The sequence below is a fragment of the Lolium perenne genome, chromosome 3, assembly GCF_019359855.2.
Source record: "Lolium perenne isolate Kyuss_39 chromosome 3, Kyuss_2.0, whole genome shotgun sequence".
NCBI lineage: Eukaryota > Viridiplantae > Streptophyta > Magnoliopsida > Poales > Poaceae > Lolium > Lolium perenne.
The window spans coordinates 112,829,855-112,901,943 of record NC_067246.2 but is presented as its reverse complement, the minus strand read 5'-3'; the positions used below and the strand labels follow the sequence as shown (position 1 = coordinate 112,901,943).

Sequence of the window (72,089 nt, the reverse complement as noted above, 5' to 3'; positions counted from 1 at the left end):
AGGCCGTGTGAGTTGAGGCCATGAAAGCAGCCAATGCCGGTCTCCCAAGTAATGCATGGTAAGGACTATCTAAGTCCACCACCTCGAACTCAATGTTTTCAACCCGACAGTTGTCACGTCCTCCAAACGACACATCCACCCGGACTTTTCCAACTGGTGCGTAGGACAAGCCCGGAACGATTCCGTGGAATGTTGTGCGGGTTGGCTGCAACATGTTTTCTGTTATGCCCAGCGTGTGCATGGTGTTCCGGTACATGATGTTTATGCTGCTTCCATTGTCTATCAGCACTTTGCTGAACTTGACTCGAGCGTTTGGCCCTTGCATGATTGGGTCCAGGACAAGAGCATAACCACCCGGATTAGGCATTACCTTGGGGTGATCCTTGAACGACTAGGAGATCTCTTGATCTGACCACAACATGCATTTTGGCACTGCCGGCATCACAGCGTTCACTTCCATGGAACGGCGATGCAGGCTTTGTCTGTCGGTTGGCTCAGTGACGAACACAACGCAGCACATATCGGGATCATGGTAAACATTCCGGCCCAAAGGTGCTAGTGGAGGTGATTGGCCATTGCCTTCTCCCACCTGGTTAACTTGCTGATGTTGTCGCCGGTTTGGCTGAGGCTGTACCCGTAAAGCATTTGCTCCGGTAAGCGGCGGTGGTGGTGGCAGTTGATGCTGATGTAGCATATCTTGAGACGGTGGTAGCATTGTGGAGCGCCCTTGTGCTTGCGCATCTTTTACTGCTCCCTTGAGCATCAAGTACTTGGTCCAAGAACAATCCTTCGTCAGATGATTTGATGGGTGAGCCGGATTCGGAGTGTGCCACCGGCAAGGTTGATCCATCGCGGCTTCCATGGTATATTTCACAGGTTCCTGCCAATTCTTTTTCTGGCCCCAGGGTTTCTTTTCGACCCATTGTTTCTTAGGACCCTCCCATGGTTGCGATTAGGTTCTTTGTCTCTGACTGCCGCTGGCCTCAGAGTTCTCTTGTATAGCAGCAACTTGCTGCGGACCGTATCTTCGATCCGGGAAATCTTCCCTTCTTTTGTTGTTCCGGTTATCCCGGTGTTGCCCTTGGCGCTGCTGAGGCGGGTTTGATTGTTCCGGCTCAGCTTGTACTGCCGGTTGCAATGGGTCTCCCAATGCGTAGTTATCTGCCACACGTATCATTTCTGCCAGAGTTACCGGCATGTTCCACTGCAGCTTTTGCCACAACGGCGAACCTCTGCGGCATCCATTGCAAAACCAAGCAATGGCTTGTGCCTCTATCACCCCTTCACAGGAGTTTCTCGTGGAGTTCCACCGGGCCAGGTAGTCCCGGTATGTTTCCTGCAGGCGCTGCACGCACAAAGCGAGCTGCTGAGGCCTGTTGGGCCTCCGGTACGTGCTGCTGAAATTACTCACAAAAGCTTCCTCAAAGTCCAACCAGCCGTTTATGCTTCCTGCCGGCAAGTTGTTCAGCCAGAGTCGTGCCGGTCCCACCAGGAATGATGGTACAATCCTCACGGCCCAACGCCGGTTTCCTCCTCCAGCTACGGTTCCTCCGCCACCAGCGACGTATACCGCGGTCACGTAATCCGCGAGCCAATCTTCCGGCTTAGTGGTGCCATCATATGTTTTCATGTCACGGGGCAATTGGAAGTTGCGAACTGGTGGCTCCTCTTTCATTATCCTTGGACCAAAACATTTTGGGCCCGGAGGACCTTCTGCCTCGATCATTTCTGACAAATATACTCTATCCAGACGGTGCCTCGCATCCCGTTCTGGCAGGTATCTTTCTCCCAGGCGTTCTCCCCAATGGGTTCCGGTGTGATGTGAGTCTTGTTGAATCAGCCTCATCGTAGTATATTTCGGTACCGCGGCCCTTGCCTGCCGGTACCTCGGGGGAAGCATTTCCTCCTCCTCATACGCCGCCCTTGCAGCTCGATAATTTTGCCCGGTTTCATATCTACCGGCATGATTGTTTCCGGCGTAGCCTCCTTTGGCGTAGCCTCGGTCTGCCCCTTGGCTTTTTCTACCGGCATCGTGTTGCCCGGCTTGTTGTTTTCCGGCAAAAATCGGATCATACACAGTCATCTGCTGTGCATTCATCTCTTTTACTCTTCTTCTGTCTGGATGGGGGGACGATGCCTGCCCATGGGACTTGCTTCCGGCATTCTTTGTTGAACGCGCGGATTTTAAAGCCACAGCCTTGTTCAACTTAGCAAGCTGCTCAGCATTCTGCTGCTCAATTGTTTCTAGCAAATCTTTAACGCGCTCTTGCTGTTTTGCCAAAGCTTCTCCGGAAAGCGATTCACACAGCTCTACTGCAGCCTTAGCAGCTTTTATGGTTTTATCCGGGCTACCATATTTAGGTTTCTCTACGATGCTCACAGATGCAGAGGTACTTTTGCCGGCAAGAATTTCCTTACGCAAATCCTGATCTAGATTGCGAGCCTTAAGCCGGTTTCCCGGTATCCTAGCAGCATGAGCGCTAACTGAAGCAAAGCCATGAGCAGCGTTATACTCACGTAGGATTAGGTTTAGCTCGCGCTGCGCCCGGACGATGTCGGCGCCATTCGGGAGCAGCTTCTGGCGTTGCGCCTCCTGCTCCGCCTGAGCCGCTGCCGGGTCGATATTCTGCGCGATAGGCGTCGCCAGCACGTTCATCGCCGCCTGGAGTGGTGTCTCCGGTGGTGCGGACGATCCTCCCGCAGCGCCTGCGTCGCGCTCCAGCGGTGGCTTGGCCGCACGAGTTGATGCCGCACGCCCAGCTCCTTCTTCCACAGCTTCCTTGCCTGCGCCAACCGCGCCAGCCATCATCATCTCCACGCTACCGGTAGCGCGGCCAGCACAGAGCCACCTTGGCGGATCCGGTGCCACCAGCACCGGCGAGAGGCGCTGGCGCACAGGGACAGTGCCGAAGTAGACACGGTGGCTGCCGAATTCGATGATGCGGTCGTTCTTGGGGAAGATGCCGCCGTTGGCGAAGCAGCCCGCGTTGTCGTTGATGAAGTCCATGGAGTAGATGCGCTGCACCAGCGCGGACACCGTTCGCTGGCCAGCGACGTCGAGGAGGCCCGCTCGAATGTGAACTCCAGCAAGCGCCACTTCATGCCCCACGGTGGGCGCCAACTGTCGTCGTGGTGAACGAGAAGATGCCATGAGATGGCTTAAGTTGGGGTCGGATGGACGCAAGAGGATTCGGGTGAGGGTTTTGGATTAGATTGGATGAACTTCCGGGTGCTTTCCTCAAGAACTAGAGGTAGAAGAAGAAAGACACAAGGAAGAACTCTGCTCTAGATCCTTCTATTCATTGATCTCCACAGAATACAGGTTTGTGCATACATGGTTTCTCTCTTTATTCATCGTCTCGTGTATGGGTGTGCCCCCTCTCCTTATATAGGGGAGAGGGTGGCTTACAGGGGAAGAAACCCTAATGGCATCTTTAACTAGACAAACTACTTTACAAAGTTACTCTAATCATAAGTGACGCCGGGGTCTTCTTTAATCAGGGAGGCTGACGTCCTCCGGCTTCTTTCAGCGTCATCTTCCTCTTTGGCGCCAGGGTTTCGTTTAAAGCTACTTTGCTTAGCTCATCTTTGTCCTCTAGCTCTGAAGAGAATCTTTGACCAGTCTTGCCGACGTGCTACAGGGCACTTCTTACCGGTAGCCCGGTGTCTTCTTTACCTGGTTCCGGTATACCCCTCCTGGGGATACCGGCTTAGCTTTACTTAGCCAAACACTTAACTTTGTGCTCCGGTATAAACATTAAACCGGTATCTTGATGGCTCAAACATCCGGTTTGGCATGCCTTTGGCATACCGGGGGTCATCCCCCCAACAACAATTATGTGGCGTACAATATCCTAAAAAAGTATTGCAATCGATCTATTTTGAGCAGCAAAGATCTCGATATGGTGCTTAAAATTAAAATAGTTTTGAGTTATTTCTTTTATACTCTATGATATTTAGGCCAGTATATAGATGCTTGGCACATTTTTTTAGTTCAACGGTTATCTGTCATAGGATTGCAAATGCCTTAATATTACTTAATTCTTTTGAGAGAAACTCACCGTGACTAGCCTCTGAAATTTGTTACTGTGTGTACTTCTCATCCACTATATCAAGGAAAACTTTGCTGAAGAAATTGTTGTCTACTTGTAGTGTTCTTAAGACCGCAATGTTTTTGTCTTTATCTATCCTTCCTCTCTCAGGTTTTTGATAGTTGGATGAAATATGGGTTAAAGCATTGTTAGTAGAAGGAAAGAAGTACAACGTCAAGCTGCAGAGATATCTTGAAGAAACCAGGCCGGTAAGTTAGTGTTGTGTTGCATATTTGTACTTGATTGTCCAGTTTTGTTCTCACGGTTATAATCTTATAGGAAGTATATTATGGCAACCAAGAGTTCCATTTAAAATTTGTATTATTCATGTTTTGTTGCATGTATGAGGGCAGTGGGCTAACTCACCACGTGGCGTTGCTTTTGGGTGCAAAGCAGATGAAAAATCAAGATTGGTCTACGGTCAATCCACTTTTTGCAAGGTCTGTGCAGTTTCTTTTTTGCAAGTTGTGTTTGATCTTGGTTCTAATACATTCGTGTCTGATAAGCCGTGGGTTTCGTGCTCTGGTCATCGAGCGGGAAGGTTTATTTAGCATATGTTTTTTTGTGTGCGAAAATTTGTATTTTTAGATCGGTAATTGGTTAGCCATGGAAGTTTCCATGCTCATTGACCATTTATTCAGTTCTGAAGTTTGTGGGTGAATTGATGTTAGAGCTACAATGCTTAGGTGGTATTTTTATTTTTACTCAACAACCTTTTTGTTAGTGCACTGCTCATCTGGTTATTGATAAAGGGGGAAACCAGAGCTAAAGTGAATTTAGAAACCATGGAGGTGCGGTCTCATGCTGTCGCGGTCTCATGCTATTGAGAGCATGTTTCGTGCATATGTACACACCCTGTGGCATTGGCACCTTTTTGTTCATGCAAATCACCAGGAATCTTAGAGATTGGATGGTACCTGTGGTATAGGGAATAGTTTATGCAAATCACTAGGAATGAAATGAATAAATGTTGTGATAGATTTCAGCTACAGCTGGTCTTATTTGAGTTAGTTTTAAGTTCATTTTGATTTTAAAAAAAAGTTTTAAGTTCATTTTGCATGCTAATATTCTTGTTGGTGGTACATGTTTGGTGTTGGTTAATTCACAAAGGAATCAAAAAGCAAAAGGCGCATGAATAAAAGAACATGGAGGCATATGTCATAGTGGCTGATTTGTGCTTGAGTGCATATTGGTTAGTTCATCTATATTAATCATTTCCCTGAGCCACTGGTGTGGCAATTGTAATGTAGAAAATAATTAGTATTGCTGGTAAATTTTCTATACAGCAGGCTACTTTTAGACGTGCTTATATTGGTGATGGCTTATGATGACGTGCAGTCTTCTACTGGTCTCAATTGGTTCATTTAATATGTTTTTTATGAAATGCCAAGAGATGATTTCCAGGCATGCAGTGACACTTTTCTGGGTATGTGTGTTCTGTGTTGCTTGAACAAGAATGTTTCACTGAATCCATGGCTCGTAACTTGCTGACTGTAGCTCTCTGTGAATTAGTTTCCTATTTGATGGGCCTACCAGTTTTGGGGTATTCTTCGGGCATTTGGAAGGAGCATGTAAATTTGGTCGATGCGTAATTATAGAAGTTGATATACAATGGCCAGCTTGATTAGAAGGAATTGGATAGGTCATTCTTGAGTCTATCTCCATTTCTTCTGTGTATTTTAATTTATTCTGCATTTGGTTCAGTTGCTCCATCCAGTTGTGTACTGCAATTTTCTATAGAATCTTTATTATTTTCTATCCAGCATGGTTTTGCTTTTATATTCCAAAAGAGTACCAAATATTGAATATTTGCGTGATCAAGCCGAGCTAGCGGTGATATGGCATCGAGCCACCTGCAAGTTGATAGGGTAGGCGTGTGCCTGTGGTGGTGTGATGGTGAAATATTGACTACATGATTGAGCTTTCTGATTATTTATTGGTAAATTAGGAGATGTCGTTTGGTGGTGTAAAGGTTGGCAGCTGGGCGTTGGGTTAAATGCAAATTTGTCACCCCAAACTGCTGGCAGTTACTCTTTTTTCACGATTCCGCATTTAGTTAGTTGACAGGAACTCTGTCTTGATTTGATATATTCAATGATCTTAGTTTTCAGAATCCTTTGTTATTTATTTGAAGGGGCACTGGAGGAGGGCAAGCTGATCAGCGTGAATGGCAACAGCTCTCAGCCACAATCAGCCGTAACAACAAGTACAACCTCCAAATTCAGTGTTTGATTTGGTCCTTATTTTGCTTGCTCCACCGACTGATCACTCCGCGGTGGTGTCGCATGTACAGGACACACAGGGATCGTCGACTGGCCACTCTGCGGCATCCATGCTGCGCAGCGCCAGCACGCTTGGCGACAACATTCTCCTCATCATCGCGCTCCGCTTCCACTCCACGATAGCCCGCTGGTACTTGTTCTATTCTCCCGATTCACCACCTAATGCATTCCAATTTGGCTATAAAAGGTTATTTGTTCCCAAATAAAGGATTTTCTCTGTTCATACCATGTGTTTGTTTTTAGGTGGGGAACAAAAAGGACTTCCTTACTACTTAATAGGAGGATATGGATTTGTATGCTACATTTTGAACTTTAAAGTAAACATAGTTGTTGATTTTTTAATTTTTATATTCATGTTGCATTTCAGAGATTTGACCTATTGCATTTCAAAGATTTGATCTATTAAAAGTGGCAGTGAACAGGAGGTGGATAGTCATGTAAGTTTGAGGTGTATGTTGTATCCTCTGGATATTGTAGGGCACATTTGTTTCCTATTTAAAATATGGCATTGTGGTCAGAAATAAGGGTGTGTAGTTTGTAATATTAAATCTATCGCTACGTGTAGGTGAAAATAAATGACCACTGTATATGGTTGTCATCCTCCCTTAACTTAGGTTTGTCGATTTTGCATATGGCGTACTAGAAGTCAGATATGTGAATCCTCCATATTGAGATAGTGCAGTCCTCGAGTTTGCACTAATTTTTGAAACCGTCACTTTAAATGTTTTTGCATCTGGATTTATGTTATGTGCTTCTGGTTGAAGGTGATCCTGATCATGATGTTACCACTGCCGACAAATTACTGTTTCTGTAGTCTTATGTGCTTCTTATTGAACATGATAATGGTGCTATCATTAGTTACTGAACTTTCTGTGTACATGCATTTCCCTGCCTCATGTTTTTGGTCCAGGGTAGTAAGGACTTAACCATACAGTTTGGTCTTCTGTGTGACTGTCCAATATTGCTTTATCTAGCATGGCTACTTTGTAAAACATATCTATGGCAACTACTTTTTTCCCAGCTTTCTTTGTTGTGATCAGGCTTGATCGTTCAGTAATGAAATCCCCCTGAAGGTGAAAGTTGTGCGATATTGCAATGCTACTGAACCATTTTGATTACCAGCTTGTTGTGTTCATGTGTCCAGTCGAGCTTGTGGGGGAGGGCAGCAACGGGAGCAGGGTACAACGAGCTCGCGGATCCTAGAACGTGTTAAAGGAGTAGAGCTTGCCCTCAGTGGGATGGTTGGACACCGGCGTGAAGCAAAAAGTATGAGATTCTGCCTATTTTTTTATACGTTCTGTTTGTTGAACAAATTGCCATAGTGGTCAGGACCTGGGATATTTTAGAACAATAACTTCATACAGCTACCTGATGGAACATAATTAATTGAAGAGTTTACTTGGTTTAATTGAATAAATCAGGGGGTGGCGCATATATATCATTCAGGCTTAATCCTTTTGGCGACTATTTACCGGGAGCAATCTGAAAGAATGAATGCCCGATAATCATCTGACAAGCCAATGCACCATGTCGCTCAATTACAGGTATTTTACTTACGCAAAGGATATTTAAACTTAATGTGTGATAATTTTTTAGGTACAGATCAATATGATTGTTATCTATGATGAACCTAATGGCACCGTGTGTTGCCCAATAAAACCTGATTTTAGTGAAGTTCATTCAATGACATTCTATTTCTCTTCGAATGCGGTAATTTGCTTCCAATGTAACTTGATTTATTTGTAAGTGCAAGACTAACCGGTGATTCGGTGAACCATCGGTTCAAAGCAATGGTAGTCGGTGGATGTAGTCTTAGTATTATTAATATAGGTTCATCTTAGTCACGATAAATTCCTGCTATGCCTGGAGACATTGTGATGTATGTCTCATTTTTTAAAATGGCTGTGGTGCTCAGACTCAAAAAATCGAGCCGAGTATACTTAGAAAGAAAGTTTGTTCAACCAAAAATTTAGAAAGAAATTTCGTTCATCCTCTTCTCTTACATATACTTGGTCATTTCCCTTCGATTTATTGCTTCCTCTTCCTTGTTCTCCAGAGCTGAGGAGGACCTGTCAGGAGGTTGGGACGATGATGCCCTGGAGGAGGGATGGTCTTTGGTGGCAGAGGATGCTGGCAGGGCACAAGATTGCAGCAGATGAAGATGGCGTGGCGTTCAAACCTTGGGAAGTAAGTGACTATTGTTTCTTGTGCTTCCTAATGTTATCCTTTGTTTACCAAATTATCACGGAGAAAATTTGTTCTTCCTCTTTTACAGTTCATGTATTTTTGACTTCTTCCTACACCTAGCAGAATTGTATTGTCTGTCTAAATTTGTATATCTATTTCTGTGAAAATTTGCTACCAATCACGTTGTGATTCATCTTACTATATAGGTTCATCTTAGTCATGTCAAATTCCTGCTATGCCTGACATTGTGATGTATGTCTAATTTTCTATGTCTGTCTTGTAACAATTCGCGCCCCATTACATTGTGGTTCAACTTAGTATTATTAGTATACATGTATCTTACCAAAGAAATAGCATGATCTTGATCTTAGTTCTCTCAAACTCCATCAATTTCATTGCTATTGCTCTTATTCCTGTACTATTTTCGTGCTAGAAGAGCACTTGTATGCGTTGATAGGGGTGATGTTCCAACCTAATGCATTATTGGGTATACCAATGATTGTGCAAAGGCAACCATGGAGCATGACAAGATTTTAGGATAGTGCCTGAACATGGAGACTTGACCTACTACCAATGTGTCATCATAATGCTGCTTTTATATCCATATAATTACAGTGCATGAACTACTTTTCATACAAGATTCCTCTGGTTAAATTAGTAATGCAGATATATGTGAGAACAATGTCTGCCATGCTGGTGAATGGTAAAATATCGGATGACTCAATGTTACCGATCAACATGATGAGTCGTGGTTTTAACCAATGTTATAAAAATGAAAAATACTCCCTCCATCCATAAAAGGATGTCTTAGATTTGTCTAAATTTGGATGTATGTAGACACTTTTTAGTGCATAGATACATTCGAATTGAGACAAATCTAATACATCCTTTTGTGGACAGAGGTAGTAGTATTAATTATGGAAATAAATTTTAGCCCGACATGGGTATTTTCCCCATCTGTACAACGTGTAATCTTTATTTTTGATTGCAACATTTATAAGGTCATGGAGGTTAGGCATGTACCCTATGGTTTAACTATGTAGCTGCATCAGATAAACTGATAAACTAATTTTTCTGTTATGTCTTCCCTTATTTTGAAAAGAGACAGATGGTGTTATGATTCTGAAATTAACAACATATTTTCTTAGGATTCTAAAATGTTTAATCTGTTTTGTCCTCAATCAGGTGTCAGTTAAATCCTGTGACGAGCAGCGGATGGCTAGAGGGAATGGAGGGAGGTGTAGTGGATCAAGGCGGAGAGATATGGAGATAGGTTAAGAGAAAGAGACTATAAGTCATTAACGCAGATCACGGTGGGCATGGGCATCAACCTTTAATAGTGGTGAGAATTGTTTAAGCGGGGCAAATATTTATAATAGTTACTGGTTCCCGTGGTATCAGTTATGAGACTCAAAATCTTGAACCAAATTTTTTGTGTCTTGGTACTCACAATAAGTGAAACCATTTTCTTGGGATTAGTAATTGTCCTTTTATACTTATTTGATGATACTACCTCTTTCGGTACAATAACCAAGCTTTTCTGTCTTTACACACAAAAGCATAACAAAATAGTGCAAAATCATACTAAATTGTCATATCTTATTTCAACACCTCGATAGAATGGTATGTCCATATGTGGACACTAAAGCACTTATATTCTGATCTAATTTTTAGTACTAAAATAAGCTACACTTATGGTTTAAATTCTGAATTATTTTTGCCATTTGCGCGATAGTGCAACGGGTCATCTAGTATACATAAATGAAGGCTGAGCAAGCTGATCAGCACAAGACCCATGTGACATTTTGTCATTTGGGCATTGGGATTGAGTTGCAGAGCACCAGCGAGGAGGCGTCCCAAGGGGCGCCCCAACCACTAGTGTGCATTAAAAGGGTGACACCAATCATACAGTATGGATTTTCTATCTCACAGTTATTTCTTGAAGCCCATGAAACTTTTATGTGGAGCAAGGTGGAACTCCATATCATGAAACCTAGAGTTGAAAAATAAATTGGTGGAACTCTTTAATTACCCATAGAAGTATGTAAGTGGGTAGTTGTGCATTTCTAGTTTTAAAATTTACAGTTGCACAAATTTCTAAATATACTAACTAAATACCCATGCATTGCAAACGTGAAATAAATATGTGTTAGAGAAGACCGGTTACCACATGCCTAGAAAATAATCTATACCTTTTTGTCTCCTTTCGATACATTCTTGCTTGAACCGCTCAAATTTTGCAGCCTTGCATTCCTTCTTGCTTCCTCAATCATGTTCCTTGTACACAAACTCAAAAGGAATGATAACTTGCTAACTAATAGTTCCTACATTCACTTATTGCTTCAAATGACCAAGCCAAAATGCGTTCACGGGGAAGCACTTACCCTATATTTCATCTAAGTCGATGTGCAAACTTGATACAAAGTCATCAAATAAATTTAGTTATGTGTAATATAATTTAAAATATCTAACACCATTACACAGTTCAATAGCACGGTTAAGTCAAGTTTTCTTTAGATCCAACAATAAGTTTAAAAAGCAGCAATAGCTTGTATACGTATTCAGCTTTGATTAGGCATGCTAGTTTTTATTTATTTTCAATATATGATGATTATCTCGTTGCTTTTGTCTCTTCCCAGTTGACATGCATGCAACTAAACTAGATATTTCTGTAATCAATTGTAGAAGTTATTTCCTTGCCTTGTGATTTCATATATGCTGGTGCTGTAATGTACATATATAGAATGTGTGCATAGAGAGTGGAGCGTAGGCTACATGCATAAATTTGTTGGAATGATAGATAGGTTTTCTCATGGCCATGTGGTGACCAATATCTGTTGTGATATGGTTAGTAAGACTGAACCTTACCTCTGCCTCTTTTCCCAATCTAGCCGAGAGAAACAACCATATGCATTTTGTTTTAAACCTGGGAGCAGCTAATCCAAAAAAAAAAATAGTACAGTAGCTTCATTTGAACATACATATGTACCTGTATGGTGTCAATTTCCTTGCTCATCATGGGGTGCATGCTTTGTTTCAACCGTATTCAGATAGTTCCCCATTTAGTTGCAAGCTGAAATTAAAAGCATGGTTACATAGTCTTGTTTCCTTAATTTACATGTATGATGATAAAAGAAACAATGTTATCACAGAATCTGAACTCAATGCTTAACAAGGTAGACGATAAATGACAAAGAAAATTACATTTAATAAAATCTCCCGGTCTTGTTATCTACAATCAAAGAATCTGAACTCGGTGCTTCAAAAACAAGGCATATAATAAATGACAAGAAACTGCATATAATAAAATACATACATATACATCTTGTTTTCTATAATGTGAAACTGAGACAGCATTGCACCAGTTCAAGCTACGAGAGCAAAGAAAATTTTGGGAGAGTTGATGGGATGCTTCGTGGGCAGCAGATTAGGGAATAACTACAATAGTACAAGCACCACCATGCGGACTAGGGGGTATCTATGGATGTACCATCGGTGAGCTGGACCAGCAGGCGAGTGCATCATGGAGCGGCAACGACCGTTTTTTTTTATACAATGGTTGGGCTAAATTTTGGACCGTTAAAACCATATGGTTTGGACAGCAAGTATCAGTTTAAGTATAAAGAGAGGATCAATGTATAACAATTAGCATTACAGGACAGAGAGTGAACCTGTCCTGTTCCAAGAATTTATCTTTTTGGGGGGCATCATTCCTGATCGGGGAGTGGAGCTTTTGCTGATCAGTGCACAGCCAATGCACAAAAAAACATAGGCAATCTCTTACTGGTTCGTACAACTGTGACCAACCAACTGCACAACAACTTGGACAAAAGGCAGTTGCGGTTGGAGGAGTTTGACGCCTGAGTACAAATATTTAGAGGAGAAGGTACCATGGTGGCGAGCTGGTCGGCTTCCTCCTTGACCGCCTTGGACGCCACCCTCTCAGTCTCAGGGACTCCACCATCCTCATGCCGCCACCCACCAGCCTCGCTGCCGCCCACATTTCCCCTGCAATCCACAAAAATGCAGAAAAAAGAAAAGACTCAGGGATCCATTCACTACAGGAATGGGGCTATATGCCGAGGGCCGGGAACCCTCGGCGTAGCATGCTTTGGCCCTCGGCGTAGGCTATGCCGAGGGCCGCCCTCGGCATAGCTCCTCGGCGTGTAAGTCCCTCGGCAAAGGCACTATCGCCGTCGGCGTAGCCCGGCCCTCGGCGTAGCACGCTACGCCGACGGCAAAACCCTCGGCATAGACTTTTAAAAAATTCAAATTTCTCATTTCCAAAAAAATTCAAAAAAAAAATTCGAAAAAAAAATATTTTTTTCTATATGCCGACGGCAAAACCCTAGGCATAGACTTTTAAAATTTTTAAAATTTTAATTTCTTTTACACAATTTTTTCCTTTTTTTTACTTGTTTATCTTTCACCCAATACACTTTTAACTCTAACTACACTTAATCTTATGTCAAATTACAATCATGGTTAAACTTCCCAGTCGGTCACCCATCCTCACACTACTCCAGCCTCAACACGCTTAACTTCTTGGTTCCATTCGGATGAGCTTCCATTATAGAATTGACACCTCTTGCTGATAATAATAGCATATCAACCCTATTAACCCTTGAACCGTGATGCACACTTCTTTATTTTTGAATCCCAAACAATTACTTAAGTAGACAACAATGAATATATATAAGTAATAATAATATTGAATTCAAATAAAAATAAAATGATTTTATTTTTTTGGTCTTTTTTCTATTTAATATTGAATAATTAATATCTTTAAATCGGAAAATCAAAATTCCACAAATAATATGTCTAAATCGATCAGAAAAATGAGAGGAATATAAATATAACATACATATCATCATTTGAACCTAAAAATTAGAGGAATCCAAATATGACGCCCAATTTGCCATGTGGCCAAAACAGCCCCCTCGCGAGATGCGAAATGGCCGTATCAGACGGGCTGGTGCACCGTTCGCCAACACGCTAAACGGAAAAAAATTAGCACATAAAATGATGTGTTATAGACATAAAAACATTTTTTGCGGAATTTATTGAGCGACGGAAAGTGTACCCCTAGTTCAAATCCGGTCAGTTTCCAACTGATTCGGCGGGACACCGCAGGAAGCCGCATGGATTCCCAGATAGCTAGCGCGCACATATGACATATGATATGTGGTGCGAAGGCGGTGTCCGACCACTACGCAGAGGTCTCGCGCAATACTAAAATGTGACTTATGTAGTTCCTTCACAAAAAAAAACCCGTTTTGGCACCCCGAAAATGAAAAAACCATCGCCCATGGGTCGGATTGGAAATCCGCTCCCGGGGCCTTGCTTCCCATCCCAGGGACCACGCACGTGCCAAATATGGCCTCGTTCCGACAAACTATGCGGTGTCACGGGCCGTTTCCTACTCATTTGACCTAAAAGCCATAGAACTCCGGACGTGATAGCCCTATTTGTGAAGGGTTTTCCAAAATAATTGCCGTATCCTAATTCCGACTTTTGGAGTGGTTACTAGGACACATAAAATGACGCCATGCGGCTCCGCGGGATTTTCTGACTTAGTTTAAATTGTCATTTGGCCAAAAGGGGCCCCCACGGAGATGCGGTATGGCCGTACCGGGCGCGCTGGTGCACCCGTTTACCATCGAGCTAAACGGACAAAAATTAGCACATAAACTGATATGTCATAGACCTAAAAACAATTTTTGCGGAATTTATTGAGCGACGGAAAGTGTAGCCCTAGTTCAAATCCGGTCACTTTCCACCGGATTCGGCGGGACACCGCAGGAAGCCACATGGATTCCCAGATAGCTAGCGCGCACATATGGCATGTGATATGTGGTGCGAAGGCGGTGTCCTACCACTACGCAGAGGTCTCGCGCAATACTAAAATATGACTTATGTAGTTCCTTCACAAAAAAAACCCGTTTTGGCACCCCGAAAATGAAAAAACCATCCCCCATGGGTCGGATTGGAAATCCGCTCCCGGGGCCTTGCTTCCCATCCTAGGGACCATGCACGTGCCAAATATGGCCTCGTTCCGACAAACTATGCGGTGTCACGGGCCGTTTCCTACTCATTTGACCTAAAAGCCATAGAACTCCGGACGTGATAGCCCTGTTTGTGAAGGGTTTTCCAAAATAATTGCCGTATCCTAATTCCGACTTTTGGAGTGGTTACTAGGACACATAAAATGACGCCATGCGGCTCCGCGGGATTTTCTGACTTTGTTTAAATTGTCATTTGGCCAAAAGGGGCCCCACGGAGATGCGGTATGGCCGTACCGGGCGCGCTGGTGCACCCGTTTACCATCGCGCTAAACGGACAAAAATTAGCACATAAACTGATATGTCATAGACCTAAAAACAATTTTTGCGGAATTTATTGAGCGACGGAAAGTGTAGCCCTAGTTCAAATTCGGTCACTTTCCACCGGATTCGGCGGGACACCGCAGGAAGCCGCATGGATTCCCAGATAGCTAGCGCGCACATATGGCATGTGATATGGGGTGCGAAGGCGGTGTCCTACCACTACGCAGAGGTCTCGCGCAATACTAAAATGCGCCCCATGTAGTTCCTTCACAAAAAAACCTGTTTTGGCACCCCGAAAATGAAAAAACCATCGCCCATGGGTCGGATTGGAAATGCGCTCCCGGGGCATTGCTTCCCATCCCAGGGACCACGCACGTGCCAAATATGGTCTCGTTCCGACAAACTATGCGGTGTCACGGGCCGTTTCCTACTCATTGCCCTAAAAGCCATAGAAATCCGGACTTGATAGCCCTGTTCGTGAAGGGTTTTCCAAAATAATTGTCGTATCCCAATTCCATCTTTTGGAGTGGTTACTAGGACACATAAAATGATGTCATGCGGCTCCGCGATATTTTCTGACTTCGTTTAAATTGCCATCTGGCTAAAACGGGAACCTGAGAACATATAAGAAAGTGATTGAATTGTTTCTATGTTAACATGTTATTCTACATGATTCAAATATGCATGATTTTGACATAAACGGATAGAGGATGTTTTTCTGAACATTTTGATACCTCATACGCATTTTTCTGACATCATATGAATTAGTTATGATTTTTACAAAATTAGACAAATTTAAAAAATAGCCTATGCCGAGGGTGGCCGTCGGCGTAGCCCTGTCTACGCCTAGGGCCAAAGATATGCCGAGGGCTGCCCTCGGCGTAGAAGTCGCTACGCCGACGGCCACGTTTCGTCGAGTGTTGAAAGGGCAGGCTGGCCTGGCCGGGCCATACGCCGACGGCCCCGACTTTTGGCCGTCGGCGTATAGCCTGGCCCTCGGCATAGCCTCCCATTCCTGTAGTGATTAACACGCATTGGAGAATAGACACAACACCAATACTAAGAAGGTTCCAGTGATAAAGAATCAACAATCTTGCTGGAAACCAAGAAAGCATCGAAAAAGGCAAATTAAGGACTAATCCTAGCAAGTGACCGACCTGCATTGTGTGGCTGTTTCAGACATTACTGCTGGACACGGCGATCTTGAATCGTGCCCGATCTTGGCAATGGCAGTGTAAGGGAAGAGAAGTGGTGTGTGTAAGATTGATAACAGGAAGTGCAACATGAAGGGCAGCACTACTCTTTCATCTTTTCAAACCAAGGACTGAGACAAAAATAGAAAAGAAACGCTCCCATTGTCGTTGTCGCTGCGCTGAACTTAACTGAATCAGAAAGATAACCGACCTAGTATTAACAATGACACTCCGAGCTGTATTCTTGTACAGCTGTTCCAAGCATTTTTGCTGGCACAGCATAAGTGAACTGAATAAGAGAGAATGCAGCACACGTACCCTATGGAATGCCCAACACAGCCACGTGTATAAAAAGACATAAGTCTTCTCTCAGAGCTGGTCATTACCGTGACCTGGGAGGCCACATCATGAGCACACAATAACTTCGATACGCATGCATATAACACTAAAAAAATTCAAACCATTTTAAAAATCTCAATTTGGATCAAGACACAATAACAGACAACTTAGCCAAGGTTTTATCTCAAAATATACCAAGAAATTATCATGATTTGTCTTGCCATTTGCTGTTGGCCATGATCCAAATTGTGCAGTGTTCTACCTACCTCCATTGTCTTTTGTTTGCACATATGTTCAGATGAGTGTGCATAGCACTATGGTTAAAGAGAAGCATTTCACTAGAACAGAACCACTCTATCAAAAAAAAGTGATTAGTGATGGTGTTAGTATATTCATTTAGCTTCACTTCAGTGAAGCAAGAGCCTCTTGCTTTTTCATGTGGTGACAAACCTGAGAGCTTCTTGTGTGCTTTTCTTTTTCAGAGTTCATTCATGAGCAGCATGAGAACTGTAGCGACCCAGAACAAATCCCCATATTAGATTTTTGTTTGTTATTTTCTTTTGTGCATCATCATGGCATATGCATCATATCATCCACAAGATTTTATCAAATAAAATTATTTTGAAATAAAAACTATTTATTTTCCTTTCCCTCTCATATGGTTTATATATTAAACCCTCCTCGATGTCCCTGCTATTTCGAAAAGTTTTCAAACGTTGCAAGGCGTGACCTCTTCTCCTTTTCTCATCACTCCATATTCTTGTCGATCAATTCTTCTCCATCTTTGTTTTCTGAAAATTCCTGAAATCTCAAAGATGGCCGAAGGAAGCAATCAACCTGCAACCACGTTTGGGCAATTGAGCCTCAGCCCAGCGACATGGCCTCACGGTTTGGCCCATCTCTCTATTCAGCCCACCTCGACCGACCCTCCTGGCATCCTCTTCTTCGTACGGCACGCATCCCATCGGAGCCACGTAACCATGCAGCTCGATGGGACGGCGATCCCCTTGTCGCTCCTCTCTCTCTATAAACAGAGCTACCGTGCATCCCTACCAAACCCTAACCTTCCACCTTCTTTCCTCCCCGCCGCCACTCCTCTCTTCCTCTCACCCGATGCCGCAGAGCGCCACCATCACGGACGTCCTGGACGTCGCCCGACTCTCCCCGGTGAGCTCCGCGTCCCTAGAACCACTCTTCGGTCTCTTCCGCCCTCTTTTTCTTGCCGTGCTACCGGCGTTGATAACCGTCCGCTGCCGCAGGTCCCCGTCTCCCGAAGCTCTGCGCCACGCCGTCTCCGCGCGACCGGCGCACCGCGCGTCCCCCCCGCTCGTCTCTTACGTCATCAAGCCGAACCTCATCAGCTTCGTCGCGCGCATGCTCGACGACAGCAGCGCACGCTCACGTTCTCCGTCGCCGACCTCACAGCAGCGCGCACTTCCTCGACGCGGCCCGGCTCTTCCCGGACCTTGGCGGCGGCTCAACCCCGGCGTCTACCTGAACCAAGTCGAGCCCTTTCTGGCTCCCCGTCGCCACCTCCACCTCGTCGAGCACCCCAGGGTGAGCAGCCCTTCTACATCTCCCCTGCATGTCCCGCGAAATCCGTTTCGGAAGAGATCAAGGAAAACGAAAACCAGGTGGATGAAAACGTCCAGCTTTCTGTTTCATGGTGTCAACTTCCGACGAGCATCCCCGGCGAACCAGGTCGCCTCAGCACGGGATTCTTGTTCCGTTAAGTGAACGCCACCACCAGCTTTCTCCTGATCTTTGTTTCGTCCAAAACGGTGCAGTATCGGCGTCGCCATCGTCTTCCAAAGTTCGATCCAGAAAACAGATTCCGTGTCAATTCTGTATCGCTGTTTCGTCCGTCCGTTTTCCGGCGAGGCTCCACGTCGACACCGTGCACCGTTTCCAACCTTTTTTTATCCCATTCAACTCACGGCACCACACTCTTGCTCAAACTCTTTTGTTTCGTTCGAAACCACTCACAGTTTCGCCGCTGCATTCGCTTTAAAATCTGTGCACATTCGCTATCTACAGGAACACCCGCTGTCACGATCTTCAGTTCCTAGTGTCAAGTTTCAGTTAACCACGGACATACACTATACCTTGTCTGCACCCTGTACGTATACAAGTACTAATCAGCTGCACACCTCTACACCTTTTCTCAGCCAGCACACACGCGAGTATATCAATTGTTCTAGCTGTCTGCTTGCTTCAGCTAGACATGAACCATCAATCGATCCAGCTGCATGTGTGCATGATTAGCTGCTAGATATTCATCCCGTATGGGCTGTCTCTCGCTGCTGTGCCAGTCCGTCCGTTCCACGGCATGACTCTGTTATCTCTTCAGTTTCGTCAGGCAAAACCACACCTTCCAGATACATGTCAAAATCATTCCATTTCTCTCTGACTCCAGCCCAGGTCCCCTGTGCATGTTACATCTTTATTTTGTTATATAAAATCTGGCTCTACTTTTTGAATACAAGTTCAAATGAAAATATTTTTATATATGAAAGTTTATCAGAAAAATGCACTGAATAAGAATATGACATTTGTGTATGTGTTTGTATCTCGCATCATGTCGGGCCATGGTAGTTTGCATCACACCTAATAACTAATATGCGGAGTAATTGGGATTTCCGGATACGGTTTCCCGCTTCGTTTAAATTGAGTAGCTCACCCATGCCATGTCAATGCTATGCTAATCAATATTTAGTATGTGGGGTAGATAAATAACTTGAACCTAATAATTGTGTCTCGGAATTCCGATTCCGCTTAAATTGGATAAGTTGCATCGCCGCATCATGTTTGCCATGCCATGCATATCATATCATGATCATGCCGATTCTTTTGCCGTAGTAGTAAGATTTGCATCCGTTATGTGTTCCAGCATTTGCTTCTTCCCGGATAGGATCACGAAGTGGTGCTGTGAGATACGACAAGTTCTCCGGATGTTCCTCGGCAAGCTTTAACAGGCAAGCATTTTCCCTTATACTTCTGCCCCTGCAGAAGTCGCTTACCTATTTTATTTTGCCTTCTCCCTCATGCTATCCTTAAGTTGCGTTCTTGTCACGTGTCCCTTCCACTTGTTACCTCAAGCAGCCCATATTGCCACCACCAACCACCAACCTCCTACAGCTGTTGTTTGGTTAACGGGTCTGCCTTGCGAGTCGTAGTGCATGCTAGTGTTGTTTATATCTCGTTACCGTTACCGCTATCTTATCGGGTTATCAGTTGGGGAACATGACACATGGTTTATGGTTATATCTGTTGAAAGTATCATGGTTACTTGTTAATAGTTGTTAGCGGAGGCATCGGTGGGTCAGTTGCTTGTTTTATGACGGCTCACTTGTGTTTCCATGAAACCTAGGACCCCGAGTTCTTGTTATCTGTTCCGAGACTGAGCGCTCTAACCACACGTGGGTATGCTTCTGGGTCTCCCCTCGACCACTGCCGGAATCTACAGCTTTGTCCAGTGGCCACAACTAGTTTCGTAATGTTTTACCATTTGTTGTTGCGTGCATGCCAGCCTGCTACTTATTTATTTTGGGAAGCCCCTGGGTGCCTTGTATCCCTTGTTTCTGGTATGCACGTATAGGTCGTGGAGCCTCTGCGAAGTGGTTTATCGCCCCAGTGTGTGTTTAAACCACCAAGCACGTTGACACACATAGCTAAGTCCGATTCGGAGATACGGCCGGACTTCGATACGGGTTCAACTTGGTTAGGTGGCTTTCTGGACATTGTTGTCGTGAAGGAGAGTGCGAGTCGTTATATCCACCTGTCGCAAGTGGGTTGATCGTGCGTGTGGGCACATTTGGGCACCCCTGCAGGGTTAAATCTTATCGATAAGCCGTGTCCGCGGTTATGGACGACTTGGAGCTGTATGATTCGACCATAGACAACTTACACTTGTTGTTTATTAATAATAACTTGCGTAGTAAGTTAGCACAACTCTAATAATAAATGGTTAAAACTTGACAACCGTGTGAGTGCCTTTGTAAGTACTTCTTGGCGAAGGGGGAACGCATCGGCTGTGTTTTGTTTGCAGAGTATATAACTATTACTTACGCTCTCTCACCTTCTCTGATAGACGACTGTTGTAGAGTGTCTCTATAGGTTTATAGTGCTTGCGCGCTGCCGCTTAACCCCACCATATTGCCTATGACGTTCCTCTTGCGTCCTCTAAGTCCCCTGCGTGCCTCAAGTACAAAGGATGACTGGTTGACGAATGCTTATACGTCTTGAAGTCTTGTTAAGTACGAACCCGTACTTATTGCTGCTTCTACGGGATATAACCGGGCAGGTATGAAGATATGTTCGATGAAGACGACGCTAGCGAGGTTACCCTTCCGGCTTGGCCTGGGCAGGGTTATGGACGCCACTTGGTTATCTTCAGGACTCTTAGTCCAATTTGTATCTTGTCCGTACTCGGACGTATTTGATCTTTTGTATGATTTGGATCTTTGTATTGTATATTTGTATCTTGACTCGTTGGAGTCGTTGTTGTAATATATATGTTTCTTGTGGGTTCTATTGTAATCCTGTTGTAATGTTACCTCTCGTGATTGATTCCACCCGCATCGCGTGCATGCTTCGGCGTGTACGAGGCGCTTGGTGGTGCGTCTCCTAAAATCGATATCGTGCGGATTTCGGCGGATTCGCTGGGATCCTCATGGTACCGGTTTTGGGGCGTCACAAGTTGGTATCAGAGCCTCAGGTTGACGGTACCCCACTAGTCCAGCCTGTAGGATAACCTTGCCAACGGTCGTTGAGTTTAGAGAGTCCAAACTATTTTCTAAAACTCGTTGGATAGATCTGATTAGCTCTGATTTTTCTCCTTACCTGTATTCTTTCTCCTCTTACCTTTGCGAGTTTTGAATCTTCTCTTATCTGTTTCTCTGAGTCTTAGGTTCCGACGTTGGTTGGACGATCCTTGCCCCTCACCTATTAGGTCCGATCTTCGGAGGTTCCGACGAAAGTTCATCATCATCAACGGAGCAATAACTCTTGTTAGTGGTGTCGAGGAGAACGACACGCCACAAGAAGATCCGATAGTTTAACCAACTTCCCCTTAGGTTGACGTGGAATCTCGGGGCGAGATTCCTTGTTAGTGGTGTCGATTGTAGCGACCCAGAACAAATCCCCATATTAGATTTTTGTTTGTTATTTTCTTTTGTGCATCATCATGGCATATGCATCATATCATCCACAAGATTTTATCAAATAAAATTATTTTGAAATAAAAACTATTTATTTTCCTTTCCCTCTCATATGGTTTATATATTAAACCCTCCTCGATGTCCCTGCTATTTCGAAAAGTTTTCAAACGTTGCAAGGCGTGACCTCTTCTCCTTTTCTCATCACTCCATATTCTTGTCGATCAATTCTTCTCCATCTTTGTTTTCTGAAAATTCCTGAAATCTCAAAGATGGCCGAAGGAAGCAATCAACCTGCAACCACGTTTGGGCAATTGAGCCTCAGCCCAGCGACATGGCCTCACGGTTTGGCCCATCTCTCTATTCAGCCCACCTCGACCGACCCTCCTGGCATCCTCTTCTTCGTACGGCACGCATCCCATCGGAGCCACGTAACCATGCAGCTCGATGGGACGGCGATCCCCTTGTCGCTCCTCTCTCTCTATAAACAGAGCTACCGTGCATCCCTACCAAACCCTAACCTTCCACCTTCTTTCCTCCCCGCCGCCACTCCTCTCTTCCTCTCACCCGACGCCGCAGAGCGCCACCATCACGGACGTCCTGGACGTCGCCCGACTCTCCCCGGTGAGCTCCGCGTCCCTAGAACCACTCTTCGGTCTCTTCCGCCCTCTTTTTCTTGCCGTGCTACCGGCGTTGATAGCCGCCCGCTGCCGCAGGTCCCCGTCTCCCGAAGCTCTGCGCCACGCCGTCTCCGCGCGACCGGCGCACCGCGCGTCCCCCCCGCTCGTCTCTTACGTCATCAAGCCGAACCTCATCAGCTTCGTCGCGCGCATGCTCGACGACAGCAGCGCACGCTCACGTTCTCCGTCGCCGACCTCACAGCAGCGCGCACTTCCTCGACGCGGCCCGGCTCTTCCCGGACCTTGGCGGCGGCTCAACCCCGGCGTCTACCTGAACCAAGTCGAGCCCTTTCTGGCTCCCCGTCGCCACCTCCACCTCGTCGAGCACCCCAGGGTGAGCAGCCCTTCTACATCTCCCCTGCATGTCCCGCGAAATCCGTTTCGGAAGAGATCAAGGAAAACGAAAACCAGGTGGATGAAAACGTCCAGCTTTCTGTTTCATGGTGTCAACTTCCGACGAGCATCCCCGGCGAACCAGGTCGCCTCAGCACGGGATTCTTGTTCCGTTAAGTGAACGCCACCACCAGCTTTCTCCTGATCTTTGTTTCGTCCAAAACGGTGCAGTATCGGCGTCGCCATCGTCTTCCAAAGTTCGATCCAGAAAACAGATTCCGTGTCAATTCTGTATCGCTGTTTCGTCCGTCCGTTTTCCGGCGAGGCTCCACGTCGACACCGTGCACCGTTTCCAACCTTTTTTATCCCATTCAACTCACGGCACCACACTCTTGCTCAAACTCTTTTGTTTCGTTCGAAACCACTCACAGTTTCGCCGCTGCATTCGCTTTAAAATCTGTGCACATTCGCTATCTACAGGAACACCCGCTGTCACGATCTTCAGTTCCTAGTGTCAAGTTTCAGTTAACCACGGACATACACTATACCTTGTCTGCACCCTGTACGTATACAAGTACTAATCAGCTGCACACCTCTACACCTTTTCTCAGCCAGCACACACGCGAGTATATCAATTGTTCTAGCTGTCTGCTTGCTTCAGCTAGACATGAACCATCAATCGATCCAGCTGCATGTGTGCATGATTAGCTGCTAGATATTCATCCCGTATGGGCTGTCTCTCGCTGCTGTGCCAGTCCGTCCGTTCCACGGCATGACTCTGTTATCTCTTCAGTTTCGTCAGGCAAAACCACACCTTCCAGATACATGTCAAAATCATTCCACTTCTCTCTGACTCCAGCCCAGGTCCCCTGTGCATGTTACATCTTTATTTTGTTATATAAAATCTGGCTCTACTTTTTGAATACAAGTTCAAATGAAAATATTTTATATATGAAAGTTTATCAGAAAAATGCACTGAATAAGAATATGACATTTGTGTATGTGTTTGTATCTCGCATCATGTCGGGCCATGGTAGTTTGCATCACACCTAATAACTAATATGCGGAGTAATTGGGATTTCCGGATACGGTTTCCCGCTTCGTTTAAATTGAGTAGCTCACCCATGCCATGTCAATGCTATGCTAATCAATATTTAGTATGTGGGGTAGATAAATAACTTGAACCTAATAATTGTGTCTCGGAATTCCGATTCCGCTTAAATTGGATAAGTTGCATCGCCGCATCATGTTTGCCATGCCATGCATATCATATCATGATCATGCCGATTCTTTTGCCGTAGTAGTAAGATTTGCATCCGTTATGTGTTCCAGCATTTGCTTCTTCCCGGATAGGATCACGAAGTGGTGCTGTGAGATACGACAAGTTCTCCGGATGTTCCTCGGCAAGCTTTAACAGGCAAGCATTTTCCCTTATACTTCTGCCCCTGCAGAAGTCGCTTACCTATTTTATTTTGCCTTCTCCCTCATGCTATCCTTAAGTTGCGTTCTTGTCACGTGTCCCTTCCACTTGTTACCTCAAGCAGCCCATATTGCCACCACCAACCACCAACCTCCTACAGCTGTTGTTTGGTTAACGGGTCTGCCTTGCGAGTCGTAGTGCATGCTAGTGTTGTTTATATCTCGTTACCGTTACCGCTATCTTATCGGGTTATCAGTTGGGGAACATGACACATGGTTTATGGTTATATCTGTTGAAAGTATCATGGTTACTTGTTAATAGTTGTTAGCGGAGGCATCGGTGGGTCAGTTGCTCGTTTTATGACGGCTCACTTGTGTTTCCATGAAACCTAGGACCCCGAGTTCTTGTTATCTGTTCCGAGACTGAGCGCTCTAACCACACGTGGGTATGCTTCTGGGTCTCCCCTCGACCACTGCCGGAATCTACAGCTTTGTCCAGTGGCCACAACTAGTTTCGTAATGTTTTACCATTTGTTGTTGCGTGCATGCCAGCCTGCTACTTATTTATTTTGGGAAGCCCCTGGGTGCCTTGTATCCCTTGTTTCTGGTATGCACGTATAGGTCGTGGAGCCTCTGCGAAGTGGTTTATCGCCCCAGTGTGTGTTTAAACCACCAAGCACGTTGACACACATAGCTAAGTCCGATTCGGAGATACGGCCGGACTTCGATACGGGTTCAACTTGGTTAGGTGGCTTTCTGGATATTGTTGTCGTGAAGGAGAGTGCGAGTCGTTATATCCACCTGTCGCAAGTGGGTTGATCGTGCGTGTGGGCACATTTGGGCACCCCTGCAGGGTTAAATCTTATCGATAAGCCGTGTCCGCGGTTATGGACGACTTGGAGCTGTATGATTCGACCATAGACAACTTACACTTGTTGTTTATTAATAATAACTTGCGTAGTAAGTTAGCACAACTCTAATAATAAATGGTTAAAACTTGACAACCGTGTGAGTGCCTTTGTAAGTACTTCTTGGCGAAGGGGGAACGCATCGGCTGTGTTTTGTTTGCAGAGTATATAACTGTTACTTACGCTCTCTCACCTTCTCTGATAGACGACTGTTGTAGAGTGTCTCTATAGGTTTATAGTGCTTGCGCGCTGCCGCTTAACCCCACCATATTGCCTATGACGTTCCTCTTGCGTCCTCTAAGTCCCCTGCGTGCCTCAAGTACAAAGGATGACTGGTTGACGAATGCTTATACGTCTTGAAGTCTTGTTAAGTACGAACCCGTACTTATTGCTGCTTCTACGGGATATAACCGGGCAGGTATGAAGATATGTTCGATGAAGACGACGCTAGCGAGGTTACCCTTCCGGCTTGGCCTGGGCAGGGTTATGGACGCCACTTGGTTATCTTCAGGACTCTTAGTCCAATTTGTATCTTGTCCGTACTCGGACGTATTTGATCTTTTGTATGATTTGGATCTTTGTATTGTATATTTGTATCTTGACTCGTTGGAGTCGTTGTTGTAATATATATGTTTCTTGTGGGTTCTATTGTAATCCTGTTGTAATGTTACCTCTCGTGATTGATTCCACCCGCATCGCGTGCATGCTTCGGCGTGTACGAGGCGCTTGGTGGTGCGTCTCCTAAAATCGATATCGTGCGGATTTCGGCGGATTCGCTGGGATCCTCATGGTACCGGTTTGACTGACATTCTCTGTGAAAACCATACAGCTTCACATTGTTTCCCGCACTGCAGATACCAAATGCACACAAAAAGACAGATAGATGCACATCTGAATCATGGTTTCGTAATTCCTAAAGAGTAAATTTTACTTTTCCATATTATTAAGGTCACAAGGAAAAGCCATTATTCATTCATTGGATATAAGGCATGAAAGCAACTTTTTTATTTATTAAATGGATAATCTTCTGCACCTTTATCTCTTCGCCTTTCATCTACGACTAAGGAACAGGTCATGCTTGCACGTCATTAAATTTCAGAACAGACTGATATTGCTTCTGAGATATTCGGTATTTTTCTTTACTGTAATTGCTATTGTTATCATTGAAATCATAAATAAAGATAAGAAGAGTATGATTTGCTGTAGTACAAAAAGGTCATCCATTATTCATGAACTACTATGCAACCGGTACCATTATTGGTTTGATATCCAAAGCCCGTGCATCCAGCTGTAGATCATAACTTCATTAAAAAAATCTATAAACTTTGGTTCTCTAAATACAAAGTGAAAATAGTTTGATCACTCAAGACATCTGATTCAACTGAGCTAGTAGCTAAAACAGAAAAAAAAATCTTCTTGAAAGGAGAAGAGAGAAGAATACTATATCCCGGTTAATAGGAAAGTAATGACTAGAGTGACGAACCAATATTGAGTAGAAACAAGATACTAAATCATAGGTATTAAAAGTACCATAGATAAGTGCTAATATAATAACATCAGGACAAATCACAGGTAAGTCCTAATACTATAATACATAATATCGATGACACCAAAGCAGAATGGAGAACAGGCTCACTTCATAAACTACTCGGTCCATCAAGGTTCATCAGAGCTAACATAGATAAAGAACTTGAGGGCACATGAAGCAGTTTCACACCTTGTCATCATATATTTGACCAACTCAGCGTATTACGCCATGTATTCAACAAGCGTGCTAAGCACCTCCCTCGTGATACTCGTACGGTCCTCATGAATCTTCATTTTCAAAATCCGTTGTTTCTTCAACTTGGCATCCAACTGGCGGGCTGTACCGTCATCAATAAACTCGAACGCCCTTTTCAGAAAGCAGCGGTCACCACCAGCGATCTCCTCCACCATTAGAGTGAGGTGAGGGTACATGTCCCGGAGTTCCTCAAACTCCCTACGGAGAAGCGGCTGGCCAGAGCTGTTCTCTTTTATCTCACGCTTGGGCAACATCAGGGAATCACCCCAAATTTTACTGGATAGATCATACTTGCGCAGGTCATCAGCATCTCCAGGTGGTGGTGCTCCAGCAGCAGCAGCGGTGGTCCGCATAGTATAGTACTTGTTCCTCAGCCCACGGACCTTCTCGTAAATCTGTGTCTTGGTAAACTCTTTCTTGTCAACAACGTGCCCGCGGACGACTTCACACAGCTGGGAGCGACCTGGAGGTTTCCCATAAGCTTTGACGAACGCAGCAAGGGACTCGAGGATGCCAAACTCGTCTTCCACGGACCAAACACGAATGCCTGCCACTTTCCCCTTTGCCACGGCCTTTTTCTTGTCACCGGCAGCCACATCCAGCGGGGTGCTCTCCGGACCAGAAGCGGGCAGATCGGTCTTGGGCGCCTCCTTCTCTTCCTGGACGCGGTCATTGGCGGAGGCCTCCACCTCCTGTACGACTTCGTTGGCGGAGGGATCACCGGCGCGCGGCTGCTGAGAAGCCTTGGCCTCGTCCATCTTCTGGCCCGGCGACTTGTTTATAAGCTGCGGGGATGAAATCAGATTGGTGGCCGACTGCGACTGAGGGAGCGTCCTGAGAGCTGGGGGTGGGCTTGAGGGAGCGGTGGGTGTGGGAGCATCATCGGGGAAGAGGGTGTGCCATGAGCGGCGGGCGGAGCTGCTCTTGGGCGCATCTCCCATGGCTGGCTTTTGCTCTTCTGATTTGGGGGAGAAGACGAGGGAACCTCCCTCCAGTTTGTGTACTAACAAGTACTTTTCAGATCTAGGTATGTCTACTACTCCGTAGTAAATAAGGAATGAGCTGGAATTGCCCCTTGAAAAAAATTCATTTCCATGTTAATATTTTCTGTGTTAGGGAAGTGATTGTGCACATTAAAAGTTTTGCATAGAAAAGAATGGAAATATCTACTTTGGATGGTAGTCTGCAAGCTTATTTTATATTGTATTTCATTTTTATTCATGGTTTTACAAATTTACAGCTGGTTTGGATCTGGGTCCTTGGATGGTTTCTCTGAGCGAATCTTGACCGTCCAACTTTTCATTGTGTCATATAAAACCGGCAGCACCCGGTGAAAACCCTAGCCACGTTCCCCCTCCTTTCTCCTCTTCCTTGAGTGCTCCTCGTGAGAGGCGTCTAGCGCAGCTCTGCCTGGTTGCGCAACCGGGATTAATAGCAGTTGCGAACCGGGACTAAAGCCCCTTTTTCTACCAGTGCATCGTTCCTTCCTCTCTCTCGATTCCCATCCCTGCTGCCACCCTATAGCCGACCCTCTTCTACCTCCACCTCACGTAGATCGTCCGTGCCGACATAAGGAGCATGGATGGTCGTCGCTACACCGCGAGAGAAGAGGTGTGAGGATGATGACGGCAACAATCTCCTCCCTTCTCACTAGTTGATCTTCTCCACGCATGTCGACCGGCAGAACTTGAGCTCGATATACCCTCCAGCGAGAAGGAAGAGAACGGGATGCATCTCCATACAACACTAGATGCTGCCCCGCACGTTGTTGCGGACACATTCAGTAATTTTAAGAAAAAAACATTTGAAGTAATATTTTAGGAATAGAAGTGCACAATGCAATATAGGATAAATAGTAAATGTGTGACTATACAAAAACAAATTGCGTTCGCACATATTAATAGTGCATGTACAAATAAGAAGTCTGCACTCTCAATTAGTTGAGTTGTACTAACATCCAACTCTATACAGGAACTTGGTAGATCGTAGCTATAGCCCATAGGCGAAGGTCCACAAAGTTCATCAATAGAATGGATTGAAATACTGAAAATACAATGTTCCAATAATGATCGAAATTAAGTACAGCCCAAGTGCCTATTTGATGAGTCAATAGCAGTCTAGATACACAATTCATGAATAAGGAAACTAACACATTAATATTTGTAAAATATGACTAACTGAAAATATCAAATTCCAGTTAAGATGGAAATTAAGCACCCTACTACATGGAACAAAGAAAGCTGCCTTTTCTGCTAATGTAAGAGGGATGAACATTTGAAGAAATATAGTAATGCTTGCTAATTTTGTTGATGATTTAGCGTGCAAGCTGCTTTCTCTGCTAATGGAGGAGGAATGGACAATAAATATCCTGTGTGTTCAATGCTCTCACGCTGAAGCCATAAACCTAGCTAGTGATGATTGTGAGATGAAGTTGGACCATTCGGAATTCCTTAGGATTCTTGAATCTTGAATATGGAAAACCATTATTGATCTCAGTTGTACTTAACAATATGGAGACGGAGAGTGAGACATGGGCGCCTAATCGCCATGATGCATGGTTAACATGAAATCGGTACTTGCCGTTCATGTAAACTTCTGTTCACCTTCCTGAAACGTGCAACTGGTGATCTCTGAAATGGTGATTTGAAAAGAAATCCAGCTCTGAATAGTAGTCTTTCCTTCACGGGGCAAGACTTGGGCGATCACACAAAAAGGGAATCAGCCATGCCATGCTCGAGCCCCCTATGACATAAACCATTACAGGAAAATGTGGAGAACATTTAGATAAATCTGTAGTGATGGCCTCCCTGCAAACAACATATCATTAGCAGAAGAATTCCACGAAGTTCTTATCATCCAGAACAAATATACATCAAAGGTGACTCGGAAAATGGAGCTGGAAGATAAGAGAGGTCTGGCTTAGGCCTTAGGCATCATTCCGCGAACTCTTATATAATCCAACTTTGCCTTTGCAACAACATAAACAATAGGGTATCCTGAAGCTTTTAGTAGTTGCAACAAAATAGTTAGTGTTCTCTGCTGGTGTTGTCAAAAAGGTGCGGGCGAAGAAAAGGAGATTGCTTCCTCCATCTAAATACACTAAAGTTATATATACTGAACAAATCAAACGGAAGCTAGAATCGATGCTAACATCAGAGATGAATACACGCACGTCAACAGGCCTGTGGAGTATGAGCAGCTGATGAGCGAGGAAGGTGTACCTTTCGCGGGATGCGGATCTGCTGAGCAAACAGCGGCACAGTAACAGCAGCGAGGCACATTCGTCTCGTGTGACATGCCTGGTACTCCCAGGAAATGGGCGTCGATGATGGTGGCCTGAAATCATGATGACATTCGAAAATTACCGAAGGAAGAAAGAACACCCATGGGTGCTGGCGTCGACTGGAATTGGGGAGGATATATAAGCTCCACTACTTAGAAGTTAGAGCAAATCCATAAATTTATCCATAAAGAAGATGAGAACGGTTTCTTTTGCAAAATCCTCTAGTGGGAAGATGAAGAGGAACCGAATGGGAAAAGGAGACAGTGGTGTTGTACTGCTGCCGAGAAGACAATAGGACAACAACGTCAAAGCATGAGCTTCAAGTGAAATAAGAAAAGATTGATGACGTGGACGTGTTAGTGGTGCAGGCCCACCTATTGACGTGGACAGCTTGCATGTTCAGAGAAATCCCTTAGTGGGGATGAACTTCTTAGTTATATAGGATTCCCCTCCTTCTCTTCTTATTACTCGTTCATTTATCTCATCTATCTCTCTATCTGTTTCTCTCTCTCTCTGTGTGTGTGTGTGATATGGTATAGAGAAATGTATGTAAGCAACTTGTTTGATGATATGTGTATGAGACATGTAAATGTTTTGTTTGGGGATTATCTTGTAGGTCTCCGAATTGGTTTCCTCCCTCTCCTCTTTTCCCTCCCCCACATTTTTGGTTTATCTTCTAAAAAGGCACTTCAACTGCCAGGTTTTGTCGCGTGTCAACGTACGCGATCACCTAGGATGCCCAACACCTCAAATTTGTTCGGTGAGTGCGTGAGGTGCAACAACCTTGATCAAGCAATACAAACACAAACACAACCGATTTTTACCTAGGTGCATGACCCCTATGGTGACCACGCACACCACTACATATTGTGGTGCACAAATCATTGGCATAACACTCACCGAACACTCGTTTCACAAATATCACACCCATTAGAGTGGACAACAGAAACACCGCAGGTCCAAAGTTGTCTAACTATAGAATTTCATCTCAAAAGATCATTTACATAAGATCTTAGGAACCTCCATTTCACAATAAACTTGCTAGGTAAGTTCATATTCAAACCAAGATTTAGAAGAAGCAATTCGTCGACTACTCCACCACGAGAATATTTCGTGTACTACATGGCTAGCGATTGCTGCTAAGAAATATGCTACTAATAGGTTCTAGGGTTTGGCGATTGGTTCCCCCTTCTGTATAGTTCCACTGATTCTATCTTCTGTTGTTTACTACTTCGCTCCCGGGGTATAACTTCTGCTCCTTGATGGCGTGCAGTTGCTGGGGAACCCCAAGAGGAAGGTGTGATGAGCACAGTAGCAAATTTTCCCTCAGTAAGAAACCCAAGGTTTAATTGATCTGTAGGATAAAGGCGTGACTTCTGAAGGCGTTGCTAGCTGACTATTGGCAGGCGCACTACCGGCGTCAGCAACAACGTGGAACCTGCACACAACACAACCACAATACTTTGCCGCAACTTACAGTGAGGTTTTCAATCTCACCGGTTTGTTGAACACAAAGGATTAGACGTATCGAGTGGAAAGAGATGTTTGCAGTAATTAAAGAGAACAAGATTGCAGAAAGTAAACATAACAGGATTGAAGTGGTTGAATTTATCAGTATAAAGGAAAAGACCGGGGTCCACAATTCACTAGAGGTGTCTCTCCATAAAGATAAATAACATGCTGGGTGAACAAATTACACCTGAGCAATTGACAGAATATCGATCATGTGGGGACCCCGGACTAGCAATTGACAGAATAACATGCTGGGTGAACAAATTCCCTGTTATGTATACAGTTCACGATCCCATGATCAGTGCGCCGTGAACACATAACCGAACTGATATCAAATTACACCATCCATTACAAAACGGAATAAGAAAATTACAACATGGTCACATGACCAGTACTTACATAATAGCCTCGAAGGGCCTAACTAAAACATCAGAGTAGCATCATCACTTCAGCAGCGCAGTACCCAAGTCATCTGCCATAACCCTATAGGCAACTGACTGGGAAGACGTTCCTAGCTCGCATAGACGTCGTCAACTCCTTCTTCACCTGTCGAGTTCCTCCAAGTCTGGCCAAGTAAATAGCCAGGGACAAAGCCGTGAGTACATTGGAATTGTACTCGCAAACCATCAAGAAGGTGATACCAATTCTAACTAAAGAAGACAAGAGAGAAATAATAGTTTCTCTTGTGGATATAGCATGTGGAAGAGAATCAGTTTCTCTTGTGGATATAGCATCCCAACATCGCAGTTGAAGGGGACACTAAGAGGGTTCTATGACATCTCTATATCTTTGTTAAAGAAGATACTTCAAAAGAGTTCTACACATAAAGCACTAGGATGGGAGTAACCCAGTTTATTTCCTTTCCGACCATCTCCATATGGTCAACCAAACCGTTCTAGTACCCTTCCGGTACTCCGAAAACAAGTTCCTTTTTTCTTTGGTAAACCACTTTCTCAAACAAATCTCATCAGGCTAAGCAACAGCCATTCCAACCGTCCATGACCGCCGACGCGGCTATTCGAATAGATTTAACTCTGCAGAGTTTGCACACTTTCCCCACAAGATCCGCGAGTTCATCATGTGGGCATCATCCCTGCATATCAACTATGCCATGACAAAAACTCGGACATAGCCTTTCGCATATTCGTCTTAGCACGGGATCCTACCCTATGGAGTATGTACCTCCCCGGCACCGTGGCAGCTCACCTCACTTTGAGCGTGGCTCCACCGCCAAGCCAGGAGACCCATAGTGTCTTCCGGACGGGTCAGCCCCGAAGGCCTCCCGTTATACTATTGTCTCCACCAACGACAATCCAGATTCAGGGGTAACCTTACCCTTATATAGTTGTGCGGTGTCCCATGTTAAGAAGAACAAACTACGAGCTAAGCCCCGTCCCACTCCAGGGTAATGTGGTTGCGCGGGTTAATTGTCACGGGTGAATACTTAGACGCCAAAGTTTTCGAAAACAAGATTTTCTTTCCAACCATCTTTGCCAAGATCCTTTCCTTTCATAAACACACACTTGGGTAAGTCCAACTCACCCAAGGTTTTCAAAAAAAAAATCTTTTCAACAAGGTATTTTTTCCAAGGGGGTTCCCAACCTATAGTTTTATGAAGGAACTAAGAGTCACAATGACATGATGCTAGCCATCATACCACTAAGGGGATGATAATTGAGGTGTTAAGGGGATCATACATACTTAGGATAAGCATGCATAGGGACATCATAAATAGCATGATTCAACAAGGGTCATGATGTTAATCATCATACCACTAAGAAGATGATAATATAGGTGGTCAAGGGGGCATACATGCTTAGAGTAAGCATGCATAAGATCAACAAGGGGTTCAACACACTCGAGAGTAAGTATGTATAACAGCAACAAGGGGTTCACAAACTTGGGAGTAAGTATGCATGGCATCAACAAGGGGTTTAAGATACGGCAAGGGCATGATGCTAACCACCATACCACTATGGGGTGCAAAAAGGGTGTCAAGAGGTCGACACACACAAGACAAGTGGGCGTACCCATCACACTTAGAGGGGTACACCAAGAACATGATGATGACCACCATTTCTCTAAAGGGGATGGTAGGTGAGGTGTCAAAGAGAATTCAACATGCTCACGGCGAGCATGCTCCATCAATATAAGTAGATACCACACAAAATAGATCGAGAGACAAGAATAACAACAAAGTAACCACAATATGTGATTCAACATTCAGAGATCAAGAGATGGCTTGCCTTGGTTGGCTTATTTGTCCCTGGACTTCTTCCATTTCTCCAAATCCTTCCTCTTCAATTCCAACATCGCTCGAATCTAGCGTCGCAAAATAAAAGAACACGCAACACACAATCAACACCATATTTCAACTTGCAAGCAAGGTTTCAAAAGCTACAAGTCTAAGTATGCAGGGGTACTTGTTTTGCAAGATTAGAACATAGGATGGCTGTTTTTAAGTAAAAGTGGTGGTTAGAGGGTTTAATACATAAAAAGGTTTTTGGTTCATCAAACCATGTGATACACAATTAACACAAACAGTAACAAACTAGCATGAAAAAGGACTAACAATATTTTTCCTAGATGTCCAGTACAAAAAAAGACTAACACAATTGGATTCATCCAAAAATATTAATCCTACAATTGTTAAAACTACAAACACTAAACATGATGCAGTGATCATGTTTAATGTACTAAAAATCGTACAAAAATCTTAAAAATACAAGGCCAGTGGCATTGGAAAGGTATTGTAATTTATGAACTAATGCCATTGGTTTCACTCGATTTGGGTTAGTAAAACTCGAGATATTCACAAAACAGTGCCACTGGTTTCTATCACAATTTAACAGCAATTTTTTTAAAAAAAATCAAAAGAATAGAAGAGGGCGGGAGATCACTGGGCTGTCCGGGGGTCTTGTTTTGGGCCGGCCCAGGAGGATCTCTGGGTGGAGGTAGGGGAAAGAAAAAAACGGAAAAGAAAGGGGAGAGAGGGCCCGGGCGGGGCCCAGTGTGCATGGCCGACGTGGCCAAGAGGCCCATGCACGCATGCACGCTCGGGAGGCGTCGGGCTCGTCTCCCTCCCGCGACCACGCGTGCTGGCGGGCGGAAAAGAAACGGCAGGGCGGGCCAGGGACTTACCGGCGGCGGTCGTGGGCGTCGGCGGCGGCTCGGCGGGGTGGTGGCAACCTGGGGCGGTGCAGGGGAGGGCTCGGTGGCTTCTTCTCCGTGCGCAGCAGCTCCGCCCGAGAGCTTCGGCATCGCAGCACCTCCCGGCAAGGCGATGACGGAGGCGGCTCCGGCGAACCTGGAGGGTAACGGAGGGGTGGGTTAGGTCGAGGAGGGCCTGGTGGCGCCGTGGAAAAGAAGGGGAGGAAGAAAAGGAGCCGAGGCGAGCACGTTCTTCCCGCCAACTCGCGGTGCTCATGGCGGTGGCGACCATGTCGGCCTGCTGTAGCAAGGGTAGCGCCTCAGCGTGTTCTACGGGGGCTTGGGGAGGTATAGAGGAGTAGTGGGGAGGGAGTGGAGTGCTGGGGGTGCCCTTTTATAGCCGGGCGGGGTGGCCTCGGTTGGGAACGCGGCGGTGGCGTGGTGATCACGTCCAAGGCGAGCTCGGGACCGGCTACTGTGGGGCAGCGCGGGCCTCGGGAGCATGCGCCTAGGAGATGGCGACACCAGGGCATCATCATGGCGAGATCTAAGGAGGTGGGGTGCTGGCCAGCTTGTTGACCAAGAACGGTGATCACCGGGTTGGCATGGTCGGGCAGAGGAGCTGGAGGCATTGGGACACGAGAGATGAGCATCTCATGACTCTAGGAATCCAGGGCTAGGTCCTAGACATGATTAGAGGTGCAGGGGTGCTGTCTTAGGGCGTTTGGTCAAGGTCTATGTCATTTAGGGCATTGGGAAGGGAAATGGTGAGGGGAAGAGGAAAAGTGGTGGAGTAGGGGTGTAGGGCTGGTGAGGGGAAGCTAGGTAGGGGTGCAGTTCGTGGTAGCTTATTGATGGGTCAAGATAGGAGAGAGAGGGAGAGATATTCCTACTAAAACCATGCATGCTATGGCCGGCCACTCTTTTAAGCAAAAAGGTTGGGTGCAAGGTGATGCCAAAATGGCCATGGTGTGGTGCTAGTGGTGGAGAGGTGATGATTTGGAGAGATTTAAAATAGTTTTGCAAAACTAGAGATGAGGTTGGGGATCAATGGGTCAAAAGGGACCAGATTTGTAAGGACTCAAAAACATTATTTTTTTCAAAGTGATAGTTGTAAAATATAGGTTGGAGAGGAGTGTTGGATGTAAAGAAGATGCCATGCCAAAAGGGAATTTAATTAGTAAAGGTTTGGATCACCAAGAAGAGTATGGCCCTAATTGAAGGAATTTTATTTGAACATGTATTTGAAAGAGGAGGATTTGAGTTAAGAAGAGGTTTTAGTTGCTAAAGTAATCCATGCATAGCTCCCTCATATTTAAAAATAAGAATAAAAAAAAGAAATAACTTGCATTAAGTGCCATAAACAAGCATTTTGTTAAAAGAAAATAAGAATCAAGTGAGATGGTTTTATAGATGCATTTTTGGGTTGGAAAGGGATGGTATGAGGTACCACCCACCTTTCCTAATTTATTTAGGAAAAAAAAATGGAAAAGCTTTGCTAAAACTAGAAAATAGTCATATGGTCAAAATAGGGAAGAACCTTAATAGGATTTTTGGCAAGTAAAATGTTTTGGGAGAAGTGCTCTCAAGGGTAGATGATTACCACATTATGTAACAACCATGTACACACTTGGTTTTTGGTGGAGATTTAAAATTGGAAGAAAGAAAAGCAAAGGTAAAAGAGGAAAATGGGATCTAGTGATGCAACATTGTAAAGGGTATAAGATCGAGTTGAATAAATGGGTTGCAAAGGTAGAATGGGACATGCAAGACATGGAAGTTGTAGAGGGTGTTGAATAGATGAGATCCATGCATTGAGGTCACTAATAACAGTTGTGAGTGCTTAGATATCAACTGCCAAAATTGGAACTTTTTACGCCTGCCAAAACAGATTTTCGACTTGGCCTCAAAATAGACAAGGATAAATGAGTATAAGAGAGATTTGGTTCAGGGCAATGATATGGTTGGGAAGTGCTCATGATAAGGTAGTTTTAGGACCAGATGCATTTCCTTAGATGGCAAGGGGTAGCTTAATCCAGGGGCTCCAAAATGGGACCTGATAACAGTTTTAGGACTTAGCCAAATTTGTGAGGTCCTAGGGTTTGTGACTAGGATAAGAGAGAAGGATGGATTAAGGGGTAGATGATCCCAAACTTTGAATTCAAGGATGGGTTGAGCAAGATTATACCACAAAGAGGGATTTTAAGTAGGCTCACTCATGTCGTCATGACTAGAGATGGTTTGAGGTATATGAAAAGGAAAACCACTTTTCCTAAGCCACACATGGGTTTTATTAGGTGAGTTGTTGACTTTACCTCTACATGTGTTGTTCTTTGAGTTAGCTCAAAACAAAACTCATCAAGCAGATCAAGAAAATACATCTACCAACAAATCAAAGCAATTCATTATAACAAACAAATCAAGGCAATTCATCTAATTAGTTTATAGAAAAAGTTTATGATGAGGTCTAAGACCCCGTTTGTGGCCCGATCTCGCGAATTGACCCGGAATCGAAAGGGGAAAAGAGGGGAAACGAAGAACACGATGAACACGACGAACGCGAAGAACACACGCACGCACACCAACCCGATACAATCGATACTTACCCCCGTGGCTCGATGGACCACGCCAATAGAATCACCCACGGAAGAGACCGCGGTAGAATTCCGAGGTGAGAGACTGGTGTTGGAGACGGAGATCGGTGAGGGAGAGAGAGTGCACCACACTAGAATCTCACTCACAAATCCAATCAACAACAAGGGTTGCCTTGATTACAGAGGGATGATACCCTAGGGAGACAAAGCTCAAATCTATTCTAAGCCAAATCTTGTCTAACCCTACAAATGAGGAGCACGGGAGATACATATAGCCAGATTCAAGTCAAGGGTAGTTTGGGGAAAGAGGTAAACAAGTTACAGCCGGACGATGGCGATCAACGGTTCAGATCTGGGTTGATTTACGTGCGGGCGGTACCACGGGTGGTACCTCCGGTGGAGGTACCGGAAAGCCTTCAAATTGGAGAGCAAATGTCCAGGGTACTTGGCGTGCGAGCGGTACCTCGGGCGGTACCTCGGGTGGAGGCTCCAGCCAGCCCCTGGGTGGAGGCTCCACTCGTGGTACCGGTCTTGTGCTTCCTTCCCGCATGGGGAAAAGGCCTAGAGCGGTACCTTGGGTGGAGGCTCCACTCGTGCTTGGGTGGAGGCTCCACTTGTGCCTGGGTGGAGGCTCCACCCAGAGGTACCGGTCCTGCCTTCTTCCCGCGCAGCGATGTGGAGGCTTGGGGAAGATGTGGCCGGCCTGGGTGGAGGCTCCGGCCAGGGATGCCTGGAGGCTCCGGCCTCCCTTTGGGTAGAGGCTCCGGCCTCCCTTGAGGTGGAGGGGCCGGCCTCCTTTGCTCTTCCTTCTTTCTTCTTCTTTCCTTCTTCTCCCTTGTGCAAAGTGAGTGGTTCCTCTTCCCTTCCTTGAGCATGATGAACTCCTCCATTGTGAACCCTTGTCGATGTTTGTACCTAGTAACACAATGAATATCGACATGAGGTAGTACTCTATCCAAGGGTGTACCGAGGTCGAGGGTAAAGAGGATTGGGTTCACCTTGTCATGTATCGCACAGGTTCGGGTTGTCGGTCTACTTGGGGGACTCCTTGGCCATGGTGTAGCGTCGTCGTTAGGCGGGGCTACATCATCTCCCCCCCCCCCCGGCGAAGAGTCATCCTCGACTCTTGTTCCTCCTCATCTCCATGTTGTGGCGAGAGGTCCGAGATGGTAAACGTCTTGCTCACCAAGTACTTGGGAGTTTGTTTGTTGATGAAGCGGTCGAAGAAGAACTTGGGGAAAAACAACTTGCGAAGGGAAAGCTTGTGGATGCCAATTTGGTGATCGACGAACAAGAGGCTCTCAATCAAATACGAAGCATCAAGTCGTTTCTCCAAGAGGCATTTGGCAAAAATGGGAACCAAAAGAGTGTCGATGTATCCAAAATTTGGTGGGGCAAAAGTTTGTGCATGTAAAAGTTTGGTTTGTAAAGTGTTAAAAATGTGATGTGTAGCATTGTCCCACACAAATGGAACAATCAAAAGGCAAGTATTGGCGGCAAAATTTGGGGCAAAATTGTTATATGCAATGGCAAAGGGATGGAAACTTCTAGCTTGGGAAAGTATGGTTGGCGTGAGCCAAGTATGGGTATCCTCAAGTGTCAAAGAATCCATTTCAAGTGCCAAAGAGGAAATGAGAAATCCAAAGAAGAGCAACTTTATGAGTGACATGTGGCACAAGATGCATAAGGTGTCTCTCACATGTATGACATGGTCCTTGAGATTCTCGGATTGTATGATGATAACATCAAGACATACAACAACCATTGTGCCAACAAGATGTGTCAAGATATGTTGCGAAAGAAGCAAAAGAGGTGACGAGGCATTGGACCAAACCGGAAGCTCGACAAGACAAGCCGGAAACACACGAGGGCGAAGGCGTTTGGGAACATACCCTTTGGCGTGAATCCCATGGGTTGGATCATGTATCTCGTCCGTGTTGGGGTAGCTCTCAATTGCGCGTTTCGTGAGCTCATGCTCCGTAGCGGTGGAAGTTGTCATTCGGGTACCTATACACACAAAAGATAAAACAAAAAGCGTGTGTGCATGGTAGAGGAACACATCATCCATCATGATGTTCCATGTCTTGTGCACATCACCATTAGTGTCAATCAAGATAGTATGAAATGCATGACGATGGTGCATATGGCAAGAAGGTGCATTCATGGCATGTGGTAACTCATGATCATCAACAAGTGAGAAGGCTATGGGGGCCATCTCGTGGACAATGAAATAAGCATTCTTGCATACCAAGCATAAGAAAGAGCAAGTGTTCACAATCTTGGATGCAAGGATCATTGAAGAGTGTAAACATTGTGGGCAAAGCATGTGGAAGCTAATGTCATCCTTGTCATTATCATTGCAAGCAATACATTGGAAAGAGCAATTGGGCGACATATTGCAAGCAATCGTAGGAAAATTGAAACTCTCATAGCATGGCATGGTCATGGTATCACACGCAATCAATTCCACATGATCAACCATGTTATCAAGCAAAGCATCGCATGGGAATATGAAAGTAGCATGTGACGTGGCAAATGTATCATCAAGATCATGCATGCACTCATAAGTCATCATGTCCACTAGTGGGATCATGGCATCATCAACACCTATGTTGTTACCTTTGTAGGCCGACTCATTTGAGGTAGGTGTTGTGGAAGTAGGAGGAGCCATGTGGTCGACATGTCCATCTTGGAGCAAGCATGGTGAGATATCATCATCTTCATGCACCATGTACATCGTCTCCATGAGCGGGAACTCATCCTCCGTGGAACCTAGTGCAACATAAGAAGACACAAACGAGGGAGAGGTTAATGTGTTAGCAAATGTGAGGTCCTCCATTGACCTATCATCTACCTCTCTCAACTCACTTTGTGTATCACTCATGTCCTCCAAACGGAAGCACTCAAACTCACATATGGGGTGGAAGTCACTCAACTCACTATCACTCTCACTCAAGTGGGCTAAGTGGCTCTCATGCTCACATGGGATTGGTACCAACTCATCAATGAAGCATAGGGGAGTAGGCTCGACTTTCTCATCTCCATGCGCCTCCTTGGTTGAAGGGAAATTCCCATGCTCAACCATCTCAACTCCATCGCCTCCCAAGTCGTCCTCCATCGGTGGCGCCGTAGTGTTGTGGAGAGCTAGGCTCGGATCCACATCATCCTTGCGATGGCCTTGGAGGTCTTCATCTTGAAGTGTGTGCGCCGTAGGCTTCTTGGTGGCTTGGGCTTGTAGCTCGTCGAAGTAGAGCGTCTTGGCTCTTGGCTTTGTGCATTGCCATGCCTCGTGACCCTTGGTCTTGCACACCTCACATAGGAGATTGGGACATTCCCGTGGGCGGTGGCCTTGTTGCTTGCACTTGTAGCATCGGAGTCCATAGGCATATGACGAGCTAGGGGCCATTGTGGTGGTGGCACAAGAGGTGGAAGTTGCCGTATGAGGAAGGTATGCGCGATGTGCACTTGCCATCCTTGGAGTGGTAGGCACCCTATCATGGTGTTTGTCGCCTACATGTCGAGGCTCTCGTCTTCGTGCATCATCACCATGGCTTGAGTGGTGTCGTCGAAGACTTGTGGATGATATTGGTCGACGGCGATCATGAAGTGGCTTGTGGCGGCGAAGCTCATGTGGTGACGTATGTCGATGTAGACCATGAGGTGGTAGTGGTCGACGACTATCATGAGATGGTGTGTGTCGATGACGATCCTTGCCATGCCTAGATGATGGCTCATGCAACTTGGCATGTTGCTTGCGGCGCCTTGTGGAGCTTGGAGAAGAGTGTCGATGACGATCATGTTGAGGACGCTCTTGATGCTCCATATGGTGTACTTGAAGTCGACGATCTTGTGCATAAGCACTCTCATGGTGGCGCCTTGTGGAGCTCGGGGAAGTGTGTCGATGACGCTCATGATGGGGACGCTCTTGACGATCCATATGATGGTGCCATCGTGGAGGTCCTCCATCTTCATATGTAGCTCCATTGGCCATGTAGGGGTATGTGGGAGCACCGGCGTTGTTCATGGTGAAGTTGAGGCGAGGCTCCGCCACGGTGTCGATGTCGTAGGCGTGGTGTTGCTCCACCATGTTGTCGATGCTTGTTGAGCCATTGTCGATGTAGAGCTCGTCGAAGTCGTCCTCAAGGTGGCGCTCCACCATGTCGTCCATGTCGATGATGCTAGGGGAGCCATGGTCGTTGTCGAGCTCCTCGATGTCGGAGATGTCGGTGATTCTTGGTGAGCTTTGGTCGGAGTAGAGCTCCACATGTTCCTCCACATCCGCGGTGCTTGAAGAGGTATCCTCCTCGAAGTGCTCCGTGTACTCCTCCGTATCTTCTTCGTCGCTATCCATGTTAGCACGACAATATCTATATGGTGTATGTTAGTGGAAGAACAACACTACCTCGCATTCTTACCGTGGTATGATAAGATCGGGGAGATCCAACAAAACCGAGAGTTAGAACAATTGTATCGGGTACTCACACAAAAGCACACACAAAAGCTAGCAAATATGGTGTTAGGTGAGTATGGTGGAAAGCCAAAAGACGAAATCTGAAATCAAGTGTATTGTCAAGAGTGGGTGAAATCCAAAAATTCAAATGTCAAAGTGATGATCACTATAAACACGGAAAGTATATGGAACGCACACACGAGATGAACGGGGTTAGTGCGACCAAGGAAAGAGCGGAAAAGTGTAAGAAGCCCTTAAGCAAGGGTGCTCGGTGTCACACTAACACAAGAAGAGATCAAAGCTTTGGTTGCAAATGAAGAGACAACAAGATTCACATGTAGCCTCTCTTCTCTTATCTCTCTTTTGCTTAAAAGCTTTTTCTCTTTTTGTATATGGTGGCACTTGCACTCTTTTGTATCTATGGTGGACACTTTTGTATGTATGATGGCACTTGCACTCTTTTTGTGCTTTTTTTTCACGCTCTATGTTAGCGTTAGCTCGCTTTTGCTATCTTGCCACACGAGTTTTGCTTAGAAGCTTGACTCCACACTACACACACACCTCACAATTGGGGCCACGTGCAATGTCTCGCAACACTCAATAAGCAATGCTCGATAGGATAGATCGCAAAAGAAGAGGGGTTACAAGGTGGGGAGCAAGTTATACCTAGATGAAAATGTTAGGCGGTGTCGGAACACACAACTTGCGATGTTGGCGGTGGTGTCAAGAGTACGTTTGCAAGTTCGGGGTGCCGAGGATGTCGTCGCTTGCTTCGGAGCTGCGGGTTAGTTTCACAAACAAGGCACTCAAACCGGAACAAGCAAACACAAGTTAGGAGAAAAGTCGGGTCAAAGTATAGCTTGGCATCGATGGCGGTGGTATGTCGGTGGTGATATCAGTGAGCTCGCGGCGGCGGTGGTGGTGGTGGGGTAGCGGCGATGTTTGCCGGTGGTATGCCAATGGCGGTATCGGTGAGCTTGCGGTGGCGGCGGTGGTGGTGGTTTGCCGCGGCGGTGTTTCCCGATGGTTTGGGGGGGTGGCGGTGTTTGCCGGTGATTAAGGGGGGTGGTGGTGTTTGCCGATGATTAAGGGGGGTGGCGGTGCTTGCCGGCAGCGGAGAGGAGTGGTGGTGGTCGGCGGTGGTGGGGCGGAAGTGGTGGTAGTGGCCGGCTTGGTAGAGGGTGAGCGGTAGTGGAGGGTGCAGCCTCCACCCGGAGGTACCGCTCGTGCACGGGTGGAGCCTCCACCCGGAGGTACCGCTCACACCTTCTTCTTCCCTGGGAGCTCACGCGAGGCCACCTTTCTCTCTCCTGTTCTTCCCCAAATCCAAATCCAATTGACCCAAAACTCGAAAATCGAAGAAATTTGTGGATAGAAAGTGGGGGAATTAGTAGATCAACACTAGAGACACCAAATCCATGGATCAAAACCACTCAAAACGCAACCAAATCACAGATCGGTCAAAAGGCAATTTAGGGCTTTTTTTTTTGGGGATTTTTGGGGAAAAATTTTAGGGACGAAATTGGGTGGGTGGAGGGTCAAATCCGCGGAAACCAAAGGCTACTGATACCATATGATGAGGTCTAAGACCCCGTTTGTGGCCCGATCTCGCGAATTGACCCGGAATCGAAAGGGGAAAAGAGGGGAAATGAAGAACACGATGAACACGACGAACGCGAAGAACACACGCACGCACACCAACCCGATACAATCGATACTTACCCCCGTGGCTCGATGGACCACGCCAATAGAATCACCCACGGAAGAGACCGCGGTAGAATTCCGAGGTGAGAGACCGGTGTTGGAGACGGAGATCGGTGAGGGAGAGAGAGTGCACCACACTAGAATCTCACTCACAAATCCAATCAACAACAAGGGTTGCCTTGATTATAGAGGGATGATACCCTAGGGAGACAAAGCTCAAATCTATTCTAAGCCAAATCTTGTCTAACCCTACAAATGAGGAGCACAGGAGATACATATAGCCAGATTCAAGTCAAGGGTAGTTTGGGGAAAGAGGTAAACAAGTTACAGCCGCACGATGGCGATCAACGGTTCAGATCTGGGTTGATTTACGTGCGGGCGGTACCACGGGTGGTACCTCCGGTGGAGGTACCGGAAAGCCTTCAAATTGGAGAGCAAATGTCCAGGGTACTTGGCGCGCGAGCGGTACCTCGGGCGGTACCTCGGGTGGAGGCTCCAGCCAGCCCCTGGGTGGAGGCTCCACTCGTGGTACCGGTCTTGTGCTTCCTTCCCGCATGGGGAAAAGGCCTAGAGCGGTACCTTGGATGGAGGCTCCACTCGTGCTTGGGTGGAGGCTCCACTTGTGCCTGGGTGGAGGCTCCACCCAGAGGTACCGGTCCTGCCTTCTTCCCGCGCAGCGATGTGGAGGCTTGGGGAAGATGTGGCCGGCCTGGGTGGAGGCTCCGGCCAGGGATGCCTGGAGGCTCCGGCCTCCCTTTGGGTAGAGGCTCCGGCCTCCCTTGAGGTGGAGGGGCCGGCCTCCTTTGCTCTTCCTTCTTTCTTCTTCTTTCCTTCTTCTCCCTTGTGCAAAGTGAGTGGTTCCTATTCCCTTCCTTGAGCATGATGAACTCCTCCATTGTGAACCCTTGTCGATGTTTGTACCCAGTAACACAATGAATATCGACATGAGGTAGTACTCTATCCAAGGGTGTACCGAGGTCGAGGGTAAAGAGGATTGGGTTCACCTTGTCATGTATCGCAGGTTCGGGTTGTCGGTCTACTTGGGGGACTCCTTGGCCATGGTGTAGCGTCGTCGTTAGGCGGGGCTACATCAGTTTTTGTTCCCTCTAATTTTTGCACTAAGGATAACAAAACAAGGTTGCAAAAGCTGGGGTGTTACAGATCATACATGAAAAGATGATGACTATGAGATTCATTTGGGCATTACAACATAATACATAGACCGTAATCCAACTGCGTCTATGACTAATAATCCACCTTCCGGTTATCGTCCGAACCCCTTCTAGTATTAAGTTGCAAGCAACAGATTATCGCATTAAGAAATGTGTGTAAAGTAAACAATAGAATTACCCTTGGATAAAACATTGTTGTTTTCTCCCTGGTAGCAACACAACACATCTACAATCTTAGAAGTTATTGTCACTCTTCCAGAAAACTAGAGGCATGAACCTACTATCGAGCATAAATACACCCTCTTGGAGTCACAAGCATCCACTTGGCCAGAGTATCTACTAGCAACGGAGAGCATGCAAGATCACAAATAACATATGACAAGAATATATAATCGATCTCAACATAGTATTCAATATTCATCGGATCCCAGCAAACACAACATCTAGCATTACACAATACAAGGAAAAGGCTTATAGATGGAAATAGCACTACCGGCGCACCAGCAAATCCATGCGCCGGTGGCAAATAGTGCCGGCGCACCTAAATGTCGCCACGCCGGTGATGGTGTCTTACTACCGGCACACAAGCAAAAAAGATGCGCCAGCGATAAAGTCCGAAGGGGACCAGACCAGATCAAAAAAAATCGAGCCCTTACCGCCGGCGCACCACCCTGTTGGTGCGCCGGTGGTAAGTTTCTTACCACCAGCGCTGCAGCATGATGGTGCGCCGGCGGTAAGGGCTGCCATGATTTTCAAAAGAAAATGATAGAAAATTCAAAAAATAAAATCTTTTGAACTTCCCATGTATTATGTAATCTAGAATTAATGAAAATTTGAAAAAATGAATTTCGATATATTATGCAAAATGGCGTCATCTTTCGGTAAAACGGGATTTCTGGTTGCATACGACCTCCGATGAAAAACTTTTTTATATCAAAATCTATCTACGCGAAATTTCCTATTCGAATTCAACTGCCTACGGCCATTTTGAGAAAAATGGATTCGTCATTTGGAAAACGGAAATAGGACTTTTTTGAGATTTAAGATTTGGGTGAAAAAAAGAAAAAAATTACCGCCGGCGCACCACCCTACTTGGTGTGCCAGCGGTAACCCAGACTATATAGTCAAGCCGGCCCTCCTCCCTCTTCTCCTTCCTCACTTATCCCCCTTCTTCTCTTTCCCTCCTGCTCTTCTCCTTGCAATACTCACTGACGGCCTCCTCCTCCTACTACTCCGGTGACCTCCTCCTACTCCGGTGACCTCCTCCTCCTCCTCCGGTAACCTCCTCCACCTCGGGAATCTACCTCCATCTCCGGCCTTCTCCTTCTCCTCCTCTTCCACCACCTCCACCTCTGGTCATCTTCTCCTCCTCCTCCTCCTAAACCACCACCACCTCCGGCCTTATCCTCCTCCTCCTCCTCCTAAACCACCACCTCCGGCCTCATTCTCCTCTTCCTACACCGGCGCGGAAACAACGACAAGGAGACGCACGGCCACTATTTTCGAGGACCCGAGCTAGATGAACCTGAGCTAGATCTAGATCTGGATCGGGCTTTTTTTTTGAATTTCGAAAAAACATACCGCCGGCGCACCAGGCCTGGTTCGCCGGGGATAATTCATGTTACTGCTGGCACACCAGCTAGTGCGCCGGCAGTAACTCATTACCACCGGTATGTTCCCACCTGCGGGCTCTGGTGCGCCAGCAATAGCTGTTTTTGGTGCGCCGGCAGTAAGGCTTTTCCTAGTAGTGACATAAGGATGATCTTGATCATGTAGGGCAGCTCACAAGATCTAAACATGATGCACAATATGGAGAAGACAACCATCTAGCTACTTGACCCATAGTCCAGGGACGAACTACTCACACATCACTTCGGAGGCGGGCATGGCGATGTAGATGCCTCCGACGATGATTTCCCCCTCCGACAGGGTGCCGGGAAGAGCTTCAGAACCCTCCCGAGATGGGTTCTGCAATAGTGGCCGTGACGGAACATTTCGTGGATGGAGGCTCGGGTATTCAGGGTTTTCCCGAGATCGTGAATAAATAGGCGGAGGGGCGATGTCGGTGGAGGCCAGGGTGGCCCACACCACCCCTAGGCGCGGGCCAGGGCTAGGCCGCGCCTAGGGATGGCGTGGCCGCCCTGCTGCCCCTCTTCGACTCCCCTCTGGACTCTGTCTTCATTGCGGAAAATATTGACTTCGGCTTTTGTTTTGTCCAATTCTGAGAATATTTCCTGTACAACTTTTCTGAAATACAAAACAACAGAAAATAGGGAACTAGCACTATGGCATCTTGTTAATAGGTTAGTGCCGGAAAATGTATAAAAGTGCAACGAAGTATGAGAAAAACATATATAAATTGGTGTAAAACAAGCATGGAGCATCAAAAATTATAGGTACGTTTGAGACGTATCGCTCCTCGTAGTGGTCCTCCTCCTCGTCCTACTAGGTTTGGACGGATGTCCCTATCTCTTGTAAGGTCTAGCAAGTGATGAGAGAATAGATTGAGTATGGGCATACTCAACAATCTCAGCTATATAGGTGTTATCACCAGAATTTGACCGGATCAGAGGTGGGCCGTAATTAAGATGAGCTTGAAGAATATACAAGGAAGATATACATGAAGCGGCCTTGTACAAGATAGTTTGGGCTAGTTTGCCCGTGTATCTGTAAATATAGTAGGATACGTGTCGGGTAGGTAGAATTTGGCTCGTGCACGGTTGGGATTATTCCCACGTTAGAAAGTCTACGGACTATAAATATGTATCTAGGGTTATTGAGAAAGACAACAATCACGTTCATCACAAACCAATCTAGGCGCATCGCCAACCCCTTTGTTTCGAGGGTTTCTTTCGGGTAAGCATCATGCTGCCTAGATCGCATCTTGCGATCTAGGCAGTATATGTTTATTCGTCATTCATGCGTTGCTCGTGCTGAAGCCTTGTTGATGGCGAGCAACGTAGTTATCATAGATGTGTTAGGGTTAGCATTGTTTCATCGTGTCACATGCTTTTGTCCATGCAACCCTTAGACGTCTAGCCGCCCTTACACCTATCTTAGGTGTAAGGGCGGCACCTTGCTTGATCCATGTTTAGTAGATCCGATCTGTTATGATTACTCCTTGTTCTTCAAGGATTAGTTTAATATCTGCATAGTTAGGCCTTGCAAACGGGTTGAAGGATCCAGTAGCACGTAGGGTGTAGTTTGCTAGCCCTAGACAAGACGTTCCGGGGATCAACTTCGTGTTGGTTTTTAGGCCTTGTCTAGGGTTGGTTTATTATCACCGTGCGTGGCTGCCAGGCTCAATCACGCGTAGGACGTTCCGATTATGTGGTGAAAACCCTAAATCGTCGTAGGTCGTTTTAGCTTTATATTGATCAAGCAGGACCACCATGATCGTAGACCTCATACGAACCATGGGTGGATCGGCTCCTTGAGCCGATTCACAGGACAACCTGAGAGCCGATCGAGGCTCGTATTTAATGTTTACGTGTATGCCATGCAGGAAACTAAGCGAAGCAAATCCATCACCTTCCTGACCAGGTATAGGTCAGGTGGCACGCCCTTGCACCAGCATTGGGATGTGCGTACCAGGAGCTTTGCGGGCCGTCGCTCGGAGGGACCAGGGCCAGCCGCAGCTCTAGGTTGTTCCCGGCTCTTCGTGTTGCCAGCCGTTGCTCGCCGATGGGTTTCGGACGCCAACACATTCTGGCACGCCCGGTGGGACGGTCTTCGACATCAACTGCATCGCCATCTACATCTGAGATGGCAGAAGGCACTCCAGTCACGTACGAGGATCTGACTGAGGAGCTCAAGAAGAAGTATGACGAGGTCAAAGCTATCCTCGAAGCCGACCTCATCGGCTCTTTCCAGAGGACCCGCTCACACGGCATCAGGTGGAAAGGGTTCTCCCCTGAAGGCGCGCTCGATGGAGTGGACCTGTCTACCCCTTCAGAAGAACGCACCAGGTCTCTGCGTCAGGAGATTAATTTCATGGTAGCGCATTCGCTACACCGCCATTCTGAGAACCTGGTGAACACTTTGGAGCGTGTCGCCCTTCGGGTGATCCAGGAAATCATGAGGCATCAGTACTCTCCGTCAGGACCTGCTCTAGGGACTCACCAAGGAGAGATACCACTCCAGTCCCGACCGCCGCTGCCGTTCGCATTGGCAGCACCAGAAGTGCCGAGCTCACTGGCATTCGTCGTCCACAAGAGCGGTGGTGACCCTATTGATTACCAGTTCTTGTATGAGGCGCCTAAGGAGATCCCTCACGGATACACGTGCACATACGTGCCAGACTGCAGTAACTGGGCACTCACGAACCAGACTACGACAGCAGGGACTTCTGGAACAGCAGGAGGAGCTTCTGGATCAGATCTTGAGAAGCAGACGTGGCTAGCTAAGTATGCCACTCCGACGAACCTCCAGAACTCAACTCCTACAGCTGGATCAGATCGTGAGAGGCAGACGTGGCTAGCTAAGTATGCCACTCCAACAAACCTCCAAAGCTCAACTCCTGCAGCTAGCTCAGAGCTTGAGAAGCAAGCGTGGCTGGCTAAGTACGCCACTCCAGCGAATCTTCAGAGCTCGACTCCTGCAGCCAGCACCGCGGATCAGATCAGTACAATCTTGAGAGACCAGTTCGGCATGGTGCCGAAAAGCAGGGCAATCGGCTATTCCAAGCCGTACCCCAACGAGTACGATTTGATCCCACTACCACCCAAATATCGGCTCCCTGAATTCTCCAAGTTTAGTGGGTCAGATGGCTCCAGTTCAATCGAGCATGTGAGCCGATATTTGGCGCAGCTGGGCACGATCTCAGCATCAGATGAACTACGTGTGAGGTTCTTCGCACAGTCCCTCACAGGATCGGCTTTCGGGTGGTACACCTCGCTGCCACCAGATTCAATCCGGACTTGGAAGCAGCTGGAAGAGCAGTTCCACATGCAGTATCACTCAGAGGCTTCCGAGGCTGGCATTGCCGATCTAGCACAAGTACGGCAGAAGCGCGGAGAAACAGTGTCAGAGTACATCCAGCGCTTCAGGGCCATCAGGAACCGATGCTATTCGGCTCGTTTGACTGAAAAAGAAGCAGTCGAGTTGGCGGTGGTGGGTCTCGCATCGCCGATCAAGGACATGGCTTCCCAAGCAGATTACCCTTCACTGGCGCATATGGTTCAGAAACTGTCATTATATGAACAGCGCCACCCAGAGTTGTACCAGGACAAATTCAAGCGTGCGGTAGTCCTGGTTGAGACAGAAGAAGATGAAGGCTCTGCGGGAGATCAAGAGGTAGCAGTGGCTGAATGGACTCGGGGGGCAAGCCCCGTGTCCTGCAAATGGGTTAAGCCACAAGGTCCTCCCAGAGGGTTTGACTTCGACGTGACCAAAGCTGAGCAAATTTTCGACCTCTTACTCAAGGAGAAGCAGCTAAAGTTACCCGAAGGCCTCAAAACGCCCACGGCACAGGAGTTGAACGGAAAGCCATACTGCAAATGGCATAACACGTTCACCCATACCACCAACAACTGCAGGGTGTGGCGTCAGCAGATCCAAATGGCGATAGAACAAGGGCGTCTAATCTTTAGCCAGTACGCCATGAAAGTCGACACGCACCCCTTCCCCGCCGTTAACATGGTGGAGTGCACTTACCCTGGGAGGTGCCAGCCAGGTTTCTCGTTCAGCATTAACATGGTAGGGCCTGGGCACCACTCTGGTATGGACAGAGACGAGGGCAGCCGCTCTCATAGCAAGGACAAGGAGGAAGCCGTTCCGCACGATCGGCTCCGACACGATGGCAAGCGCTACATCACAGAGGGAGAAGTGAAGAATGTGCGATATCAACGACCTCTCTCTGATCATCTCCTCAACAAATATGTGAGTCAGTACGACCAACGCCGACGATACAGCGACGATGACGAAAGAGATCGTCTAGCTAGCAGGGACGCCAGGAGACATCGTCGGCATGATCGAGACGAGGAGAGATATGAGCGCCATGCCAAGAACAAGTCAAGAGAGCAAGACGACGTGGACAAGCACTGGGACTGTCCCTTCTTCAAACACTTCTGGGATTCAGGAATGAGCCGATTGCCTACAATCGGCAACTGCCCAGAATGTAGACAGAAGAAGAAGAGCACATGAGACGTGTCAGTGTTCAAGCGTCTGGGACCTCTCCCATCTCGGAACAAGCAAGCTGAGTCCTCTCGGGTGGAAGATCTCGAGGAGTTGGAAGACGATGATGAAGAAGAAGAAGATAAGTACCACCGGCCAAGGTGGTGCCCTGATGGACTCAGCCGTTCCCAAAAGCGTAGGGTTCAGCGACTACGTGGCTTGGAGGAAGCCGAAAGGTTATACCTGCACACGTTAAGGAAGGCGCGGCCCGATCTGGCCACAAAAATTCAACGAACCCTGGACGAAGAGGGTCGACCACAAAAGATGGAGTGGCGCCCCAAGCAAAGGAGAGCCGATGATGAGACATCGGCTGGTACAAACATGGTGTTCATCCTTCCAGCGGAGTTTTGTGCTCCAGGATTAGACGAAGCACAGGCACCTGAAGGCCCTGTACGTACGAGGTTACATCAATGGGCAGCCTATCAACAAGATGCTGGTGGACACCGGAGCGGCAGTCAACATCATGCCATACTCCATGCTACGTCGTTTGGGACGCTCTAGCTCGGATCTGATCAAGACCAACGTTACACTGAGCGATTTCAACGGCCAAGCATCTGAAGCACAAGGTGTTCTGAACGTGGATCTGACCGTAGGGAGGAAAACCATCCCTACGACATTCTTCATCATCGACAGCAAGAGCACTTATGCTGTCCTGCTAGGGAGAGATTGGATCCACGCCAACTGTTGCATTCCATCCACGATGCACCAATGCCTAATTCAGTGGGATGGAGATGAAGTAGAGGTCGTCCACGCAGATGACTCAGCCGAGATTTCAACGGCTGGCATGAACGTTTGGGAGACGGCAGGCCAAGAGCCACTCTCAGGCATCACTTTGGACGACTGCGAGCGCATCGACGTGACAAAAAATGGGGTGAGGCTGGTCTTATCCACCGGCCTGACCGTGTAACAAGAGCAAAAGCTATGGACGTACGTGGCAAGGCCGATCCTTGTGATTGGCCCCAAAAAATAAAAAGTGATAATCATGTCTCAAGCATGTCACGTAGTCACAGTAAAGCAAGACCGAGATGTAAACCTTCATTAAGCAATGCAATCCAAATGGGGGCCGATTCCAGCAATCGGCCCATATTATCCTTACCACACGTTTTCCCTGTGTTCAGTGTCGATCTAACAGGTGACGGGAAGCTAGGGTATGGGTTTACATCGGCTGTGAGCTCGAAGAAATCGGCATTGGTCATGTCTGCAGAGCCGATGTTCAGGTATAGTTCTTTGGATAACTGCAGAGCCGATATCTGCAGTAACCTGACAGATTCGGCTCGGGGGGCACCTAATCAGAGGAACATGTGCGATACATGGGCAGTGAAGTGTGAGGGGCCGATAGAAAAATCGGCCAGTAAAAAAATTTTTTTTTTTTTTGTACATGCAAGTCATAGCCGATGCGCAGACATCGACTTGAGGAAATATGCGAAGACAACAGCAAATATGCGAAGACAACAGCATACAAGTACAGCCGATGCAAAGACATCGACTTCAGAATAAAAAGCCGATGCACAGTCATCGACTCTAGAGGTACAAGTTCAGCAAAACATTTGTCAGTTTACACAGAGAGGCTCTACTGGAGAAACGCGTTGAGGGCGTGAAGGGCGTCAGCACGAATATGATCCACCTCGGCAATCTCAGCCTCGTCGTCCTCGTCTTTGCCTGTCACCAGCTGACTGCTCAGGGCACGAATTTCAGCCAGATCGGTCTTCAGATCGGCTGTGAGACCCTTTGCTTCCTCTTGACGGCGGGTAATAAGGGCTTCCTTGTCTTGGATAAGCTGCTTGGTCACCCTGACCCTCTCTTCAAGGTTCTCCAGTTCCTTACGCAGGGTCTCGAGTTCGGCACTATTGGCAGAAGTGTCAGTTTTGGCGTCTAAGGCAGCCTTTTTCTCGTTGAGCCGTTGACACTTGTCTGCAATATCGGCTCTCAACGGTAGCTGGGCGTGACGAAGGATAATTCTTTGACGAGCCGATTGCACCCTTGACCTGAAAACCGACAGAGTCACAGCGGGCCAAAGCTTCACCTGCAGTGTCACCGGGAGATGGGGCTGGATGTCTTCGAGGATACCCTTGACTTCCTCGGGGTTTTCAACCAGGGTCTCAACTGAGGAGGAGAGCAAAGCCTTGAGACGCTGGAGTGGACCATGGACCATGCTAGGACTTGGCTCTTCACCTGCCTTGGAAGTAGCTGGTTCGATGGATTCAGGATCGAACGTCAGCAAGCTTGAAAGATCACAACCCTGACAAGACGAACAAGAGCGGTATTAGTATACAACAAAGAGAAGGATAGAGCCAAGGGAGTAGAGTATACCTCTCCCAAGGTAGGAGGAGCAGCCGATGTTGTGATAATCGGCTTTTCCGTAGACTTGGCTAGGTTAGCCACTTGGTCAGCCACGCTCGTCGAGGTGGCTAGGTCTAGCGTGGCGGACGGCATCAGTACCTCTTCGACGTCTCCGCTAGAGGTATCATTGGTCTATAAAAGGAAGTGATTAGCCGATCCGAGTGGCAATGGGTTAGCATGAAATATAAACCAGGGAGGTAATTACATTTGAAACCTCCTGGCTTGATGGAGAAGCTCGTGGGTCTTTGCGAGCCCTCTTGACGCATCGACGCTTCACGCGTGACCCTGTTCTGATCGGAGCTTGAAAGGCAGCAGGCTCGGGAGTTGACCTTTTCTTGGAAGCCGACGCTGGCGAGTCCGTCTGGCTCTGTGTGGTGGATCTTCCGGAGTTGCCCGGGCTCGAGTCCCTTTGGCTGGACTGTGCCTCCCCGCTGGAGTTTTCTTCGGTGGAAGTCTGTAAAAAGAAGTACAAGCATGTTGCAAAAGACTGGGAGGACAGATAAATTTAGCCAAGGCACGAGTCAGCTTACGTGCAAGCTCTCTTGGGCAGGAGCTTTGCGCTTCAGGGTCTTTCTGGCAGCTACTTTCCTCACCGCCTTCTTCGCCTGGATTGAGGCTCGGGGGGCAACTAGCCCCGAGGATGCTTTACTCTTGGGAGCCGATTTCGGTGAAATCGGCTGGCTCTCCGTTATGACCTTCTTCAGGGGTGGCGAGCTCTGGCAGAATAGAACCACCGGGGCTGGTGGAAGGAATTTGAAGGGGGAGCCATCGGCTTGCATGGGCTCTGGGCCATCTTGTTGCTGCCAAGAGATAGAGCCAGGTTACAGACAATTATCATGAGCCATTGCAAGAAATTTATAAATAATGGTACCTGGTCTGCAGGAACGTCATATTCGGCATCAAGTTGTCTCAGCAACGGTCCTAGAGCTCTTCTGAAGGCATGGGTCTTCCACATGGACCACCAAGTCTCGAAACCATCGGTAGTGGTGGTGAAACGGTGGTTGTGGGGAATTGGAATGGCCAGAGCGTCAAAGAAGGTATAGCACCTTTGGCCAGTAAGGATGTCAGACAGTTCAGCTCTGCTTGTTGTCAGGTGGTGGAGAAAGAAGTGTGGGGGCACCTGCCCGAGACTAAGCTGCCGGGCTACTACTACCGGTTGGTAAGACTCATAACCAGGCTTGATGATCCGGTTTGAGGTACTCATGCCAACTGTGAGAAAGCAAGGACGAATCATGATAGAGTACAAGTGCCGGGTGCTAGCGTCATCGGCAAAGTTATCCAACCGGAAGGAGACTGGGTTCTCAAAGTTCTCCGATTCAGTATAAGGAAAGAACAGGGGGTTGTCCAAGCCTTGGAAGAAAATCTTGAACCACCCTGCTGCTTCCTTAGGGATCAGCCTGCTGCCTGGGAGACTATACAAAGCTTGGCCGTAGCTAGTGCATCGGATCTCCTTTCCATTAGCATCTGGGAAGGTGCAGGTGGCCAAAGGTGGGAAGTCTGGGATCTGGTTCTGAAAGTACAACTGAGCCCATAACTGAATAAACCACCAGGGGCCTCCGGTTTTAACTGTCTTTTGAGAGAACAGTTTGACAGACATCAGTTGAAGAGATCGATAGACCTCTCCAAGAAACAGTTTGCCAAGGCCAAGTTGAGTGCCTTTGGCAAGTTCATAGGCCAGGGAAAGGTAATTCTTGGTTGGGGCGAGTGATGGGCCACAGAATATGAAATGCTCCAACCAGAAGTTCAGGAAGGCTGTGTGTTCTCTCTCTGTCACAGGGCCTTTGGTTTTCATATAACGATTGAGGTAGGCACCCCAGCTGGTACACTCTTTTTTAGAGGAAAGGGTGAAAGGGACCTTTGGCAGTTTAAACGCAGAGGGGCTTGGGGATGCAATGTCTAGGCCTGTGATCATGGCCACGTCCAGCAGAGTTGGTGTCATAGGGCCGTGGCCAAACATGAAGCAGTTCAGTGCATCGACCAGAAGTAGCCGATGGTTTTCAGAATATTTTCATTCTTTTCAAGGGGAGACAATGATAATGACAAGGCATCGGCTATCCCTGTAGTTTCCCAGGTGGCATAATGGGTTTTTGACACTCTATTGTACCATGCCACCCAACCCTCAGGAGGATTAGGCCAGGCTCGCAGGCAGTCGGCCCAGGAAGACAGATCTAAGTTCTGGTTCACGAAGGGGATTCTGTTAGCCTCGCATGAGATTAAGAGAGCGGGACTCTCGGAAGAACGGGGACCAAGACACATAGAATTTGCAAGAGAAGGATGTGGCAGCAGGATGTCTGAAACCTAAAATTAATAATGGAATAGAACATTAATTCAGGTGTTTGCTGTTAATCCTAACGTTGATTCGAATGGCGAGAGGCGGTTAAGGATTACCTTCAGACCGGAGACCATGGCGTTGGCCTTGGATGATTCCGCCATTGGATGCGCTGTGGAGTTGGGACGGCGCGGTCGAGATCTGAGATGCGGGTGGCCGTGAGTTGGAACTGCTCGGGCGGCGATTTGGGGATCTGAGTTTGCTTTCTCAGACGAAGGTCGCAGGTTACCGTTTGGAGGGGCAACTGGGTTGGCCTTACTCGCGTTTTATGGTAGAGGCCGATGCGATGCCATCGGCTCTTTTGGGGGTTGTTTGACTTTGACTATCGGCAAAAAATTGATTGGGAACACTTCTTCATTAATAAAAGGGGATTCTTACAATGAAGAGCCGATTGCTCAAGAAAGGAGGAACAAAAGAAGAGCCGATTGCTCAGGAACTACTAATCCTACACTACTAATCCTCGCTGGCCTCGTCGGCGGCATCGTAGCTGCCGCCGGCGCTGCTTCCGGAGAGTTCCTCGTCGCTGCTGCCCCAGCCCTCGGCCGGAGCTTCCTCCTCCTCATCATCATCATCGTCTTCGCTGTCCGCCCAAGCGCGGAAGCGCTTCGCCGGCGGATATCCAGCGGAGGAGGAGGAATCATCCTCCTCTTCTTCCTCTTGTTCCTCCTCTTCCTCCTCTTCTTCTTCTTCCTCCTCCTTGTCGGAGGAGGTGGGGTTCGCCCAGGAGTGGAGGTCGTCCTCGCTCTCGCTCTCCAGCTCCCCTTCGATGAGGAACTGGAGGTCGTCCTCCCCATCAGTCAGGGGCAAGTCACCATCTGACCCAACGAGGGCCTCGGGTGGGCCATCTGGCACGAAGTCGAAGTCCCACTCTGGCTCACTCGAGGAAGAAGATTGGAAAGAGAGGCCTGATGAGACGGAGGAAGAGGAAGACATTGCTACAGGAAAGAGGGTTTTTTGGTGCCGTTGGTTAGAACAGAGCAAGGGGATGAAGAGGCGAATCGTTCGGCACAGTTAAATAAGGGGAGCATAGTGGAAATTTAATGCCATTACAGTTTTCGAGGAAGTGATGCTAAGGCTATCAAATCTTGCAGAGGAGTTGAGAAGGCAAGGCATCTTGATGAAGAATACTGCGACGGTTCTGCTCTGCTACGACATGACCCGACGAAGAAAAAGCAGAGTGATTTTGGAATTATCAATTCCAAAACCAGGGGGGCATGTGTTATCACCAGAATTTGACCGGATCAGAGGTGGGCCGTAATTAAGATGGGCTTGAAGAATATACATGGAAGATATACATGAAGCGGCCTTGTACAAGATAGTTTGGGCTAGTTTGCCCGTGTATCTGTAAATATAGTAGGATACGTGTCAGGTAGGTAGAATTTGGCTCGTGCACGGTTGGGATTATTCCCACGTTAGAAAGTCTACGGACTATAAATATGTATCTAGGGTTATTGAGAAAGACAACAATCACGTTCATCACAAACCAATCTAGGCGCATCGCCAACCCCTTTGTTTCGAGGGTTTCTTCCAGGTAAGCATCATGCTGCCTAGATCGCATCGCATCTTGCGATCTATGCAGTATACGTTTATTCGTCGTTCATGCGTTGCTCGTGCTGAAGCCTTGTTGATGGCGAGCAACGTAGTTATCATAGATGTGTTAGGGTTAGCATTGTTTCATCGTGTCACATGCTTTTGTCCATGCAACCCTTAGACGTCTAGCCGCCCTTACACCTATCTTAGGTGGAAGGGCGGCACCTTGCTTGATCCATGTTTAGTAGATCCGATCTGTTATGATTGCTCCTTGTTCTTTAAGGATTAGTTTAAATATATGCATAGTTAGGCCTTGCAAACGGGTTGAAGGATCCAGTAGCACGTAGGGTGTAGTTTTCTAGCCCTAGACAAGACGTTCCGGGGATCAACTTCGTGTTGGTTTTTAGGCCTTGTCTAGGGTTGGTTTATTATCACCGTGCGTGGCTGCCAGGCTCAATCACGCGTAGGACGTTCCGATTATGTGGTGAAAACCCTAAATCGTCGTAGGTCGTTTTAGCTTTATATTGATCAAGCAGGACCACCATGATCGTAGACCTCATACGAACCATGGGTGGATCGGCTCCTTGAGCCGATTCACAGGACAACCTGAGAGCCGATCGAGGCTCGTATTTAATGTTTACGTGTATGCCATGCAGGAAACTAAGCGAAGCAAATCCATCACCTTCCTGACCAGGTATAGGTCAGGTGGCACGCCCTTGCACCAGCATCGGGACGTGCGTACCAGGAGCTTTGCGGGCCGTCGCTCGGAGGGACCAGGGCCAGCCGCAACTCTAGGTTGTTCCCGGCTCTTCGTGTTGCCAGCTGTTGCTCGCCGGTGGGTTTCGGACGCCAACAATAGGTGTCTGATGTATAGCCATGGATCAGGGCACCCTAGGCATGTGCATGTTTTAGAAAACAGGTTTTTAGAAAAAGGCCAGTTTTAGATTATGAAAACTATGTTCATCAGTCTTCACGGGTTTTGAGAATTTCATGGAGGTCCTCTTCGGCTGCGTTTGTTGTTTTTTCCATAACGGGAGTATCATGACACATTTTATACACTCCCAAGAGGTGCGCTACTTTTTTCACAACCGTCTTTAGCCGTGTTGCACAATCGGACGATATTTCTAGTTCGATCATACTTCCTAGATCCGAGGCACAGTCTAAAGAATACCCAATCAGTGGCCTCTCCGCAACCCGGCAATCCAACCTCTGTAGCGAGACCTGCAGGGGTTCGCAGTAGAAAAAAAGTTCTAACTATCGTGTGGGTGAACTAGCAGAAGAATACCACACACTTCAAATATGAAGGATCTCGTATCACACTAAGAGGTGTACATACAAACCTACATAGTTGTACTTCTATATCAGTTGCTAGTTCACAAGGATTTACCAGTACTGGGGAGGTGTGCAAAATTCTTGAGATATTCCATTTTTATGACAACACAACAACAGTCGACTCGTCTATACCACCAGAAGTCCAAACAGTGCTTTAAAGGTATACATAACTCTTAGATCATCCTCATTCCGTGCCCCCACATGGCAAATATGATCACCATATTCTTCTTCTTCCTAGTACCAAACTAGTAAATGTGAAGCCGTACGTTATACTCATCATCAAAAATCATAAATTAAGAAGCATGTGGCAAATATTCTCAAAGAGAGGTGATTCAAGAGGATCATAAGTCCTTTTGCATCACTAGCATTTCTCGTTCGCAAGAAGGATGTCACCAGGTGATTTTCTGTGGACTAAAAATCCTTGAACAACATCACACTCAAAAACAAAAATCTCATGCCCTTGGTGGATGAGTTGTTAGATGAGCTTGTAGTGGCACAGTGGTTTACTGAACTTGATCTTTGTTCTGGCCATCACCAGATTTGATTAGTGCCGGAGGATGAACATAAAACGGCATTCAAAACTCATCAAGCATTGTTTGAGTTCAAGGTGATGCCTTTTGGCCTAACAAACGTGCCAGCCACATTCCAAGCATCAATGAGCTCCATGTTTGCTAGCTTAATCAGGAAGTGTGTCTTAATCTTCATGGATGATGTTCTCATTTATTGCCCTTCCTTGTTTGCACATCTTTCTCACTTGTAGCATGTATTGGACATTCTTTAGGAACAACAACTATCAATCAAGCAAAGTAAATGCATGTTTGCAGAACATCAATTAGAATACTTGGGCTACATAATCATCAAAAGAAGGATTGGACACTAATAGCAGCAAGGTCAAGGTAGTGCAAGACTGGCATGTGCCCATAAATACAAAGAAAGTAATGGGAATTCTTCGCTTAACTAGATATTACAGAAAAATTATCCAACACTATAGTTTGATTAGCAGAACTCTGTTAGACCTCCACAAGGACACAACCTTCCACTAGACAACAACGGAGCAACAAACATTTGATCATCTGAAGAGGAAAATGCTCGAAACACTCTGCTTGATCTCTCTGTTCACTTCAACATTGAAACAAGTTCTTACAAGAGAGGTGTGGGAGAAGTGCTCATGCAATCAACACATGTAGTAGCATATTTAAGAAAATCTATTGGACATGTAGCTCAAACTCTATCTACATATGAGAAATAGTGCCTTTCTATATTGTTAAAATTGGAAGAAATGGAGACTATACCTACAACATTCCCCATTCACTATTATCACGGATCATTGTAGTCTAATGCACTTATTTGATTAGAAATTGACTACCTACATGCAACATCTGGCCTTTGTCAAGCTTATGGGGTTACAATACAAGCCGGTGTACCGAAAAGGTAAATTAACTTAGTGGCCGATGCCCATGATAATGCTCTAAGAGCTTTCCAAACTATGAGAGACTTGATAGCTACTAGATGAAAGCAAAAACGAACTAAAGATAACGACTAAAAAGATATGATAAAATAAAAATCATAAACAACTTGATATAACTCCACCAAGCTTGAGTGTTGATGAAGGTCTTATGTCTTTTTCTTCCTCTCCAGCTCCTTAGGATCTTGAAGGTCTTGAAGATTCCAAAACAAGGACATCATGAGGTTATAGGCTTGCTTGAGTTGACTAGAACTCTTGGCAAGATCCTCCAAAATATTTTCTTCTAATTTCTCCTTGCTAGGCTTCCACTCCGGAGTTGATGCATCCTCCTTTGATTTTTCCCTGTGATGAAAATTAGCAGCAAGATTAATGAGAAATACGCCATATTTTCTCGCGTTTAAACCCCTAGCTAAATCAAGAAATTAACTAAGTTTACCTCTCAACTTGCCACTAATTCCTAATCAATGCAAAGATGCGCAATCTCTTCTATTTTTGGATGTTGTGCAGGATATCATGTCATAATGGCAAATGGACCTCCAAGTACTGAAGAAAATCGCGTTAGGAGCATGGAAAAGTTCAGTACGCTCGGAAAGGCGAATTCAACGGCTTTAACGGGCATCGGTAGGGGAAAGCCCCACCCGTATCGTCCGCCCGTATGACTCACGGCTGCATTCCCGAGGTCAAACACTATAAAAGTCGTGAAGGGACTAACGCTGAAAAGAGAGCTACTCATCGCCAAACAGAGCCACCATCCACCAGATCCATCTGCAACACACCAAAGGAGATATATCCCCATAGTTCATCCATTCCATCCTCCATCTCCTGCATAGCCATAGCCATCACCATTGTAATATAGATCTCGTTGAGAATTGGCGACCATTGTAAGAATATTGGGATTTTAATCTAAGTACTTTGCACAATGATTTCTGTCTTTGTATTTGATCTTGATATTATTTGTGAGTTGTCCTCACGGGCTGCGGGTTGGGGTGAATCCTCACAAAAATTATGTGCATCTAATCTTATGTTATGTGTAAGGATTGAATAGGATTTTTGCGATCTTGTATCCTTGTCTCTTTGCCTCATCTTTGATGATCTGCAGGTACCCATATCATCAGAGAGGATCAAGGGAAGAGGTGGTACGAGTGGATAATAGCGTGCTATCGTGAAACCTTAGTGACAGAAAGGGGAAAGTACCGGTACATGTTTAGTGATTCATTCGGGATCATAGCACAATCATCTAGCTTAAGGCTTTGGTCTGTTTGTTACTTAAACAATGTTGTTTCTTGCGGCTGTGAGGACAATGGTTGGACCATTAGGCTCCTGTCACCTCTGGCTTTATGGGCAAGGGTATTTACGAATGTGCTACTCACAAATCTCTTTCTCTATTTTATTTGTTACACATATGATTTTTATTTATATATATATATATGCATAGCTGCAGGTGAGACCTTAACCCGGGCCTATTTCCATCATTGAACACAACCCCCTTAAAAGTAAACTAGATAGATCTGGTAAACTGAAGATAAAATACACTAGAAAAGTCTTGTAGATGTTTCATTCATAAACCATTTAGCAGTGCCTCCCAAGGTTCGATTAAACCTTGGTCTTCTAGGAAAAAAGCTTACCATACTACAATCCGTAATCCGGATCGGGGGTATCAACCCTTTTTCTGGCGCCGTTGTCGGGGAACAAATTTCACTATGCCGGTAAGGTTACTAGAGACCTTATTAGATATCTTATTTTTAGTTTTAAGTTTCTTCTTAATGTTATTATTTTACTATTTTACTTTTACTAGAAAACCCAAAAAAAATAGTTAATTGTTCGTTTTCCAATCATAGAAGAAAAAACAAAAAAAATCACTATGGCGGAAAAGAAGCTTGGGAATATGCTATCTGCAATGATGATTTTATTCGTGCACCCATAACTCAGCCCGCCGTTGAAACGGAGAACTATGAAATTAAGCCTAATCTTTTAAGTTTGGTTCAACAGAACCAATTTGGAGGCTCAGGCACTGAGGATTCAGATATGCACTTAAACACATTCATTGAAATATGTGATATGATGCACAATAAAGATGTTGATCCAAATGCTATTAAATTGCGCTTGTTTCCCTTTTCATTAAGAGGAAAAGCAAATGACTTGTTGCTAGCTTTGTGATACGTCTCAAACATATCTATAATTTCTTATGTTCCATGCTACTTTTATGATGATACTCACATGTTTTATATACACTTTATGTCATTATTATGCATTTTCCAGCACTAACCTATTGACAAGATGCCGAAGCGCCAGTTCCTGTTTTCTGCTGTTTTTGGTTTCAGAAATCCTACAAAGGAAATATTCTCGGAATTGGACGAAATCAACGCTAGGGTCTTATTTTTCCACGGAGCTTCCAGAAGACCGACGAGCATAGGAAGTGGGGCCACGAGGTGGCCAGACCATAGGGCAGCGCGGTCAGGGAGGGGCCCGTGCCGGCCTATGGTGTGGGCCCCTCGTCAGCCCTCCGACTCTGTCCTTCCGCCTACTTATACCCTCCATCACGAAAACCCTATCACCGAGAGCCACGATACGGAAATAGTTCCAGAGACGCCGCCGCCGCCAATCCCATCTCGGGGGATTCAGGAGATCGCCTCCGGCACCCTGCCGGAGAGGGGAATCATCTCCCGGAGGACTCTTCATCACCATGATGGCCTCCGAACTGATGTGTGAGTAGTTCATCCTTGGAATATGGGTCCATAGCAGTAGCTAGATGGTTGTCTTCTCCTCATTGTGCTATCATGTTAGATCTTGTGAGCTGCCTATCATGATCAAGATCATCTATTTGTAATGCTACATGTTGTGTTTGTTGGGATCCGATGAATATGGAATACTATGTCAAGTTGATTATCAATCTACCATATATGTGTTGTTTATGATCTTGCATGCTCTCCGTTGCTAGTAGAGGCTCTGGCCAAGTTGATACTTGTAACTCCAAGAGGGAGTATTTATGCTCGATAGTGGGTTCATGCCTCCATTGAATCTGGGACAGTGCCAGAAAGTTCTAAGGTTGTGGATGTGCTGTTGCCACTAGGGATAAAACATCCATGCTTTTTCTAAGGATATTTGTGTTGATTACATTACGCACCATAGTTAATGCAATTGTCTGTTGTTTGCAACTTAATACTGGAAGGGGTGCGGATGCTAACCCGAAGGTGGACTTTTTAGGCATAGATGCATGCTGGATAGCGGTCTATGTACTTTGTCGTAATGCCCTAATTAAATCTCATAGTAGTCATCATGATATGTATGTGCATTGTTATGCCCTCTCTATTTGTCAATTGCCCAACTATAATTTGTTCACCCAACATGCTATTTATCTTATTGGAGAGACACCACTAGTGAACTGTGGACCCCGGTCCATTCTTTTACATCTGATTACAATCTACTGCAAACATTGTTCTCTGCTGCTCATTGCAAACAAACATCATTTTCCACACCATACGTTTAATCCTTTGTTTACAGCAAGCTGGTGAGATTGACAACCTGTTGGCGTCCGAAACCCACCGGCGAGCAACGGCTGGCAACACGAAGAGCCGGGAACAACTCAGAGCTGCGGCTGGCCCTGGTCCCTCGAGCGACGGCCCGCAAAGCCTCGGCACGCACGTCCGATGCTGGTGCAAGGGCGTGCCACCTGATCTATACCTGATCAGGAAGGTGATGGATTTGCTTCGCTTAGTTTCCTGCATGGCATACACATAAACATTAAATACGAGCCTCGATCGGCTCTCAGGTTGTCCTGTGAATCGGCTCAAAGAGCCGATCCACCCATGGTTCGTATGAGGTCTACGATCACATGGTGGTCCTGCTTGATCGATATATAGCTAAAACGACCTACGACGATTTAGGGTTTTCACCGCATAATCGGAACATCCTACGCGTGATTGAGCCTGGCAGCCACGCACGGTGATAATAAACCAACCCTAGACAAGGCCTAAAAACCAACATGAAGTTGATCCCCGGAACATCTTATCTAGGGCTAGCAAACTATACCCTACGTGCCACTGGATCCTTCAACCCGTTTGCAAGGCCTAACTATGCAGATATTAAACTAATTCTTGAAGAACAAGGAGCAATCATAACAGATCGGATATACTAAATAATAATCAAGCAAGGTGCCGCCCTTACACCTAAGATAGGTGTAAGGGCGGCTAGACGTCTAAGGGTTGCATGGACGGAAGCATGTGACACGATGAAACAATGCTAACCCTAACACATCTATGATAACTACGTTGCTCGCCATCAACAAGGCTTCAGCACGAGCAACGCATGAACAACGAATAAACGTACACTGCCTAGATCGCAAGATGCGATCTAGGCAGCATGATGCTTACCCGGAAGAAACCCTCAAAACAAAGGGGTTGGCGATGCGCCTAGATTGGTTTGTGATGAACGTGATTGTTGTTTTTCTCAATAACCCTAGATACATATTTATAGTCCGTAGACTTTCTAACGTGGGAATAATCCCAACCGTGCACGAGCCAAATTCTATCTAACCGACACGTATCCTACTATATTTACAGATACAAGGGCAAACTAGCCCAAACTTCGTGTACAAGGCCGGTTCACGTATTTCTTCCATGTATATTCTTCAAACCCAATCTTGATCGCGGCCCACCTCTGATCCGGTCAAATTGTGGTGATAACACATGCCCCCCTGGTTTTGGAATTGATAATTCCAAAATCACTCTGCTTTTTCTTCGTCGGGTCATGTCGTGGCAGGGCAAAACTGTCGCAGTATCCTTCATCATGATGCCTTGCCTTCTCAACTTCTCCACGTGATTTGACCGTTGTTTTTCTTTTTCTTTGGGCACCACTTCCTCGGAAACTGCTGTGGCATTAAATCTCCACTATATCCCCTTTTATTTAACCGCTCCAAACAATTTCGCCACTTCATCCCCTTGCTCTGTTCTGGCCATCGGCACCAAGAAACCCCAATCTCAGAGCAATGACTTCCTCCTCTTCCTCCTCCGCCTCGTCGGACCTCTCCTCCCAGTCCTTCTCCTCCTCCTCCTCCTCCCGCGAACCCACGCCAGAGTGGGATCCGATGGCGGCTCAGATGGCGGCGCACGACGAGCGCGCCCCAGAGGAGTTGGACCAGGAGGACCACGCCTCCTCCGTCTGGTCCGAGGACGACAAGTCCTTGACCAGCGGAGAGGAAGAGCTCCAGTTCCTCGCCGATGGGGGACTGGAATCGGAGAGCGAGGACGATTCGTTCTCCTGGGACGATTACACCTCCTCCGAGGAAGAGGAGGAGGAAGACGACGACGACGACTCCCACGAGGATTACCCGCCGGCGAAGCGTTTCCGCGCTGGGTCAGACGACGACGACGACTCCCTCGAGGATTACCCGCCGGCGAAGTGTTTCCGCGCTGGGTCAGACGACGACGACGACGTCGACGATGAAGATGATGAGGCCCCCACTGGGGGCCGCTGGAGCAGTGACGAGGAGCCCGCCGGCAGCAGCACCGACGAGAGCTCCGACGACGACGTGGGCAGTGATGGCCCGTAGACTAGGATCTATTAGTATAGGCCTAGTAGTAGTAGCAGATTGGCCAATAGGCCTTTCTTTTGTTCTTCCTCCCTTGAACAGTCGGCTCTTTCCTTGTAAGAAACCCTCTTATTAATGAAGAAAATATTTCCCCATTAACTTTGCTTTCTTGTTAATTTTGCCGATTGTCAAACGAAGTTGCTGCACAAAGAGCCGATGGCAGGGCATCAGCTTGCACCCGAAACACGATTTGAGGCCAACAGTTGCCTATTCGCACGATCAAACAGATGTCATCCGTGTCCACGCCATCCTCAAATTCCAAACGCACAGATTCAGCAAATCCAACGAGAGAATCATCTCAAATGCCATGGGCTCCGGCTTGAAACTGATCTGTTAACCTGCTCAATTGAGCTTGTTCTGTCTAGAGTCGATGGCAATGTGTGAACACCCGGGTTTTTAAGTCCGAATGCCTATTATGTCATACATCGCAATCCCAGGAATATTGTTGTTGCGAGGCATAATAGTTAAGTATCACAGTCATCATTCATTACAAACCATAAGTCTTACAAATTGGAATCACATGATCCATATTACACGAATAGTTGATCTATTGATCAACGAAACAAACACAAGTTCATAGTTCAACATAGCGGAAGCGTAAGATACAAGGACTCTCTAGTCCACAGGCCAACGCTTGACGTCGGAAGGCGCTTAGTTGTCGTAGGCGTCCTGCTGCTCATCTCCTTGGTCGTCTTCATACTCTGGCCATTTGAATAGCCAGGGACAAAGCCGTGAGTACGTTGAGTACTCGCAAACTAAAACTAAGGTAAGCACTAGACATTCTAGTATGGTTTGCTAAGCTCTAGTTTCTTTGCATAAAGCTAGTTTTATTTCACAAAGTTTTGAGAAAAGCTTACTCAAGTGCTAACTAACTCAAGTGGGAACATTAGTGTTATTCCCACCATTCAAGTGGTGATTTCAATTCAATCCACCACAAGTCATTTCACCATCACCTTTCAACATCATTTTCAAAGATATGACATCGGAAACTGTATGGCCTTTCCAACCGTCCGTAACCGTGGACGCGGCTATTCGAATAGGTTTACACTCTGCAGAGGTTGCACACTTGTGCCACAACATTTGATTTCATCCGTCGGGATTTCCCGAATAATCGTAACACGATGCGGATCATCAACCATAACCTTTCACTTACGAATCCTAGTATGAGCACCTCTCCCCATGAGCTTGGCCTCCCGGTGAAGACAGACGGTCAGCACAGGAACTGCACGAGGCTTGGGCCGGACATTCACCTCATTTCGCATCATATCGTATCGTTTCTTTTGTGGTAGAGGCAGCTTTCGGCATAACCCCGATGACGCTTGTTTAGAGGGAACCCATACTAAGACGCATAAACTTCCAGTTAAGCCCTACCCATAATCAGGTATTGTGGGGGTACTTAATAATTGGAAAGGTATCGCATTCAAACCAACATCATGTTTTATCAAAAATCACCATCTTCTCTTGGTCATATTCACCTTAAAAAAAATCATTCAATGGAATGCATCTTCATTCCAAGGTTTCAAAATCCTTTCAAAATCACCAGGTTCCCATCTAGAGTAGTCAAGTTTAGTTTATTAGCACTAGCTCTAATTCATGAGGGGTGCTACCTTGCTTTGCTTGGACGAGACTAACTCACTACTCTAATAACCAACTTGTATTTTGACCAAAGTTAACTATAAAAGTAACTCATTTAGAAAACCAGTAAAAACTTGTAAAGTAAAAACTTGGGATGGGTTCACATAAGAAAAGATAAGAAACATGGTGCCTTGCCCCAAGGGGCTTTGCACTTAGCAAGAATATTAGCTCGCATTGGTAGTAACTTGCAAGAGTATAGCTTGCCTTGGTAGTTCTCAAACTGTTCCTCCTCCTCCTCCTGGTAGCAACCTTCTTCTTCGGCGTACTCTCCGGTGCTACCGTCTAAATTTGAATACGAGTATAATTACTCACTAATTCAATGGCTATTCCATGCATCACAAATAAACACACAAACTACTCTATGCACACCAAATAAATAAACTAGGGTGCATGGGTTGTGGGATTTAAATAGAATTTGTATTCCATATGTAAATGATAGTTTCCATAGGGTTTTTGAGAAATAATTTCCTCTCATTGAAATCTTCTTAAGATTTAATTTCTCCAACAATCATGGATGAACTCATCTTGACCTAAGTCAAATGTTCATTATCATTATCATTTGGGAAAATGATTTAAATGAGGTGGATCACCTCATACCATTTAAATAACACTACACTTGATTTAAATCTCAAGAAATTCATATAAGAGAGTTTGGAACCAGGGGTCCAAACATCCCATGAATTCATGTGAGACAAGTTTAAATGAAGTGTAAGACTTCACACAATTTAACTTTAATAGTTTTGGATAATATCAACTAGTTAAACTAGTCAAAATATCCATTCATTAAACCATGGCATGATCATGCAAGGTGACCACACCATTTAATTGCATAAACAATTAGTGTAAGTCAAAAGTGAGCTATTAGAGTTGGAATTAACTTAATATCTATTTTGGTTGATTTTTAAGAATTATTTGAATAGGGAAAAGTCCCTGTCTTGTTATTTTTATCACATTAATTCTACCAAGAATTTAACCATGAGGCCAGTGGCATGTTGTAGAGAATTTCAGTGGCTTTCCAACAATATAAGATTCCCTAAATTTGGTTTAGCCAATTTGAAAAGGTTGAATTTCAAAATTTGGGCAGTATTGAAAAAGTTTGGAAAAGTTTAAATCAAATTTGAATTAAACAGGCCGGCGGGAAACTAAACGGGCCGAAACGGTTTAAAAACAGCCCAAACCAGCCCACCACGCGTCTGTGCCCGCGTGGGCTGCACAACAGGGTCCCGCATGTCAGCGGCTTTTAAACGCCGAAGCGGTACGAGCGACGTGGCGCGTTGGATTAGAAGGCGATCCAACGGCGCACGGTCGTCGTCTTCTCCGACGAGAAGCAGAGGGTCTGGCGGCGAGCCTAGGGGGTCGGAGCGCTCACCGTGGCTCCAGCTAGGGTGGGCAGTGTGCTCGGGGACGATGTCGACGACGGCGAAGCTCCTGGTACCGTCGGCTCGTCCTGGGGCGGCTCCAATCGACGGCGAGCTTCGGCGGCGATCACGGGCAGTGAGGCTTCGATTGGGTGGCGTCAATGGGCAATGTCGTGGGTGGAGTGGCTCTGGTGGTCGAGTGAGGAGAGGGGAAGGCGATGGTGTGCTTGGATTGACGCCGGGAGGTCTCCTTTTATAGGGACGCGAGGGTGCTGCGGGGCCGTGAAGAAGTCGACAATGGCGCGGCTTCTCCGGTGAGCGGTCGAGCTAGGCGAGGTGGTGGCAGTGTTCTACGGCTCCTGGCGATGCTATTGGCGGCGACAGCGGGGTCGGGCGGTGACTAGGTTGGTCGCAATGCTTCCATGTCCATCGCGGCCGTGGCGGACCAGGGTTGGCTTCTCCGGCGACGGTGGGTACGGGTCGTGGCCGAGGGCATGTCTGGTGGCTGCATACGTGTGCGGCGGTGCTCAACTCTTGGCGAGGTGGTCCAGGGCGTGCTCGAGGTGGCCAGGCAGCGCGTGTCCAGGGCGCGTCTGCGGCGCTTGCTCGCGACGTCCTCGGCATGGCGTGGCCACCACTGGGCGCGTGTGTTCCGGCGGCTGTCGAGCTCCTCCTCGACCAGGGCTTGCTCTAGCATGTCCAGTAGGGTGCGGTGGCATTGTTTGGCAGGGTGGCCAGGGTTGGGGAGCAAGGGGAGAGGAGGTGGTGCGGCATGGCCGGCATGTGGCCGGCATGGCCATGCCATGCTTGTTCTCTCTCCCTCCCTAGGGTTCCTATGCTGGGGTTTGTGAGAGAGGGAACCAGGGAACCATTTGGTGCAAGTTGGGGTAGGTTAGTTAGGGTAGAATCACTATTTGCAATAGTGTGCAAATAGTGCCATATTTTGGAAATTACAAAATATCAAAATTTGGAAAAGTTCAAAAGGTGAAAGTTTGTGATATGTGAGTGTTGGTATAAGTTGTAATTGACCAGAGATGAATTGAGGTGGTGGTGGAAAAATTAGAATTCAAACATTTGCCAAAATGGCTAAGTGGAGATTGTTGCACTTATTATAATGTTGCAACTTTGGATGAGCATAGCTATGGATCAAAGATGAATTTGGCAGGGTGATCTTCATCAAAGTTGTTCACCTTGATGTTGACTTTGAAATGGTGCAAAGAGTTAGCAAGAATTGGTTTGGGAAAATTGAATTGCAGGGGCTCAAAGTGGTGATCAGACTATAATTGCCAAAATTGACCATCATCACATGTGAGTGGGAAATGTGTTTGAAATTCATTTGAATTGTGCAACCCTGGTTCCAAAAGTTGTAATAAGTGTTTAATAACATTATTCAACTAATGGTGAAGACCAAATAGGTCTAGGGTCAAAATTTATAAAAATACCATAGGGCATATGTGAGGGTTTTTAGGGTTTTTCAAATATGGGAATTTCTTCCTCTTTGATTTATTTGGTTTGTGATCTTCCTATGATCACTCTAGGGTTTTAGAGCATATCAAATACAAGTAGTAACAATCATCATGGCATATCACTCAAATGCACAAGTCCTATGCATGGTCCTATATGCAAAAGAAAAGTTTTTGTTGGTTTGAAATTTTGCTTTCTGGAATTCTCTAACTTTCTTTTTATTGAAAATTGGGGTGTTACAAACCCTTCCCCCTTACAAAAGATCTCGTCCCGAGATCGAAAAGAAAGTTAGGTACTAAAGAGATCTGGGTATTCCTTCTTCATGAAGTCTTCACGTTCCCAGGTGGCTTCATCATCGGTATGATTGCTCCATTGAATCTTCAGAAACTTGATGCTTCGGGTGCGGGTGGTTCGGTAAGCTTCTTCCAGGATGCGAATCGGCACTTCGCGGTAAGTCAGATCCTTGTTGATATCCACCGATCGGTGATCGATGTTCTTGAACACTTCGGTCTTCTCAGGGACTTCAAGACATTTCCGGAGAAGTGAGATGTGAAAAACGTCGTGCACAGCCGACATTTCTTCAGGCAACTCCAGTTGATAAGATACTTCACCTCGGCGGCTGAGGACTTGGAAAGGTCCCACATAGCGAGGTGCAAGCTTTCCTTTCAGCTGAAACCTTTGCATCCCTTTCAAGGGGGATACTTTGAGATAGACGAAATCTCCGATCTCAAAGGTCATCTCCCGACGTCTCTTGTCGGCGTAGCTCTTCTGTCTGGATTGCGCAGTCTTGAGGTACTCGCGGATCTTATGAACCTTCTCTTCGGCTTCACGAAGAACATCTGGGCCGAAAACTTGACTCTCTCCGACTTCTGACCAGTTCAGGGGGGTACGGCACTTCCTTCCGTACAAGGCTTCAAAGGGGGCCATCTGTAGGCTGGCTTGATAACTATTGTTGTAAGAGAATTCTGCGTAAGGTAGGCAGTCTTCCCATTTGGATCCGTATTCCAGTACGCATGCTCTAAGCATGTCTTCTAGTATCTGGTTTACTCTCCCAGTCTGTCCGTCGGTCTGAGGGTGATAGACGGTGCTAAAATTTAGGCGAGTGCCTAGTCCTTCATGCACTTTCTGCCAGAACCTTGAGGTGAACTGGGATCCTCTATCTGACACTATCGATTTGGGGGTGCCGTGCAAAGCGACTATTCTGGAGATGTAGAGTTCAGCTAACTTGGGGCCTTGATAGGTGGTTTTGACGGCGATGAAATGGGCGACTTTGGTCAATCTATCGACCACTACCCATATGGAATCATTGCCTTTGCTGGATTTGGGCAGTCCGGTGATAAAGTCCATTCCTACGGAGTCCCATTTCCATTCGGGAATCTGAAGGGGTTGCAACAGTCCGGCGGGTCTTTGGTGTTCTGCCTTGACTCTCTGACAGATGTCACCCTTAGCGATATAGCTACCGATCTCTCTCTTCATTCCGTGCCACCAAAATTGTTCCTTTAGGTCCTGGTACATCTTGGTACCTCCGGGGTGAATTGAGTAAAGGGTGTCATGGGCTTCTTGCAAGATGACTTGTTTCAAGTCAGAGTCCGATGGTACGCAGAGACGTTCTTTGTACCAAAGCACTCCGGCTTCGTCTACCGTGAATCCGGGGGCTTTTCCTTCGGCTATCTGTTTCTTGATTCCGTCAATGCTAGCGTTGTCCTTCTGGGCTTCCTTGATCTGACCAACCAAGGTGGGTTGCAGTTCTATGCTGGCTAAGAATCCTTCACTCACCAGTTCAAGTCTGAACTATTCAAACTCCTGGTGCAAACTGGGCTGTTCGGTTGCGAGCATGGAGTTCAACTGACACGGCAGTCGACTCAAAGCATCCGCTACCACATTAGCCTTGCCGGGGTGGTAGTGAATCTCCATGTCGTAATCCTTGATCAATTCGATCCATCGACGTTGTCTCATGTTCAACTCTTTCTGGGTGAAAATATATTTGAGGCTTTTGTGGTCGGAGTAGATCTCGCATCGATTACCCATGAGGTAATGACGCCAAACTTTCAGGGCTAAGACCACGGCTGCAAGCTCGAGGTCATGGGTTGGGTAGTTCTGTTCATGTTGCTTGAGCTGTCTTGAAAGGTAGGATACAACCTTGCCTTCTTGCATAAGCACGCATCCAAGTCCAGTCTTGGAGGCGTCGCAATATACGTCAAAGGGCTTTGCGATATCTGGCATGATCAGGATTGGGGCTGTGGTCAGTCTACTCTTGAGCTGCTGAAAGCTCTCTTCACATTTGTCGGTCCACTCAAACTTTCTGTCCTTTTT

General features: G+C 46.4%; 1 protein-coding gene and 1 long non-coding RNA gene across 2 annotated transcripts; one reads left to right on the top strand and one right to left on the bottom strand.

Moving 5' to 3' along the window:
* Nucleotides 1-22,464: 22,464 nt before the first annotated feature.
* LOC127342190 (uncharacterized) lies at nucleotides 22,465-25,568 on the top strand. The gene is made up of 2 exons (XR_011755256.1): nucleotides 22,465-22,588; nucleotides 23,920-25,568. It is a non-coding gene; the product is annotated as an uncharacterized lncRNA (long non-coding RNA).
* Nucleotides 25,569-26,625: 1,057 nt separating this feature from the next.
* Nucleotides 26,626-27,841, bottom strand: LOC139837567 (uncharacterized). Its single transcript, XM_071826955.1, has one exon. The coding sequence runs from the start codon at nucleotides 27,636-27,638 to the stop codon at nucleotides 26,664-26,666; it is 975 nt and encodes a 324-aa protein (XP_071683056.1). The 5' UTR covers nucleotides 27,639-27,841; the 3' UTR covers nucleotides 26,626-26,663.
* Between the last annotated feature and the right edge of the window lie 44,248 nt (nucleotides 27,842-72,089).

Bases quoted from the DNA above. Each gene is read 5' to 3' on its own strand.
- LOC139837567 (XM_071826955.1), bottom strand. From the start codon at position 27,638: ATGGGAGATGCGCCCAAGAGCAGCTCCGCCCGCCGCTCATGGCACACC.